This window comes from Haemaphysalis longicornis, unplaced genomic scaffold, assembly GCF_048455015.1.
Source record: "Haemaphysalis longicornis isolate Haplotype H1 unplaced genomic scaffold, Haemaphysalis longicornis Haplotype H1 scaffold_7, whole genome shotgun sequence".
Classification (NCBI taxonomy): Eukaryota; Metazoa; Arthropoda; class Arachnida; order Ixodida; family Ixodidae; genus Haemaphysalis; species Haemaphysalis longicornis.
This window is the reverse complement of record NW_027526422.1, coordinates 115691784-115752731: the sequence shown is the minus strand read 5'-3', so window position 1 is coordinate 115752731 and position 60948 is coordinate 115691784. Positions and strand designations below refer to the sequence as shown.

General features: G+C 46.5%; 1 protein-coding gene across 3 annotated transcripts; it reads left to right on the top strand.

Moving 5' to 3' along the window:
- The first annotated feature begins 207 nt into the window (after positions 1 to 207).
- On the top strand, positions 208 to 50089 carry LOC144146849 (monocarboxylate transporter 12-like). Of its 3 annotated transcripts, XM_077678790.1 has the most exons (9): positions 212 to 489; positions 6091 to 6213; positions 24931 to 25096; positions 26532 to 26678; positions 30708 to 30851; positions 32960 to 33296; positions 34818 to 35072; positions 43322 to 43578; positions 49858 to 50088. In XM_077678790.1, the coding sequence occupies exons 2-9, from the start codon at positions 6181 to 6183 to the stop codon at positions 49995 to 49997; spliced, it is 1479 nt and encodes a 492-aa protein (XP_077534916.1). In that variant the 5' UTR covers positions 212 to 489; positions 6091 to 6180; the 3' UTR covers positions 49998 to 50088. The 3 variants fall into 3 exon arrangements, with proteins under 3 accessions (XP_077534918.1, XP_077534916.1, XP_077534917.1); XM_077678792.1 differs by lacking the exon at positions 26532 to 26678 and having other exon boundaries at positions 208 to 489; positions 49858 to 50089; XM_077678791.1 differs by lacking the exon at positions 6091 to 6213.
- Positions 50090 to 60948: the final 10859 nt, after the last annotated feature.

The following is a 60948-nucleotide window of genomic DNA, read 5'->3' as shown; positions in this document are numbered from 1 at the left end:
ACCACTGTAAACGCGCCCCAAAAGGAGAGAAAAAGAAGAATGAAGGTGTTTAGAGTCATGTTTACATACTAAAACTTGCTTTGGACATTAAACGCCGCGTGCGGGCAGCCTTTATCACTGGCGTTTACCTAGCCAAGTTATAAAATCTGCATACAGGAAGCGTTTATAGCTTCACACGGTCGACTAGGTCAGGCATTGTATGGTCGCTAACCTTTTGGCTTTCTTACATGCAGGTCCCAGATAACGACCGAGCGTCTCGGGACTGTCTGACGTCACGGTGAAAGTTGTTTCGGCGTCAAACAGCGACACGCAAAACAACAATGGGCCTCCTTACGAGTGCGTCTCACAAGATGAGCCTGTTGGACATATGTGCCGCTTTGCCTTAGGCATCGCTGTAAAAGAGAACGCAAGGTCAGCAGCTCCTTTTTGCCGGTGACAACTGCGACAAGTAATGCACTGGAGCTAATCTTTTTGCTTGGTTAAGCACAGGTAGGTTGCTTTCTGTATTTCCTCTAGTACGTTTATACTCACGAAGTGCAAAGTGCTGCTGTCTATCTCTTGCTTTTGGGCCGCGCTTGCGTGACACATTACAGCTTGCTGTGCCATCGCGAAGGCTTATAAAAATGGCGAAAGCTCCTGTCAGTGTTGGATTTGAGGAATGAGCTACCCAAGGACACTTAGAAGTGTAAAGGCCAATTTCATGAACATTAAGTATGATCAGACCAAAACCATTATCAGAGCAAGCTGCTTCGAAGTGAAGACTTACAAAAGAAAACTGAATTGTTAACTAAAAGATGCAAACTCATGGAAACAAAAAAAACTAAGGTGTGAAAGATGAAAGCGAAATATGCAAGTAGTCGGATCAGGATATAATAAAATGAGCGCGATATTGACATTTAAAAAAGTTTCAAAACTGAGAGCCCCTCTCGTGTAAGAAGGCGAAAATATCATAGACATGCTTAGGACGTTGATCGATGGATTAATTGAGTGATTCCTTGAAATACTTTTTTGTATCAAAAAGCACCACAGCGGCCATTATACGATTGCACATCCGTGACCATTTTATTAGCAAACTATGACACGAACCATGGGTTAAACACACCAGTGAAACGACTAGAACTTAGGAGGGGTAGTAAAATAAGGAAGGTTTCTTTAGGTGCATTCGATTCATATACTGGAATATGTTATAAGACATAATTCGGATTTGGTAACACGTGCGAGTGAAAAAGAAATCTCTGTAATTGTGGTTATTGCAAACGTTCTGGAAACGATGTACCGTTGACCTTTGTGGGCCTTGATGGAAGGAAATGTTTTACAATGGCGCGACAATATACCATATCCGTGCCTTGACGTTCGCAAGGATGAGTTTAAGAATATACATGATGTGATGGTATTATCTGCGCTAGTTTATTGTGACGGGATAGCGACCACTATCGATATGCTTGTATCTCCAATAAACTACCATATTCGTGAAGAGCCTACTTAGCTCCCCCCCCCCCACGGGACGGAGGCCTCTCCCATTGACTTCCAACCACTCCTGTCCTACACTATCCCATACTATACTGTATACGGATCTATCGTACGCCGAGTGGTCATTACGCGTGTGGGAAATTGGGGCACTGGCTATTTTAGGTAACTGATTTCAGACCAGAAAAACAAATTACAATCGCTGTGTAATGGCGGTGAAGAAACAATCGTAGTACAGGCAGGTCGTTTTGTTTTAAGTTTTTAATAAGGCATGAAACAATACTTGAAAGTTTCAAAACGGCTTTGAGAATAGAATTCGGGCAAAGTTGGGGGGCCATGTGGGAAAGTTTGCAATCATCAAAAGGGCCTAGATCCGTAATAACGCCGACCTGTGGGATTTTAAATTCCTACCCTATCGGTAAACTTTCGGGATTGTTGTTCCATGTTCATGATATATTCAACTACTATTGTTTGCGTAAAACGATTTGTAGCTGCTGGAGCAGCAATTTGAGTGTTTAAAAACATGACAATGTAGCGAAGCAGAATTGTGTCTTAATAAATTTGGGAAGAATAACCCAATGTCGTCCGGGAACAAACGAAAACGTGCACACGTCCTAGTCTAAGAAGGGTGCTTGCCAAGTGTTATAAACTACTAAGCACCAATTTCTGGATGGTAGAGGTGGGAGTAAAGAGGTTATATTCTGTGACCCTGTTCTGTGACTGTGCGACCATGCTTGCCAGTGATATTGAATATCCGGAAGAATAATCACTATGTTTCAGACAGCTCTTTGTGCTGCTACCTCGCTGTATCGTTGCCCCCCTGTTTCGCTATTGTAAGGTGTCAACATGTTATCTTCTTTTTATTTCTTAGCGCGAAATGTCACTACATTGTGAGAACATCATACAGGATGGAAAGTTGGGCGAGTTGGTGTTGATTCATCTTGAAAACGGGCGCAGAAAGACGTTGACGTTTTCAAGATGAACATGATACGTGCTTTGCAATGTTCCTAGACTGCTGTAATATAGGAGCGAATGATCAGCCAGCGCTTGTGTTTGTTTCTTCCCCCGTCTTGTCTTTGCGTTGTTTTCAAGTAGGTGGAATTCTCACCACGGAGCAGTAAACGATAATTTTTTTTTGCTTTACGCTTCAGGGAACTGAAGACAGTAGGAGATATAATACTAGTATGCAGGTACGGAGCACTTTTTAGAGGCGAAAGCCTTGGATTTTCTTGTTTCAAGCATTCTCGTTGTTAGGTATATACAATGGCTGGTACAAAGAATTTGAAGTTGTTGTCATACCGAGCGTGAGGTAAATAAGGCGCTCTAAGGAAAAGAAAAGGACACTTCAGTGTGAGAGGAGAGGAGGACGTGGGCTGTGAAAAAGGGCGATGCAGTGCATGCCGGGAAAGAACATCCGCGGTTATAAAGGGGCATTGGTTGCTGCCACACGTGCGACACGAACCGCCTCGACAAGTGTGCGCACGCATCGGAGCCGAACAGAATGCTCCTGGCGATGGCCTGCGAGGGAAATGGGCTTTGGCGGGTGCTGTCCCGGGGCTGGTCAAGTGCTGGAGGCCGCGGATGCACGCAAAGTTTAAAAGATTCTCCAAGTAGGCTATAGCCTTCACGTTCTTCGCAAATTCTAAGCATCCCGTGTAGTTTGTTGGTTAGAATAGCCCAGGTGTTCGCGCGCACGTATGAGGCAGAACTCGAATTATGGTATGTTTCGGGAAACCCGAAACTTAATTTTAGCGTCCCATAGCTGCTACTACCAGCTCAGTCATCAGGACGACCAAGCTAAGATTAACATCCGCTTTACGTTTGAGATGAATGCCGAAACCTTGTCGACCACGCCAGCTACGGCAGGTTTTGTCTTATAAGCGTTCGAATAAACAGGAAACGCCATTTCTTCCGTGTTTGAGTGGCCGTAGAACGGAGTAATTTTCTATTTCGTCATTTAGAAATATAAGACTGGCGCAGCCACCACAGGACGCAAGCGTGGCAGGGTCGGTCCCCGAAATTTCGTTCATGAAATGCTTCGAGCAGTGAACTGGTATCAATGCACCAAACCTGGATGCTCGCACTTCGAAGAGCGAATCAGCAGTTCTAACAGCTTTATATTTTTTGACGTCCAGTATCGACCGACCTTCTGCTTACAAAAATTTTGGCGAGTGAACTAAGATTGGCTACTTGGTGAACATCGCGACTAAAGGCAGAGCAATGACTCCTACCACCGTATTATTTGCGGGTTGGTTTCCCCCAGTTATTTTGCATACGTCGACGTAGCCGTAGGGAGGCACCACTTTGCGATTTTACGCAGCCCTCCTTACAAGCTGTGGATGACTATATCGCTGTTCGCCTTGAGTGTTGTCGGCTATAAAGACAAGGGGCACGAGGAGAGAAATGCTAAGGCGGAAGCTGCAATAACTGCATATATCTACCTAGCAGACAACAACAGCTCTGAGGTCAGCACAGCCACAAAAACGGTGATAGCACGGGCAAAGCATGTGACCTTTGGCACCCGGTGCCTGGCTTCACCACAAAGTCCAGAACAAAGTTGTTTTGCTTGTCATTGTCCCAGAAATGACTTTGTGTTTTTCGCGAACAAGTGCTTCGATTTTGTTGAAACCATTAAAGAGCAGCGGTCAGATTTTCTGCGAGTGTTCATTTAGCAAAATTTTCAACGCGGAAGAATTTCACAAGTTTTGTCACCGTAGCATATGAACATTAAACTAAAATCGTGGCGCGAAATTGTATTAAAATAGGTTTTAAGCACTCCCAGAGACTTTCTTATATATCGTACCGTGGTAACGTAGTTTCGATAAAATGATCGTTATAACCCGCACTTGCAGCGGAGGTCGGCAATTTTGTACGAGCTGCCTTGAGCAGCTCTTACAATGGTATGCGTTAGGTACGGGAGCATGCTATTATAAACATGACACCAAGTACTGCTCTCACCACTCAACACGACTTTTCCCAGAGTTGAAAATACTAGTTTGTAAAAGGGTTCCCGCATATATCTGATGTATGTGGGTGTAAAAATCAGACCCATATTTGTTGCAGGAAGCACCTAACGTATGCCGGCGGAAAAAAATTGTTCGGCTGATGAAAAAGTGCTAATATAATTTAAACCAATTATGCGAATAAAATTATTTAACGATATTGATAGTGGGCTCGCGTTCGTTAGCGGTGACTCAAAGCTATTGCATGTTCCATTTCGATTTTCGCGGATTTCGCCTGTCTGATACTCTGTACGCTAGGTGGCGTGACCATACCCTTACCGCCCTTACTGAGTCAGGATTTTATGGATGCGATTGACTCTTCAATAAAGTTCCTGAATCCATAGGAACAAATTAAATTGGTTCCAGGGGCAAACTAAAAACTTTGACTTAACAGAAATCAATAACGCACTAGCCGTGGTGGAGGCGAACCGTTTTATGAACACAAATGTATCTACTCAAATAAGTCTAGAAGTTCTATATGCTTAGCTAGTGTTATGCAGTTCCCAAAAGAAGAGCTACTATTTTTATGGGCTTTAAACATGTGGACTCACTGGCTTTTGCTTCTGGCGGTGTACTGTGGTCGACGTTTGTTTTTCTTAATTCGTATTTTTCTATGACGGCATCCGTCGGGCACCGGGGCTAAAGGCACAAGAGAGCCTTACGAAGCCTTTCTACGTCAACAACATGCAATAGTCAGTACGGCTATGCGATTCCGATACATCTAAAGAGAACATCACCTGAATAATCAACAAACAAGTGGATAAACTACGAAGTCCGTTAGCGCAGATTATTCAAGCATCAACAAATCATACAAATCCACAAATTTTGATCTCCTATGCGTAAGTGCATTGCCTTTCAGAAATCAATCAAGTTGAATTCAATTAATTTGAATAAGGAAACGGAAGTAATGTGGAGATGTGACATTTTTAGTATTTGTATAAAAGATATTTAACCCGCAGATCTATGATCAGCAGGCTATGATGCCGGTATAGTGGAAGCGGGGTGTGCAGAGTAAGGAAAGCGTGGGGAAAAAGTAGTCATAAATTGCTGTTTCGCACCTTCATATGTGTCCTTTGGAGGAAGTGTGGAAACATTGTGGACTTAGGCTTATGCTTGCGGGACACCCCGCGATATATCCGCTATAGCTTGGAAAAGTCGCTTTCCTTGCCCAGTTCCGCGCACAGACTATGCCACTGTTCGTCGGCGAGATAGCGTTGAAAATTTCCAAATTAGCTTTTATTTTTTCCTAATCTTGAGGAGATTATAATGGCGTTCAGGTATTTGAGTTGTGAGAGTAGAAAATCTTGCAAAATAACCTCTCGGGGTTTTTCTTTTAGGGCCGAAGTGCCTCAGGGGCTGGGGCTGTTGCCGCCTCCTGTCGTTGTCCTTGTAATCGTCGTCTCGTGTTGTCACGGCACTAAAACACCAGGAAACTGGTTTACGCCTCGGGATGGAACTTAACGCGTACTTTTTTAAAAACACTGGGACACTTGTTTACGCCTCTTTCGGGAGCGCTTTGTTTCTTCTTATTTGGAGGTTTTACTGCACGCTGCCTTAGTTCTGTTGGCTGAACACAGGGCAAAAGAAAGACTGATGGGGCTCCTACCACCTCCATCTTTAGCCCCGCTGACGAACGCAAGCCACACTTCAAAGGAACCTCTTCCGGCATCCAGTCCTGGGCACAAAGCAGCGGAAGCTAATACATGCAGTAATGCACTACAATCGCCTGCTTCCCATTTCCCAGGTTGGTAAGATTCCATCTACTGGCGTTCTGGTGAACGGTATTGTTCCAATAATACCAATTCTGGTGCTGCTGCTTTATGGTATTTATACAAAGGGTTATTCAGCCACGTTCGGTTGTCTCGCACTACGACGGAATGTTTGATGATAAACGCAGATATTCTGGTAGTTGGCTTACCATTAAACTGCCAACATGTAAATATTCTCATTAGTTCGCAAATGCTGGTGTGGGGTGATTCGGTAGGAAAAAAAAGGTTGTTTAGAGCTAGCAGGAACTTCAAAATAGTGTGAAGATGCACAGAGGGAAGTTGCTCTGTTACAAGAATTCCGCGTTATCCTAAACCATTCTTCTGATGGGCGGCCTCGTAAGGGGTGTAGCATTGCACTACTTGTCAGGTGACACGTCGAGTTTACTGTACGACGCGTTGGATCATTGCACGGATCTTCAATGCGGGCTTAAAACTGTCAATACACGCTGAGCGCTTTGAGCTCGGATGCGAAGATCGTAACTGACCGTGCGCAGCATAAGCTTCGTCGCGAAAGCAGAAGTAATGTTGGCGAAAGAAAGATCAAGTCTGTCGGTTTATCTATGTGAGGGATACTCCTCCTTTAAGCGAGACAGCACAGCCGTGAATGCTTACAAGGGATGGGTGAACTGCGTACTTTAACCCAAAACAATTTTTTGATGATTGCGGCTACAAGTTACCCCAGTAACCACATTGCCAGGCTACGCGTAATGGCGTCTAGCGTTCCCGGATGATGACCGAATTAAGCCGTGGTGAAGAAGGTGCAAGAGTGTGGTGATCGTGATCTCCTCGGCCATTTGGGTGTCAGCACCGGCCTCTTCGGTTTTCTCGTAAAGAGCACCCGCACGGAAAAGGAACATTTTTTTGCGTCGAGTGGGTGCGCCAAATTGATCTGAGATAGCTGCTTTTCATATACATCATGAACGTGGCACTAGAACAGAATGCTTGAGTAAACAACATCAGCCCGATAGTTGCGTCCTTGGAAGCCAGCCCCACGGATTTACGGCCCCGTGTATTGCTTCCCCACCGCGCCTCGTAGTAAGACGATGCCTTCGTGTCTCTAATGTGCTGAAGTACGATGGCAGAAGCAGGTTGTCTTTCCCTTGTGGGCGCTCTTCAAATAACTAACAGGCAGCGTACATAGCTTCGTCAGACGGACTTTGAGCCTACGGAAACTCTCGCCAGTGGTGAGACACTTATTTGCCTGTTGAAATGCAGGTTTTTATGTATGGTGTTTTGAAGAAAGCACGTTGCGAAAATAGTACCAGCCAAAGAAATTGCGTGGGACTCAAGGGGAGCGTACGTGCGCATGTTGCACGTATGTGACCATTGCGCGGTGTTTTTTTGGTTTTCCTATATCGCATTAACTTGCCCAAGCTCCTACTGCACCAATGCTGTAATGGTGCAAAAGGGATGATAGAACAGGACTTAGAGCTGAGAAAGTTCACAACCCGTGCCATTACTGTGGCTATTTGCAAGAGTGAATAGGTGCGATGGTGATGAAGCATGAGTAAAATGAAAAGGTTAGCCGAACGTCTGGAAGTAAACCAGCCGCATTATAGCAAGTAAACTAACGTGATTTGAGGGAAGTAATTTTCGGAATTGTTTTCTTCGCCGGCCGAATTTAAGGTTGCAAAAAAATGCGAAAAAGTTGTTCGGGCCAACAGTGCATATACGGTGACGACGAAAAAAGATGGGAGGGATGCCATTCTGCACAGGTGGGTGACCAGCGAAGTCCTTTAGTACGTGATGTTGTCACGAGACGGGACAATCCCCTTGGCGCGATGGCCCACCACCAAGGATGACGACGAAGAGCTGTGTGCGTGACGCAGCCAGGCTGGGCTCGGTTATGGCTTGATGTAACTAGTTCTTCACCATTATGTATATACATCGCTTCATCGCTCGATGGTTTGTGTTGGCGGAGTGTGCGGGTTCGTCATCCCCATCCTCCCCCCAGCATCGCATCGCATCGGCGTGGACGCAGCCGCCAAGGACACCACAGCCGCGCCGACCGCCTCTCCCCGCCTCATCCCGCCTCCTTCCCCTTCCCCAGGCCAGAGTCGAGACCAGAACAAGACGATGTCCCCCGCCCCGTGTCCCGGAGCCCGAAAGACCCGAATGAAGACCAGACGAAACGAACCGTGCCCAGACAAGCCGAAGATGTGTTCCCCCGCCCTTCCGTCCGACGTGGCTCGCGGACCTTTTCGTGCTTCGCCGGTGTTGAAGCCATTGCTGTTGCTGGGCCAGGCATCATGAACGCCATCATCGTCATCTATGGCGGCAAGTGATTCGTCACTGCATTTTTCAACCCAACCCTCATCCGCCTTCAATCACCAATTTGCCTAGCTGTCAACCGGGACGGTCGTCATCGACCGGGGAGCTGATGTCACGGGACGGGTCAATCCCCGTCGCCCGATGGCCCACCACCAAGGATGACGACGAAGAGCTGTGTGCGTGACGCAGCCACGCTGGGCTCGGTTATGGCTTGATGTAAATAGTTCTTCACCATTACGTAAATACATTGCTTCACCGCTACATGGTTCGTGTCACCTGCCACCACGTTACCATATTGAGGTGAGAGAATTTAGGGGAAAGATGCTCTCGAGCGTGGGTGGTGGTCATTCTTAAGAATGTTTCTCATCTTGAACACGATACATACTTGCAACCCTAGTCTTATATTGTGCTGGGGTTGAAGGGAGTTAACCCAAGATTGCGGAGCAAAATATCGTTTTTCGGGCTAGAGCGCGCAGTGGACACGCGCGCAATTTCACGGCAAAACAAAACACCGACGCTGTTAGGCGGAGGGGCTTACGCGCAGTGAAGTCTGATGCAACCATCGCGTTTTTTTGCGTCATTTTCTGATGACACGCGCCCTCACTGGTTCCCTCTATCCCCATTTTGGAGCCGTCCCCTCACAACACACGAGTGATCAGACGATTATAGTGGGGAAGAACATCCTGCTGCGCGATTTGGTAGGCAATAAACGACATACTTCAGGCACTAAAAGATGGACACAATAAAATCTTTATCGTCCCTTTCTAAAGAAGGTTGAGAGAAGCGCGAAGGCTTTCTCACATCAAAACTGCGTCAAAGCCTTCGCTAAAAGTGCGTCCCACCGTCACTGGAAGTGCGTCCAATCGATCGCGGTATCTTCAAAGGCCCCAATCGCAGACGAGAAACGAACCCATGCGGCGATTTTTCACGCACTTAGTAAGCGCATCTACCAACGATGTAAATGTACAACGATACGTTATTAATGAGGTAAAAAAGTATTATTGTACTCCTCCTTCGTGATCGATGCAGATATATTGTTTTGTAGAACCCTTCCTTTTTCGCGATTTTCAAGTGACATTTTGATGCAATGGAAGCCCGGCTTCGCGCACACGCAGTGTGCCCAGAGATCTCATCAGAGCTTTTCGATCAACCACCTGGTCTGTAAGAAAATGCAGTGTTTTTTTTTGGCCGCACACCATGGGTACCACTAAGAAATCTTCGCGGTCGCAGCAGATGCACACTTGTGGCTTTCTTCTTAAAGGGACACTGAAGTGAATTTGTCAAGCGCCCGTTTTTGCTTGCACTGTGAAAACTGGCTCAAATTAACAAACTTTTCATCGTTTATCCGGTTGATAAGTCGGTAATTATTTTATCAAGCGGGAAAGAAGAAAAACTACCATGCGCGGTCTGCGGCGGCCGCACCAACTAAAGGCTGTGACGTCGGGAGGAGGTGGCACCGTCACTGGACGATGTCCAAGGTTAGCATTCAAACAAGTTTCAGTTTCGGTTCTGTAAAACAACATGCTAGACATCCGAATTCATCGTTGGATAGGCAATCTCGATATCTCAGTAATCGTCACATTGCGCTTCTGCGATGTCGGCTGTAAAATGCTAAGATAAGCCTCCCAGGACGTCTTGGAATCGTAGCAATCACTAGCCGAGGCCCACGCAGTGGATGAACGCCCTCCGCGTACCCGCAGACACCCAAATGTCATGCGCTTTTCCCCCATATTTGGAGCTTGCCTCACTCATGCCTGTACCGTAAAAAGCGTGTTCGCACCATGCCAAGGGTCTGTTGATTCTGCCTGTGCCCACTTCCCTCAAGCAGTCCGTGCTTATGGCAACAGCACGCCAACGAGAACTCGCTAGCGTGTCAGTGTCAGTCCGCGCGCGTTCTGCGAACTAGTTCGCGGAGCAGTGAACGTTACTGCCCAAAAAGGATGAACTCGGTATAGAAAACATCCACCGAAAACGAAAAATTGAACTTACAAAAAAAAATTACACCATCTTCCCGTGGGGAACCCTGATGAAGATGCGAAGCATCGTGGCGGTTCCGTGTGGTTCCATTGTGTTGCCGTTATGTTGAGTGATCTGGTTTTTACTAGCGCCAGAGGGAATTCCGCGTCCGGGTCCACACCAGTGGCAAAGGCACGCAAGTGCTGTTGTGTTACGGTGAGTAGGCGGTGGTTCTCGAGGCGCCGAAACTCGTCCATCATGTTCTTGTCGATGTTGTCTCTGTGGTAGAATCGGTAGTCTCCGTCAGCTTTGGTGAGGTAAAGGTTGTTGACATTCGTGCACCGGCTGAGAGCAATGTACACGCCCTCCTCTTCGCAGCTTTGTCTTCTCGTTCTTCTTCTTCTTCGGCGGCTCCCCTACGGGAAGATGACGATGGTGGTTGAACGCGAACCTATCTCGTGATGGATTCTTTGGTTGGCCAATCTCTAGGGGCATCCTGCCACAATCAGCATCAGAGGCGCTGCGGACGTTGCTGGTTGAGCTGCAAGGCGCGTGGCGCTTCCCGCCACAGCTTTCCCACGGGAAATTGAGCATCCCCCTCTAAAGTTTTCAGTTCGTCGTTTCCGTTGACGTTCAGCTTCGCGTGCCTTCGTTGTATCAGTAGCTTCTTGACGTAGTTTGAATGAGTCAAGGACATAAGGCGCGTTCGTAGCACTTGCTCCTGTCCCGGATTTGTAGCGTAGTGGGAAGAGCACCGGGTACCTCCCGTTGCGGCCGGAGAGTCGTGGGATCGAAACCGGGCGCCGCTAACTATTTCTTTTTTTATAGTGTAGTATAGCGGAGCTGTGGGTGTAAGGAGGAGAGTTGCGCATGCGCAGTGAGCGTGTGGACGGCGCCGCCATCAACGACGCAGAACAAGTAGAGCATAAGAAATGCTCCGCATTTAAAAAAAAAGAATGCACCCTAGGGGATTCGAACATGTGACTTGCAAAATAACATGCCTAGCGGTCCAGACCACTCGGCCTCGGGCAAGCAAGCGCTCCCTATACTATAAATTTAAGCTATGTGATGTGTAACCAGTTTGCACTTTTATTTAGTTTTAGCGTTTCAACCAGCTTAGGTGACTATTTGTTGTATAGCGCTCGTGCAGTAGGTATCCCCCAAATGTCTATAATATCTCACGTCTAGCAATTGCACTTCTTAGACGGAAAAGCGTTCGCAGATTTGTGGTCATGCTGCTGACCGCTGTGCTTGTTCACCCAGCGCAAAACGATGCTTCCTGCTCCCTAGTTTTACCCTGTACGGAAAAAGTTTCAGTTGAGTTTATTTCCTGAGTACCTATGCTGACTTCGCTGACTCCTCTCCCGCCTTCAAGTGGCCTTAGATTTTGCTACTAGCGTACCAGTCAGCGAAGCGTCGCATGTGCGCTTGTGCAGCGCTTGTGTGGAGCGACCTGGACTTGGAGCTTGACAGTGTACAAACTAACAAACTAAAGAAACGCACATTCTTCCGTTCACAAACGTGTCGTGGCTTAGTTTCAACTGAGCGAACGAATTGCGATGACCCGTCGGCGGCCGGCGCACTAAACGCTGGCCGACTGACTGTCGGAAGTTCGGCGAGCCCTGCAGTAGCGCAGTAAAGCCAAGTCAGTTCCTCCTGACGTCACACGAAAAACGCCACGGAAAATGGGCGAGGATGCAGAAAGGAGGACAACATTTTCGAATTGATTTTTCTATTAACTAAATGCGCGTAAACGCACACAGAGTAGTCGAAACATGGCCTATGGACTCCGGACTACAATTAGCGCTAGTAATCCCGCAATGTTTACTAATCACTTCAGTGTCCCTTTAAAATGCAAACACAGGAAACGTAGCGCTGGTCCTGTTTCCCTTCTCGTGTCCATCTTCTTTAGCGCTTAAACCGTGTACAGCTTTCAGTGAGGAAACCATCGTCGCCGCGCATTCGTTTGGTGTATTGCCGGGGCATGGTCGGCGGCACTACCGTCGGCGCGGAGAATAGCACGTGCGCTTGGTTGACCTTGAGAGAATGAGGCACTTGCTTTAATGTTTGTACCTGGAAAGGGTTGTACCTGAAGTAACAAGCTTCGCCTAAAAATTGAACTTTTAGATAGTCTTCTTTGCCTGCTTTTAGCGAAGCCCAAAACATTAAAATATTGCTACAGTATTTGCTGCAGGTATTGTTGCAGGCTACAGTATGTAGAAAAAAGGTGGCTCTCCTTGCCCGTTGAGCGGCATACCTTTATATTAGCTTAGACTGCAGAGGAACCGAAATGCCGAGCGGCCTAAGCTGGCGTAGCAAACAGAAAAAAAGCGAGCCGTTCGGCTCCCGAAGCCGAACAAGTGGGTCCTCAACCGTAGACAAAGGCAGGCTTCGGACGAATAGTGTAATAATTGGAGTTAAATCAAAGGTTAACCAAGTGAAACCAAAGCTCGACCAGGCTAAGCGAAAATTTTGCTTTGCATATATCTAGTGTTAGCTGAGCTAAGCCGCAGCCATTTTATCAAAAGTTCCCAATACTGGAGGTCGTATATTCCAGGTGCTATACCGGAGTCGTAAGCAGCCGTTACCGCTGCTCGCTGATAGCGCCATGTTGCTCGTCAGTTCAATGAAACACGGCATCCTTACGGCGGAACTAAGTTAGTGGGGCCTCTAAATGAGTTGCTTGCTACTTTAGGCTTGCTAGATTAGTCCCAATTGCGTGGTGTCCATAAGTTTATGAAAGCTGGTTGAATTTATTTACGACAACACAAAGCGAGGCACCTCAAATTTATAAGTATATCAGACGTGACAAAAGCCGATTTTTGACTTCAATTTATCTACGCCTATCGACCAATACTCAATTTTGAAGACTGTCGATGAAAGCGATGCGCGTGGATTGTTTATTCCGCAAATCACAAATCTAAGTTACTGCCCAAATGTTGTCTTTGGGTAATTCATGTAGCCAGGGCTAAGCAACACAAAAGCCCAGTGTGCCATTGTTTTTTTGCCCCAAATATACGGAATCCGTTGAAGGACACACTGATAATGTGAAACCGTCTGCTGTACTTGGCAGATTTGTTTTCTTGCTTCACACTCTTAAGGAGCCATACCAGGGTTTCTGACAGACGTTTCAGATCGTTTCTCAGGGACGTCAGACGTGCACCTTACGTAGAAAACAAAAACATTTTTGCATTCCTAAAGTTGCTTAAGGAGTCTTCGGTGCTTTTTTGACGAGAAGGGTTGTCTGCTGAATGCCAGTTTTGTGCCGCTGTTCCAAGCGGAAAGAAGTTTTTTGGGCCAATGCTTTCTTCCAAACCTTCAAAAACGCGGAATGCTTCGGAAACATTATGAAACTTCCTCATGATACAACGAATGAGAGCGTCTGGCAGCGTATACATGGCTATTTAAGCTGTCCTTAGTTATACATGTACAGTGAAATGAATTCACCAAGCCTATATTCTGGGATGCGCAGTGAGGGCCGGTTAGCGGTTGTATTTGAGAAGCGTTGCAATTCTAAAGCTGATTTTCAATTATTGCAAGGAGGAAAAACTTTAACGCCGCTGAGGACATTCCTAAAAGGCCAATGCAGTCAGCTCAGATCGGCTGGCGAGTGAGTCTTTGGTTACCTCGATCTTCTATTCTAAGCGTTAGCCAGTTTAAAGGTGGCTATTTTTCTCGGCTGCACTTAGGCAGCTTCCTGGCGGGGGCAACAAGACGAAGCGGACTTGCATGCACGCCAATCATGGTGACTACAATGTCTGAGTGCGTATATTTTTACAGTGTAAGATTACGCACCCCTTACTGCCCTCAGTCACCAGCGAAAAGCTGCACGACCCGCGTTATTCTATAAATTCTACCACGCATCCCCACAGAGCATTTACGTCACCAAACGCCCACATTTTTCTGATCGTCGTTGCAACACCGTGCATACAAGTACAATACCCTCGCCCCAAAACTACCACATTTGCAGAATTGTTGTTTATTTGGGCAGCCAAAGAATGGAACGCGCTACCAGATACTATCGTTAGCATTAACGATACAGAAACTGAAAAAAATCACTGACTACAATCATTGATTGATTGATTGATTGATTGATTGATTGATTGATTGATTGATTGATTGATTGATTGATTGATTGATTATGGGGTTTAGCGCACAGAAACTACATAGGTTATGAGGCCCGTCATAGTGGATGGCTCCGGATTCATTTTGACCACTTGTGGATCTTTATCATGCGCCGTAATCTCGAACACATGGGCGTTCTTGCTTTTCACCTCCACCAGGAAAGCGGCCTCGGCTCCCTGGAACCCGCTTAGCCACTGAGCCACCGCGGTGTGTCGACAACCATGATTTAACATCAAGAAATTTAAGTGGCCTTTTGGACGTGCCCAATTGTTTTTGCGACAGACCATACTATTTCTACTGTTGCCTTCCTCGTACGGCATGTACATGTTCTGTTATTTTTAGTTGACCATGCTTTGTACCATAAACGTGGTTCAAAATGAAATTTGAACTTGAAATCCCATGTCGGGGAACAGCGCGACAACAGAACACTACGGCCGTTTTGATTGATTGTAGGGTTTAACGCGCCGACGCAGCACAGGCGATGAGGCGCGCCGTAGTGGAGGGCTCCGGATTAATTTTGACCACCTGGGGATCTTTAACCTGCGCCGAAATCTCGTACACACGGGCGTTTTTGCTTTTCGCCTCCATCAGAAAAGCGGCCGCCGCGGCCGGGAATCGAACCCGCGACCTCGTGCTCAGCAGCGCAACGCCTTAGCCACTGAGCCACCGCGGCGGGTCTACGGCCGTTTTCCGTCGTTGGGCATGGCCCGAGAACGAACCGCAAAGGGATAATGCTTTGAGCGTATGACAAAATATTTCGTCAGGAAGTACACATTTGAACACTCAAAGCTTGATCGGATTTATTTCTGAAGATATAAAGAACAAGGATGCATACACCGTTTGGTGGATCAAGTGCATAACAAGAATGGTGCCGCCATGTAGGTTCGAAAAAAGGTGTGTAGGGTTTTAGAACAATAAAAATGATTGAATCTGACGTCTTTTTTGTACGAATGTGTGTTCTGCACTTGCCTTCAGCGTAATCTGGTCTTGGCCGGAAGAATTCCAGCCGAAATGAATGATAGGTATTCGTCGTGTTTGCTGTACGCAACCTGTTTTCGTTTTCTGGTGCGTGCATGCGTGGTTCCGTGGAAATCATTACCCGAGACCGGAAAAAAGGACACTAAGCCATTTTGAGGTTTTGACACTAGAATCCTGCTTTAGAAGCACAAGTCATCGCTAGGCATCCGCCATTGTGGTCCGATGCGAAAGAGTAATTCGGTGGTTTTCCATACTAGTTGTGCAACATGTGGTAAAGTGCAGAAGTTTCAGAAAAAAATACTAGCGCCATTGCAAACAGACGCGGCAGCAATCTTGTATTCACTTGATTGAACTCGAGGTATTGCACATGACTGTGTTATATTGACGAACAAAGAGCTTTGTCTTTGGGCTGTGGGCCACCCATGCCAACCTATTTTCATTCGAATTTTTCTTCCTTGTTTGTTGAAAGAAACCTAGTTTCGTGTTGCGTTCATTTCACGAGTTTCTCCAGGGAAACCTGAACGGCTCTTTTGTCAGTAATGCCTTTAAACGCTGCAACCATAACAGTTATTCCTAGCAGACTGTCATAATAGTTGTAGATGGTTGTTGCGTTCTACGAACACCACAGATGAGACCGGCGCCAGTGTCTACACGCATTTTTGGGGTAACGCTGACTACCACATTTGAAGGGTTCGCCAAGGAGGGCCGACAGGACCCTTCCCCTGTTTATTTCCACATTGCACTGTAAACGCAAACTAGCCGGAAATGGAGTTTTAATCAAGTAATGTGCCCTGAAAAGTACTTAAAGCAAAAAATGTACTCCCTAGGCATGGTCTAAAAAAGTGGACGAACCTCCATGGTAGTACCGTTTCCCATCCGTGTAGCAAAAGGGAGGATTTAGAACGGCTTAACAACATTTGTGAGATGGCGTTTGGTTCCTTGTATACAACCACGTCCACAATAAACTCGCCATATGGGGTAATCATCTCAAGCGGGGGGTCGCCATGTTAGTCTTGTGTTGTTTGCGTGTGTCAGCACTTCAACTGTGGACTAATGCTAATTAGAACGAGAAAGCAGGACGCGACGGTTGCATGCAGCTACAAAACCGATACCGTACGTATACCCGTATAGATGCTTCAGCCAGCGCGATCACAAGCAGACAGCACGGCCGTGTTGTTTCAATCTGTTTATTTTGGCGGTAGGTGTTGTCAAACTCTTCTGCTAACAAAGAGACAGTTCTCGCCGTTGCAAACAATTGCAATGTTTATCTGCTTCGCTTGCTTGCGCATGTATAGACAATTTAAATTCTCGTGCCAGCGCGCCAACGCACCCGACTGCAGCGACTCAACTTGCCCTGGCGGCACGACTTGCTGCCCGGATGTAAACAACCTCCGTGCTATCAATGCAGCGCGGCCGGTGACTTGGTGCGGCCGGAGCTTCAAGCGCCTCGCCTTGGGCCATCATTTTTTCTTATTTGAGAAGGGCTAGTAGCGCCATTTGGTGGAAAGATTTTTGTGTCCCTGTCACACGACGAACGGCAGGTAACAACATTTGGATACGGCGACAGCTGTGGACAGCTCGCTGGTAAGTGGTCTGTCATCAATCGATGCGTTTGTCAAACGTTTGGATAGGGTTAACTGCGAAGTACCCGTGCCGCACACACCACGTAAACGCACGGGCAAAGAAAAAAGCGCACACTCGTTTTATTGTACTTGTTTGTGGCTTTTGGGGTATGCATTCGCATTCTTTTGTAGGCCGGTTTGTAACAGGGCATTCGAGATGAAATCGTTTGTCGCGCGCGGCGTCGTTTCAAAGCAACGTGACGGTTACTCAGGTAGCCGAATCGCCTCCGACAGCGGTGCATCGTCGGGCCCGGTCGGTGAATATTGTGGGACTCTGTCTCTCATATGCATCGAACTGCTCGTGTTATTTTTAGTTAACTGCTCTACTTTGTAATATCTATTTGTTAACGCTCCTGATGGATCGCCTGTCCAAATATAAGTCTTTGTGTTGTTTTCGTTCAAGGCTGTGACTCATTCTTAGCGCTCTGGTCGGCGAAAGCCGCAGATCAGACGGCCACCCCCTTCGAAAACTGTGCCCTGTAGATTCGGTGGGGTTGTTTGTTCGCTTGAGTCGACTCTTCACATCTAACAGCGTACCCTATTAAGGAAACGGTGACATGCGTAAAAGATGCTATGAGCCTATCGAACGATTAAATGCATATAGTGCGGACCACGACGGCGACGTGGTTCGAAACCGAAATGTTTTTATTCCCTTTCGGATGATAATGAGGGGTCTCTATACAATCGGGGCCCGTCAGTCGCCAGCTAAGGCCACGTAATTAAAAACACAAATGCATGCCCTTATGGAAGAGAACCGAGTTTGCCGTAGTATGACACAAGTCTGCCGGGCATAAAAAAGGATATCATTTTTTAGAAGAACAATGCACACACTCTTCTTTTGTTGGTAATAACTTTGTCATAATCAATAGTAAGACCATACACAAAAATTACTCGATTCATCTCACACTCGATTTTGACACGGAGCTTGCAGCTCCAAAAAGTGCACTGTGGTTTTGCGTGACGGAAACTTCTACAATCGCGGTAAATTAACTAAGGCAGGTGTGTGTTGCATGCAGCGTTGGTAAGTTTGCGAGAATAGCGTTTCCATTTCAGCTGTTTTTTTGTTGCCATGCAATCACAAGTAATTTGGTAACATGAACGAGGTTTACGTTAGCTAACAAGGCTGTAGTAACGGTTGCGGCTACAAATGACCTTATGCACCAATCATGCTTGTCAGCTCGGTGACACAGAATATTAAGGTGTCAGAATACGGATGACTGAGTCGCCTAGCTTATTACTACTGTAAAAAAAGAAAGTGTTTTCTGACCCAGTGAAGGACTTTCCTGTATGACTAGCTGTGTTATGAAAGATGACCATACTTGATGAGACAAGCCGTAACAAATGAGCTTTGGCTGTAACACCAGAAGGGAAATAGGTGGAGGTATCTGCAAGTATAACTGGAACAGTGGGTGCCTGCCGGCATGAATTCATTATTTGCTGACACGATTTTCTTCTGCAGATCCTATACATGATCGAGTTGAATGACTTCATAGATCTCAAGGCAGGATAGGCTGTGCTGTACAAGGCAAGGCTGCATTCGGAAACCAAGTTGGCCCCTCCAGCAGAAGTGAGTATTGCCACGGCTTGCAACAGCCGTCCAGCTCGCAAAAGCTGAACTTTTTCTATGAAAGTGAGCCACCATGGTAGGGGAGAGGCAGTGTAAGGGTTTGCATCTTTAACTGTGTGCCCACTCTCTTGAATAGATGCAAGCTGGCATCTTAAAGCAAGAAACAGCAGTTAACAAAATCATGCAATACCAAAGTGTTTTTCAGTCAAAAACAAAAACTAATCTATCAACCTACAGAGACTTGCATTTTATCTTCACTGTCATTTAAAGTTGTGCTCGAGTATATTGTGCGGAAGTAATATCTTTTTTATTGCTGCAAAAGCCACGACGGTTACTGTACTGGCACTTGGTTTTATGAAGCCTTTGCATTCCTAATTTAGGTACTGGAATTCGCAGGGAACCTGGCCTTACAATTTTATTACTGTACCGAATTATTAAGTTCATTTAACCATAGTGTCTGTTTTGAATTTTACGTGTGGGGCATTTTTTTTCTTTTTTGCTTTTTCAGGCAGATGTTCCTCTGACTCCCTGCCTGCATTCCGTGAACGGGGAAGTAGGCCTCCACATCGATGGCCAGCGTGTCTTGACTGCATCATCTTTACTGGGAGGACTGTGTAGTCTGTTTGCATCGTCCTGGGTTTTCAACATTCAATATCCCAAGAAGGCACACAGAGCTCTAACGTTTGTGGAACATGCCTTTTTGGACCTTGCCTGCAACAAAACACGTGTGAAGGATTTAGAACTAATTAACTTTTATCGCATCAATATCGCTCACTAATATTTGTTTACAATCCTGTAATCATTGGATAGTAGCCAAAAGATTTCCGTAATATATTTCTGACTTTTTCTTTTTCTTTTTTTACTGAAAAGGGGATATTTGATGGGCCGTTCTGTATGCTGATAATACAGCTATCTTTCAGTGAAGCAATAATATTAACAAACTAATTTAACTTGAAACAATTATCTAAATAATATTGGCAACTGGTGCGAAATGAATCAACTAAACATTATCCGAAAAACACGAATTTCATGGCTTTTTGTTCTCACTCTAAAGAAGCTGTCGCGATACCACCCATTCTGTTCTATATCATTGCAATTAACCCTTCAGACTCGGTCACTTTTCTTGGCGCATTTGTGTCTTTATCAAAACGCACTAGTATTTTCCGCAGCATATTTTTCATTCTTTATATTACTCATTTATCCATAGCCATCTCACTGCAGTCTGTCTCCTACATCATTTGTCTCTTGTGCCTTTACCACCTACAAAATGCTTGTTACCTTTCAATATGAAATCGTTGCACAGCTCTCGCTCATTTCACCACAAATTGAAAAATTGTTTTGTTGTAAACCACTGCAACCATTTTTTCTTCACTTTGTGTACTTAGTACTGATGCGTACTGATAAGTTCTGATAAATACTGACGCGTTCTCGATCCTCTAGTATTATATAATGATTTCACTTACCATGCGGTTGTGTTTGTGCCGATCTGTTTTTCATGTATTTCCAGTTCTTGTATTATTATTGTTTCTACAATTTGGTCAACTAGCAGACAGCTCTCGCTCATTTCACCACCTACTGAATTTTTTTGTTGTTTTAAACCACTGCAACCATTTTTTCCACTGTGTACTGAGCGCTTATGCGTACTGATAAGTTCTGATAAGTACTGACGCGTTCTCGATCCTCTAGTATTCTATAATGATTTCACTTACCATGCGGTTGTGTTTGTGCCTATCTTTGTTTTTCGCGTATTCCCAGTTCTTGTAGTAATATTGTTTCTACGGTTTGTTCAACTAGCATCGTATTGCTGTCTTCAATTCGTAACTGGCGTGTTATTTAGCCATGTACCATTTCTGATTTCTAATATGAGGTCGCCATAAGTATTTATTTCGGAACCTCCTTGTGTACACCACGTACCATGTAAACTTGTCTGCGAAAGTTCGTTTGAAATAAACCTGAAATCGAGAAAAACCGTGTGAAATCAGTACTCCCGCAGGGAACTAGAAATTGTCCCTTGTGGCCTTGAAAACCTCCTTTCGGAAGGCCTACAAAACTCCCCAAGCTTTCGTCAAACTCCATTCAAAAGAAGTAAATGCTTCCCTTGAACCTCCTCAAAACGCCCCTAAACTAACATAAGTACTCCCAAAGGGAGCCATAATAGGCTCGTATTCAACCGCCTAAAAATTTCATAAACATCACCTAAAAACGCCCTTCAGGAAGTAAAGAATACTCCATTTTGACCTCCTTAAATTCTCCCGAACATTTCTTAACACTCCCTAAATACCTCCTTTCTATAACCTAAAAACGCCCTGTTTTGAGGAGGTAAACAAAACCTCCCTGTTCCATGTAGTAAAAAAATTCCTACAAAAAGGACCACTAGAGGACAGGCGAAAAAGAACCTCTAGGGAGTATATGGGAGGAAAGAAAGTTTAGAGTGTGGGTAGTGACTCCGGCAGCATATGCCGGGTTTTCTTGAGGCTACTCCAGATTTAGAATGTACAATGGTCGTCCCCAAGGTGAAACCTAGGCTCTGTCCTTGTACCACCTGCGGGACAATTTGAAGCCGAACGGAGCGCACGTGAGAGGTTGAATGAAACGCATCCCACTAGATGTATCAGTTAGCCTCCAGCACAGGATGGATGGCGGACGAAATCTTTTAAAGTGAAGTTTTACATAAAAAGGCGAAAACAGTACTCTGTGCACAGAAAGCCCTTCTTTTGCAACTCGATAAGCTTGTTGAAAGAACACGTTGGAGAGGAGTTTGAAGCAAGGGTAGAGAGCGTGTCTGCGTTTATCTCGCTCGTAGCAAAGAGGGCGCGTGGCGGGTTACTGCGTGAAGCACAGATCAAGGGATATTGGGTGGGTGGGTCAGCTGTTCAATGGAGCTGCGTCACTGTGGCAATGGCAAACACCGGCCACAAGTTACTTCTAAATGGAAAAGCTACGCGTAATACGTACTTCTGAAGAGCTGGCACCTTAGGATTAGCGATGCCGCGCGCAGAAACGGCAACAAGAGAAAACACCCAACCACGCAAGCTATAATGAAAAAGTCTTTTGGCGTTTCCCGCGTGGAACTTTTATAACCTACCTGTGAGAAAAAAAGTGAGAAAAACCGTAAAATTTAACCTTGAACAATGGTGTCGGGCGTACCCTGACAGCGGGCCGGTACTGCCGTGTTTCCGTGTACGGCCGTGTCGGGTGGGGCCCGACAACGCACCGCAAAGGGTAAAGAACCATTCAAAAGTAACACTCGTGTAAACTCCGACAACACGTTAGGGCTTCGATGGAACCATCTCGACGGAATGCATAACCGCATTTTTAATAGCCACCCACCATTTCAATTACGACTGTAGACTTGTTTACTGCTTTTCACCAGGCTTCCAAAGGTGCCGTCGCACCACTGAGTGAGGGAGGGAGAGACAGAGAGGAAGAAAGAAAGAAAAAAAGGGAGAGAGAGAGAGAGATAAAACTTGATTATGTAGACAGTCCTAGCCAAGGCTGTCGTGCCATTTTCTTTATTAGGAGATGACCGATCCGTAGCTGCTCCACAGTCCGTCATTAATCCGAAGTCAGTGGGCCGCCAGGACATGTTGCGTCGGCTTAACGCCCACCCTATGACTCGGGTTCAGCCTGTATTCCAAAGAAGGAATGCCGGAGCTTAGGTGGGGCAGCAGGTCGGGTGTATGGCCCTCACACTTAAAGGGACGTACTGCATGACGGGTGGGAAGCGTCGTTGGACGTAGGGCACGGAGTAAGAACACAAAGGAGGGGAAACTACGCTTCCTAGGGCGGCCCGATAACGTCACAAGAGCTTTGCCTAGCATGAGCTAACTGCCCCTGTCGCGGGAGAAGAAACTGCGCCGCCACAGCGACCGCCGTAGCACTGCGCAGCCCCGGAATCAATTCTGCCCGCAATCAGTTCGTCCATACGGTTCCGCTAACCCATCCTTCAGCGTCGCAGCTATGGAGCTTTGTTGTCTGAGTTCGTGTTCATTGTGACATTATCTGGTCGCTCGCCCGCGCTTGCCTGAACGAGCCGTTTCGCCTCCAACATATTTCATTGCTCTGTGGTGTACGGCGAGTGGGCGGGAAAGGATCCCATGTATATAGTGGATTAGGGGGGGAGGTGAGAAGAGAAGATGTTTGGGCACTTGGGACCATATCTGCGGCCTCATAGAGGAGGGGGATGTGGGTCTGGGAAACACTGCGCACCGGTATGTAGCGCGCAGAGATGCTGTCTGCGTCCCTAACGATCTTAAACCTTTTGAGCGCCAGGGTCGTACAGATTTGGCCACAACGTGTACAGACACGGGGAGAGTTCTCGGGTAATCTCTTGTGCTCGAGCATTGCCGTCCAAGTTGGCGTAGCCGGGGACTCATATCACCGCCATCTTGTGGGGATCGATGGACGTGAAGGGCACTGCATAGGGTTTCAGAGGTATGAGTGTGCGTGGAGCGTCGCGCTGTATTGCGTGGCGCGTCCTACGAGTCACTAAACAATGAGATGAAAGTGCCAGGGGTTTCGACTTAGACATCGTATTTCTAGGCGGCGCCTATAGAAAATCCTGCCAGGGTAGTACAAATTGAGGAATTTTTGAACGCCATTTTGTTTTTTATTCCAGTTTTAGCTACTCTTCAGCGCCAAACCACGACTGTGTACTGTGACGTGCTTTGTGGGCGATGCTTTGATTTTCTGCATCAAACACTGCTCAGGTCAACGCCACGGTGATTTTGTCTCCCTCAGCCTCTTGCAGTGGCAGCGTGATTTTGGAAAGCCGATGAAGCGAGAAAGCAACCGCCTCCGGAAGTAAAACTGAAATGAGTTTGCACGTGCAGATCTTAAGTACGAAACAATGCTCCGTGCTAAAGGACAATGATGGCAGCAGAAAAATCAATGAGGCCTGTCTTCTTTTTTTTCTCTGGTCAAGGCTGGTATTCATCCAAGTCCAATGCGAGTGAGCAATTTCGGTAGCGCTTTAGTATTCGAAATTGGTTATCTCAGCAATGTGAGAGCGTATTTTATATGACTCTTCGCCCATATAATTAATACGAGTTTTGAAGGGTATACCAACGTGCAAGCATATTAATTAAACGAGGTTGGAGAAACACTCCGCAGATTGCAATGCCATTTCGATGACCTAACGGATATCTTAGTGGTAACCTTTGATCGATGCTAGTGCAGATCAATAAAATGCAGTACAGCTCTTTGACAATGAATTGCACGGCAACCGGTACATATGTATGCATGCCGCAAAGTCTGTTTAAAAAAAATGGAGAGGCCCAAGCGGGAAGAGTCATATAAATTCTTAAGCGGCTTTGCTATACACCTAACCTCGTTAAAATAGGCTTCCTTACTTGACAAAAGCGTTTCTAGGGGTACATTTGTTCGATCTTTGAATAAGCAGCACGATAGCAAGACCATTTGTCCTCCATTAAACTCCTTTAAGGCGCCAGGTATCACAATAAAAATCCTTAAAGGTCAAGCTTCCTTAAACACTGCTTTACTAGTACACCCAAATCCTTAGATTGAACGGAATTAGTCAGAGGGGTCTGCATCTTTAGTATTCAAAGTCGAATCCACATAAAAACCCTCTACGCGTTTACGAAGTTTTATAAATATAAAATCAGCCCTATAAATGTACACGAGTCATGCACAACGTAAAGAACTAAGCAATGTAATGCTATCATAACGTTTGTACGCTTAAGTCTTACCTAAACCCAAAGAGATTTTGTTGAACGGAAAAAATTTTCACTAACAAATAGAAAACAAACACTGGCCAGGCATACTATACTCTGAATAGTACATGGCGCTTGTGCTGCTTTTCAATTTATTCAAATGTCCATTAAAACGTGGCGCTTCTATGTAACCATGCATCCAGCACCCCCACCCCTCGTTCCCCCTCTCCCGCCCTCACCCGCGCTCGTCCCCCCCCCCACCAAAAAACCATTGTATAGCAACGTAAACTTAAAAATTACTTTGAACTGACTCTTGATATAGCGCAGAAGGGTCGAAATATCTGCATGGCCTTTTCCTGGAACTTTCGAAACTCATCCACACGCTGAAAATCTGGAAGCCGACTTTGTGCGAGAAGATCTAAAGAAGTTTTTTCAAAGCTGGACAAAAGACAAGTTCAGGTCAGTTTGACGCGAGTGCTCCACGACCCATTTCTACCGCAGGGGCACCCCGAGTCATCTGCAGCCACCATGGCGTTCGGGGCGCAAGAAAAAAGCCAGCCAAGTGCCTCTGACACCTCGGAAAAGGAAAAACACCTCACGCCCTCAAAGGAGCACGTATCGATTCCGCGCTATGGTCCCGACAGCATCCACAGCTGGATGACAGCAGGTGAGTTGGGCTGGCATTGTTTCATGGAGCTTTATTTTGTGGGCAATGCAGAATAATAAGAATATATAGGCTCCAAGCAGCTCTTATTACGTTGTAATGGGTGTTAACCGTATGTAATATCCATGCCCGTACTAAAAAAAAAATCCGGATGAAGGCGTGACATATCACGTGAAATTAAATGTGCGCGATGAGGAAAATAAAAAATAAACACTTCTGGCTCAATTCTGACAAACATCATGGATAGTTTACTGATTGACAAAACTTCCCTTTCTCAATCGGAGTGTCGAGCCGGCAGCGGGTTACTGCAATAAATCGAGCGTTTTCAACTTTACATTGAGGTGAAATATTTATTAGCCTTAATTCCACCCGCCGGCAAAGCCACCGCATGAACTTCTTGTTTTAATCTGCACTCCATACCATAACCCATAATTTATATTGTGTACAAAAATTACATCGAGCAATTAATTACCCGCTGTGAGAATAAGGCTGCACTTCATTTCTACTTAAGGTTCCTCGCACTATATAAAATATACGCAGATGTGGCGGCGCTTAGATTACGAAAAGTAGCAGTTTTCTCAGGAAACGTATGTCATTCGCTAGGACACGTTTTTCAACGTTTACTCGGCGCGCCGCACTTCGTTAAGTAATGCAACGGGGTCGTTCTCTGTAGGCGAAAGTAATGCCACAAATAACCGTCCGCTGAAAGAGTACCACACAAGAGCAAGTAAGGTTGAAAGAAAATTTTTCAACATACCATATGGTTAGGTATTCTCATTACGACAAAGCAGCCGTGTTTGCAACTCCCAAAATGTTGGGTATATTTAGGGTCACTCAAGTCTGCTTGCGTGCTTTTAATGCCAAAGCAACATGACAATGGTACTCACGAAATAACCAGTGAGCTTCTGATTGCAACGTACCACGGCAACATACCACTTTCTTATTTCTACTTAGCACTAGAGTTGCATGTGCACAAGGGCGGAAAATAAGTTTTAACAACAAGTACATCCAACCGACAGTTACGCCAATGCACGGTGTGCGTTTCTATGTGGTTACTATGTAGAACACGCACAATGAGATGGGTGAATAAGTGACTTGTAAGATAATAAACTCTTTATTTATTCGTCAGAAATATTTCCGTATACCAATATCTAGAATACGATGGTGCAATCAATCACCGCAATAAGAATAAGGAATTTGTATCAATCAATGCATTTCTCCGCAATATACACCACACCATAAACCGACGCACTGAGCAAATCACTCCCGTGGAAAAATTTTGCTCAGATATGCGTTTCGCAAAATCAAGCGCAACCAAAAAACTTTTCAGTAGCCAAATGAATCACTAAGCCTATCAATTAATTTTACCGAGCCAAAAATTGAATAAATAATTCCCGTCCGTAGGCGCCAATTCACACAAACTGACATTTTCTTGCAGGTGCGTGCTTTTTGACATCATTCTTCGGAGTTGCTGCCATTCGAGCATCTGGCTTCTTGTACGTGGCCATTGTGCGGCACTTCAATGCGACACGCGCGGAGGCTTCTTGGCCTATTATAGTCATGAGCGGAGTCATCTTACTTGCAGGTGAGGCTTCACTTGACACGAAAACGGGAATTAAGGGGATTGAAATCCTTTTTGGCTGTTATGGCTGCCAATCAGCTCCATAATCACAGTATGACACATCTGATCGTCGATCGCACCGTAAAAAAGCCGCCCGCATCTTCCCACGGGGGGAACTCGAGTAAATGCGTCGCATCTACTCGAGTCAAGCAAAGCGTCACGTCAAACGAAAGCCAAGCAAAGACGCCCTTGACTGAATTCCAAACGCGCGCTCCGCCGCTTATATACGTTGAGGGGACTGCGTAAGCCGGTCCCAGTCGACGACGTTGGCGTACTTGTACAGCGGCGTGGACTCTAGGTGTTTGAGCCAAGCGCGGGTGTTGCTTCGCCGGAGAACTGCACACCGGTTATGTGCGCAGCGCGCCCGAAGGAGAGAGTACTGCACATGAGAGAGTACATGAGAGAGTACTGCACATGCGCCGGCCCCAGCGCGTCTGCCGCGGCTATGACGCAACACAATCCAACACAATCCACTTTATTCCAATCCAATCCAATCCAATCCAATCCAATCCAAATCCAATCCGAGCCAAGCCAAGCCAATCCAATCAAATCCAATTCCCCTCGCGAGAGAGTGTTCGAATCCAATCCAATGCCCCTCGCGAGAGAGTGCTCGCTATCGCCTCGACTCGACGCGCATGCGCAGTGAGCGTGCGGACTACGGACGCCAACGCGGGTGACATCGTGAGTTACTGAAATGCTCTGCATTTAAAATTATTAACAGCCTCGTTTATTCGTGTCACTTTCGCTTTAAATGAAAAGGACACCGAGTCGGTGGCCATGACAGGAGAGCACTCTTGATCTCACTGTTCTCGTCACACCACAGCGAGTCTGGACGCTTGAGCTAGCGAGTACAGTCTGGCCGTGGTCACACGCGCCGGGCCAGCAAGACGACAATTTCAAAACTGTGACGGGGTGCACTAGGTGAAGTAGCATGCGCCAACAGCAGCCATTGCCTTGGTTATATCACGTCGTCTCTGGCGTCGTTAGTTTGGGGCGAGACGCTGAACGCGTCATGCTGATGCCGATGTCGAATGGGTATCTGCTCGGAGTTTTCTGGTGCGCACAAAGATTAAAATTGGCTTAAAATATGTTACGCTGGACTGTTATGGTTGAAATGACCCGGCAGATGACCCCACAAACATAGGAAAATTTTACATAGTTATTTCGCTTTGAAATTTCACTCCTTAAAGAGTTGACGGCAACAGCCGACAGAAGTTTGACCTCTGCCACTTTTCGTGCTTAACGGACCAATTCGTTTGGCCCGCCGTAGTATTTTCGCTATTGCCGTAGTTATAGGCTCAACCCATAAAAAATCCGCACCAAAAAACAACCTTTTATTTATTTAAAGCTTTCTTCGTGTAGTCTTCAGGAAGGAAATATTGCTCGGGTAGTGCTGCGCTGAAATTACTTCTTTCGACCATTTTTCTGTAGGCCACCATTTTCAGTGTCTTTTTTTTTCAGCATTTCAAAAAAAAAAAAAAAAAATGGCGGGAAACGTGGTTGTAAACATTACTATTACTGATGCTACTTTGATTTGAGGCTTCATTGCCGGACCGCGCAAACGTAATTGCTAAAAAGACTTTTCAGAAACTACTAAATGCGGTCCGAAGGAGTGGAGCTTCGCGCACACGTTTGAATTTTTTTATTGATATGTGTTGAGCAATGCCAGGGAGTTCGAAGAAACGTATTCGCTGTGTTTTCCAGCGGTTTTGCTTCGAGAAGCAATTTATTGTGTGCCTAATTATGAACATTTCGAAAGACGATAAAAGTTGTACTCATTTTGCACTTTCATAGACACGTTACATTGGTTCTGCATGTTGCAGGGCGTGAAACACCTTCACAAAAACCAAAATATAAACAAATTTACTACGTGTGTTTTTATACTACAGCGCGTTTCCATAAACGCCGGAAAATTTCGTTTCCTGGAAAAGTAGCACTGGACACTTTTCATTACAATCTTGTATATATACACAATTACAGGACGATAGAAGCAATGGAGAAACCATTGATTACAGCGACAAAAAATTGGCGGATCATCTCTTGGGGGCGTAATAAATTCAGGAAATGTTTTCTAGCAATACAAAAGCCACGAAACCAACCGTGTAAGGTCTTCATTGAAATACTCCCTAGGTAATTGCGTTTTCACAGCAACATAAGTACAGCGGAAAATGTGGAGAACGGATATGGGACTGCACTCGCAGTCCGGCCAGATTGGTGTGCATCACGGAGAATTTTTCAACCATACTGGGCATGGACGGCAATTTCATGACAAACACGTTGTTGTTACAGAGACGACGCCTCTCTATTAGCTAGGGTCTGGGAAGCAATCAGGTTAGCCATGCCAATTTCTACTCTCTTCCCCAACATCCATGTCTTGAATAACGATTTTACGCGCAGTTAGTTCCTCATATTAGCACGACACCAGAGTACTCCGTATGATAAAACAATTGCCAAAAATTTAGTTACCAATTTCAGAACGTGTTACTTTATTATTACAATCAAAATTGTGGTCTTTTATCTTTCTCTCAGACTCGGCACATGCCCACGTTCGCATATCCAAGCAAATGGTGGGAACGTAATTTGCTAATCGCTGTAGTGCTACTTGGTTAATCAGCATGGTTAACTCACTCATGTAAACCCAGTGTACGTATTTACAAGCCATGTCTGAATCAATGGCCTCAAATCCTTCATTAGGCCAGCCTTTAGTCATTAAGTGTCTTCAGACTGTGCTCATATTCGGGATGAGGCCCGAATTCCGCAGGCCTGTAGTAGGAATCGGGGACTCACACGTTAACGTTTCCTTCACCTAGACTACGGAGCTCTGTTTACAGAAGCTTACAAGAGAAATTAGGCGCCACGATAGCGATTCGTTTACCTGTCTCTAATATTTGTGGTGTCGGCTGCGTCGTGCTCCATACCTTGATCATGACGCCGGATTATCGACCGACCGACTTAACCAACGGTTTCATATTAAAACAAGGCTACGGCGCTATTGTTGTTGTTGTTCCTCGTGACTTGGCACATACCCACGTGGGGGTTGCCAGGAATCGGGCGTGAAAAGAGCTAATGCGGCCTCTTAAAACACCGGAAAATTATAAACCTAGCGATTTATACGCAGTAAGAGAGAAAACAGAGTTGGTTGAAAGTTGTAAGTAGAGTTGGGGATAGAAAAATGAGCTTTTTGCACCTGAAAAAGTACATGAAAGATTAAAAGCTCACGCTATACTCGCATGCTCGCGTTTGGGCACACTGATGATATTGTGCCTGTATGCACATTACCATCATTATTGTCATTGTAGTCACAATCATTATCACTCTCCCCGGCCGTTCATTCAAATTGTGTCAATATCAATTTGAGGACATTGCCCCATGGCGCCCTGGTCCACCATCTGAACGACGACGACGACGATGACGGCGACGAGAGAGAGGTGGGCAGCCTACGCGCGCTCGGTCATGGCCGCTTGTAAATATTATAAATAGATGGTTCGTCATCCCCCATGGTTCCTCTCACCTGTATCCTGCCACCCCTTAACAATATAAGCAAAAATGCTTCTTGCTGCTCCGGTTCTCCACTACCAATTTTTTTTACGGCACTCACCATGTTATCTGTCCTCTGTCTTGCGCCCCAAGGTCAGCGTCGGACGGCTCACTACAGGTGGCTTATTGCGCGGCCTATGCTCAGGGTCATACTTGTCATAAGACTACCGTATCCTTGGTTAGTTTACACCACAGTGGCTCCTTCACAAGTTTGTTGCTTAATTCTTAAAAGAATACTGGTGTGCGGCATGTGTGTCACCACACTTTTTTTGCTGAGACGCAACGTAAGTTCAGTTGTGTAAAGCTAGGAGGACAACATTCCTGAACATAGCTTCCGGTTACGGCATCAAATAACTAGCGTGTTCAAGTAATCTTGGTGGTTATTATTGTACATGTAATAAAATTTAAAACACTTCATTGTGCTGAAAAGTGTATTCTATATTTTGTCGAACTCAGGTTTTGTGGCTGGACCCATCGCCCACAAGTTCACAGCAAGGCCCGTTGTCTTGGCAGGCAGTGCGATAGGGGCAGCCGGACTTATGCTTTGTTACTTTGCAACCAGCATCGGGTATTTGGTCGGTACCCTGGCCGTCTTTCATGGTAAGTATTTTTTTAGCCACTGCCGAAGCGTTGTAACGGGCAATTTGATGATTTTGTCTTTATAAATCCCCGGCCTCCACATACTTAGCAGGCAGAACGTGCTTCTACGTTACCAGTGAATTAGATTTAGGCTTTTTGAAACCACCAAATGCGTTTATTGGGAGGGAATGGGGTCGGAGACGGAAAAGTCGTTTTGATGCAGTCTGAAGCGTGGTCATGTACATTGTCATACCAAGACACCTTTTTGGCCCCTTAAAAACACGATGCACAATCGGGCCACTCCGTATACTACATTCCGTTTTCAGATATGTAATAAAACTGCTTCTTATAACAAAAATGTTTCCCACCAAATCTTTAACCGTGAATAGCAGTTTGACGAGATGGCTCTTCTGCAATGTCTACGACATCTGCCTATTTATTTGTGAAACGCTCAGCCCAATGAGTTATACCTGGTACCTAACATTTCCAAGTAATGGCATGGAATGATTTTCTGAACGTGAGATTTTAAACAAACCTAAGTTCCACTTTAAATTCGAAATGTAGAAGGACAGTTCTTTGAACACATGAAATTCGAGTACCTAGTTCTTAAGGTGCTGTCTTCGCGCCAAACGCTCCGCACAGTCAAAGACAAAACTCAGTCAGCAAAATAAAACTTTACGAATGGATTACTACTAGTAATTACGGTTGCCGGAAGAGATGGGCATAGTTTCGCATAACCATGCGGGAAATTGCCTCGCCTGCGAGACCCGATATCCTATCAAGGGCATAGATATTCGCCACTTTTCGTTGAGCATTTTTCGCACAAAATTCTTGACGGACGTGAAACGCCTTTGTGTAAAATCCAGTGGACTTTAGGAAAAGTAATGTCCTCCATTGCTGCGTAGGGCACTACAAGCTCCCTGATGTCTCAAGACGAAATTTCAACACTCCAGGTTGCATTTGGAGCAGTTCCTAATAAAGTGAACACTGTCACCGACACTATGCACGAGCAACTTAATGTGGGCAGGGCAACTATTTCTATGAATAGCCAAGCTAGTGTACGCGCCGAGCCTGTGCTTACTATGTAAAACGTGAGATTACACTAAGGCCGCGTTCAAACTGTTGCCGCAAGTGTCGTAATAACTTAAAAAAAGGACGTCATTTCACCTCTCAGCCAACCGAACTGCGCGATACGCCGTTTTGTTTGGCGTCCATAGATCACGATTTGACTTTTGCGTGGGTAGTCTGAAAATTGCCTGATGCGTTGTAAAACCGGTCAGTATTGGTGAAGTCATGACGTCGGGAATATGTAACATGCCCAATAGCTAACGCTAGCCCTGACCGTTAGCGTATATTTAAGCTTATCTAGACACTAGGAAGTTGTCAGCTCTACTCGCGACTTATCCACAAGACGAAAATATCCTGGCGTCTTTACGGCGTCACCGTTTTCCATCGACCGACCCCTCGATGTAGAGGACCTGTATGTGTGCTGGTAAAGCGACCGAGTGCTGTGTGCTGGTAAAGCGGCAAGCTTCGATGAATTGTGGGAGCGAGCACACGTTGCTCTTGAGCGAATAATGATGTGGGATAAGCATTGTCATTTCTTGGTGTAACGTCCAGCTGTGGTTTCAGCTGTGTCGCACTGAAGATTGATGTAGCTGCGGCCTTGTGGGGAACCCGGAATGGCTTCACTCTCTCCCCGCTATTGTCTAGCTGTCTTTATCAGCATGAAGAATTTGTCAAGCAAGTATATAATTTGAGTTGGTACGACGCCACATTCTAGCCCACGCATGGGCACAGCGTTATGTACCTAACCTACATATTGGTCTGTACTAGGAACACGATGACACGCAAATGACTTCAGATCAAAGTACTACAACATGGCTAAGTCTCTGTGCACGTAGAGGAACAATAAGCGATTTTAATAAAATGATTAGGAACACACCGTTAGGTTGTAGGAGTTTTGCCTGGTGGGTGGATGTGCCAGCACAAGTGGCGCTAAAGCAACCTACGCCAACTAGCTTAAGCATTTAAATGATATTCCGTGAAACTAAAACTTGGCCGTTCTTGGTTTTTCGCGCTTTCATATGTGGTTCTTGCCCGTGGTAATATTTCTCTCATAATTTCAGGAATGGGGAGTGGTATGGTGTTCGTGGTGACCCCGACAGTCATCAACGAGCACTTCATCCGGTACCGGGGTCTCGCCATGGGCATCAACTTCGCGGGATGTTGTACGGCGTCGTTCGTCTTTCCCAAGGTGCTTGAAGTGCTCATGGATTCTTATGGCTTCAAGGGAGCCCTGCTGTTGTTCGGTGCCATATGCCTCAACTCGCTGGCCTTCAGTCTGTTCCTCAGGCAGCCTGCCTGGCTCAGGAACCGCTTGGAAGCTGAAGCTTCTGCGGCTGTTGAAAAAGTACCAAGAGAGGCTGCTAGACCACCAAAGACATCCCTCACCAATGGTGACGTGTAGGTATAGCACCCCTTATTCCCTCTTGAGTTGATAAGTAAGCATTGCGATTTTTAAAAGAGTTTCAATGGGAAAGTGGAGGCAATAATGAGACTGCAAGAACTTCGTACGGAGGCAAAACGGTTTGTGGAAGCAAGAAAAAGCAAATACGTTACATAAATTGGAGTCCAGCAAGCTTGAAAAGTTTTTGAATGTAATCTTGTGGAGACCTGTCGTACGATTGCAGTAATCTAAATACTTAAAATGGGGTGAGGACTGGAATGTGCTTCCCTAGTTCTATGCCGTCCACGTTTAGTTGGTAAGCCTAAATTTTGTTTTTTCAACCAAAGCGCGAAGTTTGAGAGGAATTGAGGTCTTCACTCCACGAAACTTAGGAAAAGTCTCGTAATTTGTGCTTATTGTCGCGGAGAGTACGAAGAAAGAGCACGTGAGCGTATTGTTGTGGGCCCAAGCTTGGACGTAGAAGATGTAATGCGGGGTCCATGCGCAGCCCGGGCGGACTGTGATGGCTGCCTTGTAAATAATGTAAGTGTCATATACCATGATCTGTGTCCCCTTCATTCTGCCGCCACGTTGCAATAGCTATGAGCACTAAACTTAACGACCCCTGGAAAAAACTGCCGGGGGCCGCCGTTAAACATGTACCTGGATTCTTGCGTTTGATAGGTAAGTGGTTGGGAGCTCACAAAAATGTACCGCATGCTTCAAGGTTTTACATAGTGATAACTTTGGGTGGTTCGTTGAACAAACACTGCGTACAATTTCCACCGAGTACACAACGCTTCGTATTTTCTTTATTAAATATAATTTACCTAGTGAAACTCTGGGGAAGGCATTCGTGCCCTAATGGCGAGTACGGTTGTTCGACTTTTAACCTCAGGAGCCGTTTTTTTTTATATTGGGAACGGGAAAAAATTTTACTTTCGACGCTCGAGTTAACATTGAAGAACCTGAAGTGATTTAATATTATGCGTGCGACTTCACCTCGCTCTGCTAAGAAGCGGAAATATAACTCTGGCTCTAAAGTCACAACTTGAAATTGTTCCTTCAATTTTTAAGCCTAATTCACAACACTTTAACTTTTCTTGACTTTGTGTGGCTTACGTTGCAGCGGTGAGGTTGCGTTCCTCTTTTTTTACGGCATATGCCTGCAGTTGCTTCATTCCTCAAATAAAAAAATAAACAAATCCAATATATATTTACGCTCCCTTATAGCCTGAAACAGGCCCACATTCTATTTTGCGCCTGAAAGTTGGAAAATAATGTAGAAGTGGGTGCGTTCTCCATCATTCGCTGTAAAAACGTATTAATGCTGACACCTATTCCCTCTTATTACGTATCCACCTGGTTAAAGGAAAACGCAGCTTGTTGAAAACTCCAGCAGTAAAGCTCCTGCTATGTATATTCTATTGTAACTGATAAAGAGGCTCTTTGCCTAATAGATAAATGTTGAAAGTGGAAAACCAAAATGTCTTATCCAAGAAGAAAGAAAGAAATTCACACTCAATTTTTTTCCGCAGGTCAGCGACAGCACGTTGTGCTCCACCGACGCCTGGGTCCTTACGGCACGGGCTGACAGTCTTCTCGTGCCCCATGTTCTACGTCATTATGTATTCGTACATAAGTTTTACCTTCGCGTACGAGTGCTACATCTCCCTTTTCGTGGACTTCGCCACTGACCGGGGGGTCTCGTTATCACACGCCGTCACCATGATCTCAGTGAGCTCCATCGCAGACCTGGTGGGCCGCCTGGCACTTCCGGCTGCCGCTGACAGGTTGGTCTTGTACCAGTGTGTGCTGTGCTCTCTAAAACTCCAGCTTAATATAGCTATAGTGCTCTCCGCCCGTTTATGCATGCCCACTCAAATGAATGAACGCCTTTAAGCGCAAAAAAAATTAGTGAAGGTCGTGAAGGACAAAGATGGCTGCTATACTTCTTACTGAATTTTTCTTTCAGAAACGGACAGATACGGGGTAATGAAACAAGATATCAAAATAATAAGCAATGCCGCTTAGCCGTGTGCTATCGGCACCAAATGAAACGCTAACACAGAAATATGAACCTGAACGCACAAAGAGCGCGTTTTCTTTCCATGCAAGCTAAAATGACGCGTGGCTTAGTTACAAAAACAAAGTTGGGAAGAGTGGCTTTCCAAACATACCAATAGCGTGCCATTATATGAACTCTACGAACAGTATTTTTTTATTTGGCACGTTCTGGTTTATATTTTCGTGTTCGCGCTTTATTTGACGCCGATAGTGCAGTATATAATATATTATATTGTAATATATATATTATATATTATATTATATTATATTATATTATTTAGTCTTTCATTTGTGTAGTTGGTATAACCTATCCTCCTCTTGTTTTAAAAAAAATCAGTTGGGAGCATAGCGCCGGTGTTCCTCCTTTACGTCTTTCTTCTGAAATTTTGCGCGCCTAACGGAGTTGATCATGGACTACCAATTGCCTCCATTGCACACGTTGTTAAAATACGAAGCTTCAGTAGATTGCGGAAAAATAATAGCGTCTTCATTTGCGAAGACGGCGTCTTTTTTTAGAAACCAATGGAAGTAGGCACACCCTCCCGCATGATTTACATGCGGTGAAGAGTAACCTCCAAACATATTTCTGGCGCTCTTTCAAAAAGTGCTGATAAAAAACAGGTCATTGCTGCTTCTGTGGCGAAAAGGAGCCTTTGACTTATAATAAATGGGGAAAGACAATTACTTGGTGTGCTATATTGGATACAAGTCTTATTTCAGCATGGATAGACCATATCGCAAACCGATGTGACCTTGGCATTAAATATTCTGTTGTACTGAAATTACGTAATTTTGCGGGACAGTAAAGTGTATCACACGCCATTCGGTGCTCCCTCATCCCTTCCTGCTTGTTGTTCGCGCAGTAAGACTACTGAAGTGAGCAAAGTTAGTTGCAAATAAATTTCTTGTATGTCTTGGGTATGATAAATTTGCTAAAGGAACGGCTACATAAATTCCGGCATTTAAAACTCGTGGTTTTTACTAGTATTCTTTTTGTGAGTATAAAAATGGCCATTCTTAGTGAGGGTTTAAATAGGAACTGACAAGTTTGTGTTAAAATGTACATGCGGATGGTTGGAACTGGAATCCTGGCTAAGGTACGGCATAGAGGACTTTACTTTACTTATTTCGTTGCTCGATTGATGAGTACGGTGTGAGATTTAAAAAAAAATAAATGAACCAAAATAGTACAGCATTAAAAAGAATTCTGGCAATATGCACGAACCCAAATTAGCACTCGTCTTCAATGGCACTGAAAATAGTAAGAAACACAGGCTGGAATTTTAGGCCCAGGGCCCACATGGTTTTCAAAAAAGCACGGAGCACCAACGCACACTGATTTCATTAAATTATGTTGTGTGCGTAAAAGTTATTTGATTTCTAGATGACAGCTTTTGCAAATTACAGAAACTGGGAGTTCATTGGAAAATTATGTGTTGTCTCCGCAATTGAGGCGCTTCCGTTGACCACCTCAATTGCAAGTTTAATTGTATCAAAACAAAACTTTACTTACATGATCAGCCTACTATCTAAAGGCGTCACATTCAGTGATTTTTTTTTTCGTTTTTATGTCTAAAAACATGATATTTGCTGAACCCTGACGCCTATGTTTATGGCTGCTTTTATTGTTACGGCAGCTTTAATGTTCCAGCTGCGGGCAATTGTGCAGTTTATTAAAAGTAACTGGCACACATGATTGAGAAAGCTGATATAGTGATTGTGTGTACATAAAACCTTCATAAATCACACCATTTGTCCAATCTAAATATTACAAAAGGAGCCCACCACAAGGCAGCCCTGTCAGCCTTCGGCAAACAATGCAAGCAGGGATTGAAATAAATGTACTACCCACAACAAGCGTTTTTAGTTATTTTTTTATCAACCCTTAAATACATCAGGAATTCCGTCTGCGTGTTTGAAAAACGGACTGCCGCTCTTTGGCCTGTAACGGTGTGTGTAAAGGCAAACTGCTTTCAAATTTTCGGCAACGTGAAAAGATGTCACCTAACTGTACACATAAAAAGAGTGCAAAATGCAAAATACAGCTTTTAAAATATTAACGCGCGTGACACAAACGGTTTGCAAAATTGGCGTTTTCGGAAGCGAAGCTGAATGAAAAGGCAGCCATTACCGGTGGTCGGACGTGACGTACGTTATGGAACGGAAGCGACCACGCCAGAACCGGTGGCCGCTCAGAGCCGGCTTAAGAGAGAGATAACACTTTATTTAAACAAGGGTTAGTGCAGCTTGGTGGCCGAAGACCATAGAGCTTCGGCGACTGCGGCTGCCCGACCCGTGAGTGACTTCTGGAGATCCAGGCTTGAGCAACCCAGCGCTGCTTCCCACTGTTCGACGGAGGTGATGAGAGGAAGTGGTCAGTGGTCAGAAGTGGTCAGAGAGGGAATTGGCCACATTAAATATGATGATGCAATGTGGCCCGTTCTCCGCAGTGCAGGCAGAGTGTTGTGGGGTACAGTGAGGGGTGAATGTGATGAAGTACGGCTAAACAGGGGAGGGGTTCAGTTTGAAGCTGACGCCAAAGGCGTTCCTCTTCCACTGATAGGGATGGGTGGGTGGGAGAGTGCGGCGGGAGAGGCGGTAATGTTCCGTGATTTCTCTGTACGTGAGTAAAGTATGACGGGTTTATCTGGCTCCATGAGAGGCAATGCTGGCATCACAGGCCCGGGAGACGAGAGCTCGGGCTGCGGTGTGTGCCACTTCATTTCCTCCAATACCCGTGTGGGCAGGGAACCAGATCAATTCTATAGGATCAGTAGGTGGTTTTTGATTAGGAATTTGGTGGGCCTGAGGCGAGATCTGGCCTCTGGCGTAGTTTAGAATGACCGTTTTCGAATCTGAGAATATGAATCGGGGGGTTGGCCTATGCGTGAGTGCAAGTGCTATCGCCGCCTCTTCCGCCACTTGAGGGTCAAGGGTTCGAATGGTGAGGGTTGTGAGTGGAGGAGAATCGGGTGAGTTGATGACTGCCAGGGCAAAAGCGTCCACATGACGATACTCCGCTGCATCAACATACAGTGGGCTTGGATCAATGGGGTATTTTGCTGTTAATGCACGGGCTCGTTGCGCACTTCTTTGGGAATGATATTGCGGCTTAAAATGCGCGTGGTAGCATCGCGTTTCGCACTGTTATTTCCACGGAACAACTTCGACTAACTTTTGCCCAAAATAATGAAGTTAGGCGCAATTCTGATTTCGCGTTGCGAGATGAAGTAGTTCGTCCCACAGTTATTTTTCATCAGAATAACTGCTTGAGTAGCAATCCTTGAAATTTCGAGTAATAAAAACGGGCCATGATTTACAAAGCTAGTTGATCGTACCATATTGAAAACGAGCTTTGTTCAGTAGGCGCCTAGGCTATTATGTGACTTTTCTTTTGAGCGGAAAAAAAACTTGCGTGGGCGGAGATCAATCACTAAGTAATTTATACTATACATTACGTGCAAACAGCTTCGTGAATATCGGTTCAGTGTTGTTCACCTCGCTGCACATTGAGAATAGAATTATAAAATTGGTCTGAAACCGTAAGTCAGCTTACACAACTAAATTATGCGCGAAAACACAAAAAAGGTACATCCGATCTTTCGCTGTTTGCTACTTTCACCAGAGGTATTTGCTGTTGAAGATGTTTTACTTTCAAGTAAACTAAATATCACTCTCCACAAAAGTAAATACATTATCTGGGAATTGAAAAATGTATTTAATCGTTTAGGGGATGAGCAGTTCTGTTAGCTTTCGCGCTTCGCAAAGATGACGGCCGATATTCGTGCGGATGTATTTCTGACCACGAGCAAGGCTGCTTTTAGTTCACTTAGCGAGTGAGGCGTACAACTTTAGTTAGGTTGTCGAACAATTCGAAAGGTATAAGGGATAGAGGTAGGGTTGGGGCAGCCCAAATATGGCAAATATTGGACGCATAAGTGATGGCGGTGAAGGATGTATAAGGGATCCTTTATTACTGTGATAGAAGCAAAAGAAATGGTAAATGTAAGACAAGTGCACGTTTCGCGCTATTTTTGGAACTAAAAATATTATCTTCAAGTAAGAAACTTTTGCGAACTCCAGAGCGTTCGCAAGGGCGTTATAATTTGTAAGCTTCTAATCTCTCTTGGTTGTGGCTGTAGTAACGGCCACAACCTCCCATAGTGTATGACAGCTGCATCTTACCGGTACTCACCTACGGGGCAGAAACTTGGAGGCTCACTAAGAGGGTTCAACTTAAACTGAGAACGACTCAGCGAGCAATGGAGCGGAAAATGATAGGTGTAACATTAAGGGACAAGAAGAGAGCGGAGTGGGTCAGGGAGCAAAGTGGTGTTAAAGACATATTAGTAGAAATTAAGAAGAAGAAATGGACGTGGGCAGGGCATGTAATGCGAAGGCAAGATAACCGCTGGTCATTAAGGGTAACAGAGTGGATCCCTAGAGAAGGCAAGCGTTGCAGGGGGCGGCAGAAAGTTAGATGGGCAGATGAGATCAAGAAGTTTGCGGGGATAAATTGGTCACAGTTGGCACAGGACCGAGATAATTGGAGAATTATGGGAAAGCCTTTGCCCTGCAGTGGGCGTAGATAGGCTGGTGATGATGATGATGATGAATCTCTCTTATTGCATTAAAAATGGCGGATATTGCCACCTATGCGGTTAGTTTTAACCGTGAGGGCGACGGCGGTACAGCTTGGTGGTGTAGCACAGAAACCCCGGGCGAACGCATCCCTGCGCCCGGCGGAGCGCCGTGCAAGCCGCCGGAGAAGCGCGAGCTCCACAGGAGGTGTTCCTGTTCTCCGCCACTGGCCGCTCGGAACTTGTTTCGGCGAGCCTCCGCCAGTAGCAAACGCTGTTTGCTCGGAGCTACTTCGAACGATGGTACCTAGTGTGTCCCCTGTTTACGAAGCGTAGGATTTCGCCATGGCGATTTTAAGAGCGTGCACTACTTAATTGATGAAATTTGGACTAAGCAAAGTTTGAGTGCACTTGGCCTTTAAGCGATGTGAAGTGCCTATAAAGTTCAGTGGCGGTTTTCCTCTGCTGTCTCTTGTTCATGCCACCTATGTAAGCTGGGGTCACGAAACACACAGCCGATTAATAAATTTGAAGTACACCGTGGCGCTAACGCGAGAGTTGTAGAGAAAAATGAAATGCTTTTGGCAGAAGATTAGCTAAATGCAAACTTGGATCACTGCCTCTGCATGGGTGTACAAAGATTTATGAAATCTTTTCGCTAGATATAATTGTAATAATAAGAGTTACATGATAATACTAGAACCAGCTGGTGTACATATCGCAGTCCATAGACCGCATGAAAAATCCCTGAAGTCTAATCTCTGGTTGAATTCATTACATACGTTTTTTGGTACAACTCTTCCCAGTTGCGACGTTTCTCCGCTTACCTGTTTTTATACTGTTTTTATACTGTTTTTTGTGCGAGTGATTTGATAGTTACGATTTTTTTGGAGGCTACGCAGTGACTAAATCAAGGGAATACCAATTACTCTAGGCAGGGTAATGATTTTACGAATCCGAAGCTCATATTTCTTGGCAAAAGGTAACTATATTCTAGGCACTAACGGGAAGTAGGCAAGCATAAATCTGTACCAGCGTCGACTTTATACCATTGTGATATCAAGAGAATACGTTTTCTGGAATACCTGTAAATATTTGTATTGTTTTTATTCCTATTCTCTGAATTCTTTTTAGTACCACCTTTTGAATCCCTATTTTTCTATTTGTAAACGTTTTGACGCGTTTCCAGGATGATTTTTCTTAATAAGACTCCCCAACTGAAATTTAATTTGCCCATGTGGTTATAGCGTTAGGCTGGTTGTAACAGTATGTATAGGAGGCAAGGTTTTTTTTTCTCCTCATGAGCTCTGCGGCCTACACAAAGTTATAAAGTATGCAAGTAATGCGTGGACCCATTGTCTGAATACCCCATGCGTGAAACCATACCTACCAATTTCTTTTGGAAACCTTATTTTTACAGAATCAACCATTGTTATCCCGCCTCCGCCACACCAAAGTTGACTCCTCATGATCAAATATGCGGATTAGATGCCCTAAATACACTCAAAGAAAAGAACGACAAATAAACCTTACAAAAAAATTTCACCATCTTCCCGTGGGGGAAACCTGAGTAGTATGCGAAGCAGCCATGGGGTCGACGCAAGTTCCCATTAGTTTTCAGTTCGATCGCGGCGTTGCGTGAGGAGAATGAGGGAATCGGAGCGCGCGCGCGCGTCATTAATACCGCGGAGCTACAGTGGCGCCCCCACCGGAGTATGCAGCGGCTACCATCGCGTCTGTAACCCTAAGCTGCTTCGCATTTTAGCGCGCGGAGCCGCAGGTGCGCAATCCCGGAGAGGAGAGGAGCTACACCGCAGCCTCTACTTTGGCTCTGCCAAGGAAATATACAACCAGTCATCTCATGCCAAAGATTTGTGTCCGGGCACGTCAGGTCGTCACCCGGTCGGGGTGACGGGAAGACATCCCCTTTTGGAACAGCCGTCATTTACACCAAAGCTATTCGTATGACAGACGCGAAAATTAGGACGATGTATTTCCAATCAACGTCTTCTCCGCAGTATCAACCTAGGTTTTATTATCAGCCTAGATACCTCTGGAGCATCTAGGCGTTTTCAATGCCAGATAATCACATCAAGGCGCCGAGAAGCTTGTCATCATGCTGTCAGCAATTCTGCAATCCGCAATTTTAGAGAGAAGGAAGTGTATCTCTATATCCACCGCACATTATCATCGAACTAGATCATAACACCGTTATTTGGGTTACGGGGCACGCACGTGTAAGAAAAATAAGAATGTTCATGAGCTGAGCCCAAGCTGCTCTTTGTGATTCAGGCTTATTGATACGAAGTACTTCTTGTGTAACTTAAGTCAGCAACTTCAAGCTGTGCATCCCGCTTGCAGGCGCAACTCCCGAGGCGTAGAAAAGTGAACAGGCACCTCCACTTCCCCTTGATATCCTGACACTGCATCATTAGACGAGCGCAGGCTGGCACATTACCAACAAGGCACATTCAGCTCTCCATAGACGGTATTCCAGCACCCGAAAATGTTCCCATATTAGCCAATACCTTTACATTGAACATATCGTCTTGACATGCTAAAACTCACCAACCAAGATCAGATAACCGATCCAACAAATATTCGCCACAGGGAGCGTCTGTGGCTTGGAGACATGACCGAAACCCTTTTAAGAGCCCGAAGAAAAGTTTTGTTGGACTTTCTCAACTTCGCCTAAGCACGCCGGTGGTCCTCCGGTCCCAGGTTTAAAATTATGCTACCCTTCAGTCGTAACAGAAACTGTGATGAAAGACGAAGCTTTCCAAAATCAAGTCCAACATCAAACGAACGAAACCAGAAGCGCCCCGACCCACAACCCACCACCTAGTCATCCACATAGGAGATTTATCGGGACGGTTTAGTGCACTGCTGTGGTGCTGCCTAGTGCTTTACAGTTACAGGCATTACATGACTTTCGCAAGCTTTGAACCATCGTCGTCGTTAGACGAGGGGGGCGGGGGGAGGGGGGAGTGCAGTTGCTGTCTAATTTTGCGCGTCCAGGCACCCCTCTTCCAATCCAAGCAGCTTACAATGTGCCGGAACGGCGCAATCGGTGGACGTCGGCTTCCTAACGCGAGGAGCCCATCTTTTATTCGACCACGGGAACCATTTAATTCTTCCTCCCCTTCATCCACGACAATCATCATCGTCAGAGAAAGTTGGCTTTTGTCTGGTGCGTTTAGGTTGAACTACAGACGGCAACACTGAGAAGTTTAAAGCTTCGCTTTTATAAGTACTTTCTTTTTCTGCCCCCTTGATGTAACCCTTGTGGAACATTATTAAGAGAGCGATAGTTCACTCAGGCAGAAGGGAACCCAGCCTAGCATGAAACCATTGTCAAGGCATCGTATGTATTATTTCTTAATTGGTACACACAGGGGCAGCTTCACAAGCCGGACCTTGCTGACGGTGACATTCTTCCACCTGGGCACGCTCTTCCTGACCCTGCCGCTGGCGTGGGGCTACTGGTGGCTGTTCGCGTTCGCCTCCGCAATCGCCTTTTGCATCGGAACTTCCGTGAGCGTTTTCTCTGTGTTGGTAGCCGAGTACCTGGGCATCGCGCGACAGTCCATGGCCTACGGAATGGTGTCCGCCTTTACAGGAATCACATCGCTCTTCAAGCCTTTCGTTGTAGGTGAGTGTGAAGACATTGTTCCATCTTCCGGTTGTATTTAAGTTGATGAGGTTGTGTGTGTGAGAGAGAGAGAGAGTAAACATTTATTAATAAGCGTAAGTTCTGATGGCAAGGCATTCTCACACGGTGCAGGGCATTCATTATGCGGGATAACTAGGTTGCGATTTGCGGTCTAGGCCCTCTTTACTACGTCTTGCTGCTGTCCGAAGTCCCGATCAACCAGACGCGCCATCAAATGCTCAAACGATGGCAACAAGATATTTGACATGAGCTGACATGTTGTATTTTCGGGACAGAGTCAAAGTAGATTACACTTTCTCTATACGCCATTAATTCCACCAGCTGCTATAGCCCACTTGGTTAGAGTAACCATTTTGATACAATTACAAGACGTTTCACCATCAAATTTCCACACTTACTCGGAAGAGAATTAAGCCTGAGTCGACACTATACTATAAATCGGTTAATTTCGTAAGTGCAGGCGCGAGATTATGCAACATAATGTTCTGTTAACCCTTTCGCACGAGCTTACGTGTGTAGAATAACAAAAATTACTTCAAAGTCTTACCATAATTTATTTAAATAAAAATCCAAAATAAACGCGATGTCCCGATGACCTGAACGGTTTCGCAAAACTAGAAGTTTCCGCCTGATCGCAAACAGTTCCTAAAGGTGGGCGTTTCAAGTAATTCCGCTTTAATTATGGTAGCAAATATACGCACAGACTGCAAATGTCGATGGGAGGCGCCAGAATGTCAAGCAGGATGAAACTGAGGGGCTGGAGATTTGAGGTTTCGCAAACCGCAGAAATGGGCCTGGACTAATTTAACAATAATAATCGTATTTGATTGCTTCAAATTGTTTATTCAATTTAGCATGCCCCTTTACCGCGTGCGTGCAGGCGCGCTATAGTGACTGGCGCTTTTGACGGTTGTGTATACCTGCCAAGGCTGCTGAGTGGCTGTATTGCGTGTTTTTGAGCACAGGGACGTAGGCATAGCGCGGCAGCCTCTATCCAGATCGAGACGGAAACCAAAAAATGGTTGCGGCTTAACTCAGCTAATCTTGTTTATAAAAAGCAAAAGCTCGGCTTTGTCTGCTCTCATTAATCTTGGTTTCGCTTGGTTCACCTTTGATGTAGCTCTGTCGCCCACCTCGCCTCAAAGCCGTTCGGTCCCGTGCAACGATCATAAAATGAGGCGCGGCCTCCCGTTCATTCTCGGCGAACTCGGCGTTCCTCTGTCACGGCGAACACGGTGCAAGATGAGTCACATAGCTCGAAACGACCCATCGGCGCATGCGTGGGAGGCTGCCCGGTTTGGTCGGACGCCGATCAGCTGAACGGCCGCTCCCGTCACGGTCGCCGCCGCTACGTGAGCAGCACGACTGAAAACAATGCCTTGATCGCAGCGCCGGCAGCGGGCACGGCGAATCACGCGATGCGCTTCGGCAGGTGTGTAGCCGGGGGGGGGGTGTCTCCGGTAAAACGTTTAACTTGCGCACCCTACGCGAAACCACTTGAGGAAAGTGGTAAAGCTTTGCTTTAAGACTTCCGTGTGTCCAGATTTTGGAGCACGTGAGAGATCTTCAAGTGGTCAAAATCAAATCAGACTATGAGGCGCGCCGTTTGGAGGGCTCCAGATACACCGGCTCTATAAATGAGCCAGTAGTGCGCCAGAGTAATGAATAGTGGTCCGGTGAATCCATACTGCCCCACTGGTGACCAATCTAATAATCCGCCATTTACCAATGACTCCTTTGGGGTCATTGGTGGGACACTGCTGGGTCACCAATCAAGCACCAATGGCTGACACACGAGCGAGAGAGACAGGGAAGGCACTTTGTTACAATAGAAAGCCGAGATGTTCGCCGTAATTTCCATACTGACAGGAGAACCACCTGTAGCATGTCAGAGGTGGCCGGTTTTAGTAAGGACTTGTCTTGGAAAGAGATTAAACTGTTTAATGACAGGAAAACTGATTACATTGCGTTATAGGATCGGGGAAAGAGCACTGGGAACGTCCGTCGCGATGAGCGGCGGTGGGGCGACTCTCTGCGCACGAAGTTCAGTTTACCCTCGCAAGCGAGGGTCCGAAATCCGAACCACTCGTACACAGCACGTATGAACGCGGGCGCCGCTCGGGGCCGCGTGATGGTATGTATAAACACTGGCGGCGACTCGGGGAGGCGTTGGCGGCGTAAGCTGTGGCGGTGTCGTATACGCTGCAGGGCCGTCTTCTCCGCTTTCCGTTCGTACTTCTATTTTCTTTCGTTCGTGGGCCCCCAGCGAATTCTTCGTAGCCCCTGACACGACCTCCCTTTAGAAGGATCTGTCCCCAGGTCCTTCACCGAGTTTGCGCCCGATGGAGCTATCCGCGAGCTCTGTGGGTGTCCGCGTTGTTTGACGTCCGTTCGTATCCAGAGACGCAACTGTGCACGAACGTTTGCGCACTTGCTCGATGCTGGCGGGTTTTTTTTTTTTTTTTTTCGTTGCTCCGGATAAACTTCGTTTTACTGGGCGTTCGTTTCGAAGAGGTCGGCGAATTTCAAACTGACTTGATTTTTGCGTACCGTGGGATTCGTTTCGTTGGACGTGAACTTGGGAGCACTTACGGCGTTGCGTTGGTCACGTCGCTTCCGTCGGCGATTGAGTCTGTGTAGCTTCTTGCGGGTTTGATGCGCGTGGGAACGTTGGCGTGCGTTTCGTCTTGTGGCGAGATGCGTTCCGTGAAAGTCGCGGAGTTCGGTGCGTTGAGGGCGTTGTTTTGCTCGAGGTGTGCGTTTCGTACGGTTCGGGAGCCGTTTGTCCTTTCGTTGAGCCTGCGGTGGCGTGGCGTTGCCGTGAAGTGGCGCGGCTGATCGGACAAATTCGTTGCGACTCCTTGCTCGCCTTCGCCGTGGTTGCCCTCGGAAGCGAAGCTGTTGTGGGAAAATGGGCGTAGTTCGCCTCGTCTATTCGGTCCCACAATCTTTGGCGTCGTAGGCGTGGCTTCCTCGGTAGGGCATTCGATGCCTTTGTCTGGGTCGGTCTCGTTCGTTGTCGTTCTCGCCGTGTCCGTGTCGTCGCTAAAGCTCTGGTCACTTGCCGGTTGTTTCGAAAGTGGTGCGGTAGGCATTCCTCTCGTGCAAGTAGGCTCAATGGGGTCTCGTTTGCCTGGTGCCCGTACGCTCACGGCTGCATCCTCCTGTACCATGGGGGTGTTTGTCGGATGAGTCTCGATCGGAGCAGCGGGGGCACGGGAACTTGTACGTTTCGGCTCGAACGTGCCGCGTGCGCTGGGTGCGTAGTTGCTCGTAGACGGGTTCACCTGCGCGAGTGCGGTGTCGTTCGTTGGGTGAACTCGGGCTGGAGCAGCGGGTGCCGGAGAGCTCGTACGTTCCGGCTGGGTTGAACCACGTGCGCTTGGCGTTTCGTTTCTCGTGGCAAGGTTTGTTCCTGCGGTTGTTACGTTCGCTGGCCAAGTCCGGAAGGCAGCAGCGGGACCGGAGGGTGTCATGAATAGCGTTTCCTCCGTGCGTGCTGGCTTGGTCGTGTTCCGTGCGTCGGGCGTTTCGTTGGTCGTGGTCAGCGCCTCTGGTCTGGGTACGATGTCGTTCGTCGGCGGTACCTGGACTGGAACAGCGGGTGCGATGGTTGTCGTGCGTACCAGCTCGGGTGCGTTCCGTGCGCTGTTCGTTTCGGCTGTGGTGGTGAGCTCCACCAATCCGGGTTCGATGTCGTTTGTCACCTCGGATGCGTTTCGTGTAGTTTGCGTCTCGTTCGTCGGGGCCATGTCCACCAATCCGGGTGCGTTGTCGTTGGTTGCGTGGACTGGGGCCGGGACAGCATGTGCGGAAAATTTCGTATGCACTGGCTCGGTTGCGTTCGGTGCTCTGGGCGTTTGTTTCGTGAGCTCCACCAATTCGGGTACGGTACCGTTCGTGGGCAAGGTCTGTACGGAAGAAGCGGGTACCAGGTACGTGCTGCGTTCTGGCTCGTGCGCGCTGAGTACGTTGCGCGTCTCGTTGCTTGTTGCCGGGAAGACCTGTGCGTGGGTGATGTAGCTCGTCGGTTGGCTCGTTGTCAGAGCAGCGGTTGTTCGCGATCTCGCCAGGAATTCACTGACCTTCGCTTGCGTTTCCGTAATCGTGGCGATCACCTGGGAGAGGTCCAGTGAGCGGGCGGTGCACCGTTTTGCATGCGTCGTTTCGTTCGTGTGCGTGCTGTTGTGCGTGCTGCGCGTCTCCGGACCAAGGTGTGCGTCGTATCGTTGAAGGCTTGCCGCTGGCTTTGACACCGTGGGAAACGTGTGGCCGAATCTCGCCAGTTGTCTCCGAAGACGTTCTCGTTCTTCGCGCAGCCTCCCGTTCTCGAATAGCGCCGCTTGCAGGTTCGTCTGCCATTTGTCGTCGTAGGCAGCCTGAAGTATCGTTGGCACATTCGATCGTTTGGAGAGCTGGCGACGTTTTTCGTTGTCCTCTAGGAGACGCGAGACGATGTCGTCCTTACGGCCAGAGCAAGGTAGCCCTCGTGATCGTAGTTCGTTCACCAACTGCTGCTTCTTCGTTGAACACAGGACGTCGCGTTCCGTTGAAATCAGGAGCCGGTCGATCACCGTTGACGTGGAGTCCGTCGTTGCCCCTCGTCTGCGTGCACTCTCGTAGTCGTGGTGCAGTTCGTCCGCGTCGTTCGTCTCCTCGTGCGTTCGTTCCGTGGCCTCAAATCCCGATCCTGTCGACTGCGCCATGTCAGAGGTGGCCGGTTTTAGTAAGGACTTGTCTTGGAAAGAGATTAAACTGTTTAATGACAGGAAAACTGATTACATTGCGTTATAGGATCGGGGAAAGAGCACTGGGAACGTCCGTCGCGATGAGCGGCGGTGGGGCGACTCTCTGCGCACGAAGTTCAGTTTACCCTCGCAAGCGAGGGTCCGAAATCCGAACCACTCGTACACAGCACGTATGAACGCGGGCGCCGCTCGGGGCCGCGTGATGGTATGTATAAACACTGGCGGCGACTCGGGGAGGCGTTGGCGGCGTAAGCTGTGGCGGTGTCGTATACGCTGCAGGGCCGTCTTCTCCGCTTTCCGTTCGTACTTCTATTTTCTTTCGTTCGTGGGCCCCCAGCGAATTCTTCGTAGCCCCTGACAAGCAATACCACCAACTGTGGACGTCCATTTTTTTTGGTTGCTTCGGCGAAGAAACCAAAGGAACTAAAATTTCATTGTTCCATTAAAAAAAACTACTGTGTTGAAAAGCAAAATTGACGGCGACCAAAACGCTTCCATCACGCTATAAAAGCAATAACTTTTTATGCTTTTTTTTTCAGCTCACTCATGGGTCTTCTTTGAGAGTTGGCATCTTCTGATGATCTGTGTATTATCGCTTGTATGGTTAGGCACGATTGTCAAACATGCGCCGCTCATAAGCAATAGCCGCAAGAACGGAGTGGGCCGAGCCAATTACGATGGCAATGCCAATCTTAGCTCTTTCATTCGTTCGTGCCCTAGTAAATGATTGCCGCATACGTACTTATAATACAGGTTTAAAAAAAACCGCATGCCTATGTTCGATTTACTATGGTCGCAGATTTGGCGGCCTCCCTAATTATTTCTACGGTAGGAACATACCTAACGCTTGCAAAATCTTGCCAGTGAGCATGTTATCACAAAAATTGATACATGCTCCGGTCAAAGACGATTTGAGAGAGCGTAGATACGTAAAAAGCCCCGCTATTTGCAGGGTTACTTATGGAAGATCGGGGCAGGATCGAAACCCCTATTGCAAAATAAGGGTGGACAAGGGAGTTTTTGACACGATGTGGTATGAATATCGACTTCTGATCCACTGTCCCTCTTGCAGAGTCTAAAAGAAAGACAGTAAGCACATGCGTGCGCCTGCGTTCCTGTATGTCAGTCTATTTATGTGCCCAAACGCGATCATCGCATGTCATCCAACTGTATCACTTGTCAAGTACTTATTGGAGGGGATGGGATGTGACGCAATTGTGGGGATACGAATCTCACGTCGAAAATTGAGTGAAATGGCAAAAAAACGTCACGAGGTCGACATAATTGTTGTGCAGATTTTTTGTTTCTCTTGCCCCTGTAAATGTGGCCCTCTGACTCACGTGGTACGCGAATTACGCCGAAAGGAAAAGTATTTCATGACAGAGCGGTGGTATTGACAATACACTAGTGGTGTTCACGTTCAATTATTGATAAGGCCGGTGAAGATTGCCGATGCTGCTTTGAATAAAGTGTTCAATACAAATTGGGTTTCTTACGTTTTTTTTTCTAGGTTACTTTCGAGACTCGGTCGGGTCCTACGACAGGCTCTTTATGGTCTGTGGGTCAACTGTTATCCTGGCCGCAATCATCTGGACCGTGGTGCATATCAAAAAGAACACACGGCGCTCGAAGGAATGCCCTCTTCAATGATGCTAGTCGAAGCAACATGCGAACTTGTCCTGTTGTACAAAAATATATTGATGGTACAGAAGAAGAGATTAAAAAATCTTTTCCGTGACTTGGTGTAACTACTCTTCGATGTACATGGACTGCAAAGTCTTAACATTAATAGTCAACTGCGTGCAAGAAGTCTCGGACTAGAGCTGGGCGAAATAGGCGTGACTACAATGCAGACTGCGTTCGTAAGAGCGATTTGCTTATTGCTAAGCTTCCTGGGTAAGAGTACGGTTACGGGATCCCTAACCGCAAATAGATTTTAAAAGCATTGCCGGCGCACCCAAAACGTTTGCTAAATTATTCCATTAAGAAGCCTACTTTACAATCTTTGCAGGAGATTACAACCTCCGCATGCTCGCTTTGTAGTCCCCTGCCAATCGGCGGATTCCGTCGTAATACTTTCACATCTCTTTATTCGCCAGGCGACCCTAGTTTCGTAATACAGCTTCAGTATTTCATTGTACACTATATTAACAAAGTCAGTTAATGATTTTAGCTCGCGCTTACTTGTCTGAATCTTCAATACTGTTACGGATTCTTGTTACCCTTGGTTTTTGCAGTCACTTGAGTACAAGTTATATTTCTAAAAATAATTGAGAAGGTCATCAGTTACAGGGACACAATGTTTCTTTATAGATGTGTTGGCTGTTCTCGGACAGCGTATCCCGAAGTTGTGACTTCTAAACTGAGCCGAGCGTTTTCACGTACGCGAGTACACCACCGCTCTTATATTTTCAACGTAAAGTAATAAACTGCGCGATTTTGGACGGCCACAAAAAGGGAGGGAACACCGGACAGGCGCAGGCTTGCAACGGCCACAAAAAGGGAGGGAACACAGGACAGGCGCAGGCTTGTAACTCTGCAAGTTGCAAGTCTGCGCCTGTCCTGTGTTCCCATCCTTTTTGTGGCCGTCCAAAATCGCGCAGTTTTTTACTTTACGTTGAAGATGCACCAACTCGCCCACCAACAAGTTCTTCTAAACCCTCTAATATTGTGGCTAATTCTTTCAATGTGCGGGTATTACAACCCTCGAGTGGGATATGCGCTGGGATTCAATGCTGGAGGTCCAATATTGTGACATGGCCGCTTACGCGAGTATCGGGTTGTTACGTCGAAGCGGCTGCGCGTAGTTGCTTCGCTTATTCAAGCTCTCTTTCTGGAAACTGGACATTCATCCGCAAAAATGCACCAGACAATGATGATGTGGGCCTGTTGCAATTCTTGTTAAAAAGCAGATGGAGCGGGATCTGAAAGCAGAAACGTGTTTTTTGTTACCAGGAACGATAATTTTCGGGAGTTTGCAATGGATTGGAACAGGGAAGTTTCAAGAATATGAGCACAAAGTACCACAATCTTATTTTTTTGTTCATTTACATTTTATCCTCCTGGCTGTATAGTCCCATTACAGCTCAACAAATCTTCGTGTAATATTTTGTCGAAATATATCTGAAAATTGTTTCTATATACTGTCAATTGAAGAGTAAAACCGCTACGCACCACCCGCATTTCGAGCTTACGTGCTGTTATGCTGTGAACATGCCCAACACCAAGAAAAAAAAGTGCGGGCATGAAGCGGGCTTTCATGAATCATGTCTCTGCTTGAAATGCGATAGCTCTGTAGTAGACTGAGCTGTTGGCGCTCTTTGCCCCAGCTAACGCTGCGTCATAAAGATCCAACCACCACCACCACCACCATCATTATCATCATCATTATCATCATCATTATCATCACCACTACCGTCATCATCATCCGTAGTAAACAATGCTACCAACAAGAACTTGCTATTTATGACCGTTAACCTACTTGCAGTTCTACCAGAACTGAAGCATACAGGTATCGCCAAAAGGAATGTACATTGCAAATTCCTTCGATTTCGATTGAACGTTGATTTTATTACAACAAAATACCCTCAAAACACCAATACCGATGCGATTAAATGTATTTCAGCAGTTGGACTCAAATATAGCATCACGTAAAAGTGTTCTCATCAACAGTTTTTCAAATTATCGCTTTGAAGGCCTGTCACAGGACATGCAAGCAGAATAAAGAAAAGCATGTGTGGGGTGCTCGTGGACGCACCTTCTTTACCTGGAGACTTGATTACATCGCAGAGATAGACACTTGATTACTTGATTATTAGTGTGTTACCACGTAGTATTGCGTGGTAATAGACACAATTACCACGTAATTGTACGGCTTCGAGATGGTCCGTCGTAGATCGGTCTGTTTGAATGCTGTTTTGAAGATGTGGAATAGATCACAGTATTAGACGAAGTATATGTGTACCCTAGTCATCACTGTTTCGAGATTTCTGTTGAAGCAACTACTATGGAAAATCAGCCAGTTTTTTTTTGTACCGCCTAATATTAGACATAGGCTTGGTTGAGGGTGCCATACTACAGCAGTAGTGTGTTTTTGTAGGAGCGAGAGCTAGATTAGTGGTTAAAGTGTTGTAATGATTTGTTTGCATGGTAACCGTAAGTGTTAGCACTTGTGCTGACGGAAAGCAGGTGGCGTGGGCCACATGTGGGTGGTTCTAGTCGATGTTAATGCTGTCTATATTATTGAAATTCCTTCTTCCCGCGCGCATGCGTATACGTGTGTGGCCGTGTACGTGTGCGGGTTTATTGGCGTATTCTCCAAATTCTGTGCAAACAAAATCAGTACTATCATTTGCGCTTCCGAGAACTCGAGTTATTTTTTTGATAGACGGTCTGTGTAAGGAAGACAATACAGTCGGATTCCTTACTGTTTAAAATATGTTCCACTGCTAGATCTACGTAAATAAGAGAAGTTACACTAAAAAAAGTGCAGTTTCTGAAAGGCGGTCCACCATTCCACTCACCTAAGTGTTTTCTCATTGTCCTAGCGGTGGCATTCTCCTCCCCAGAAACCGGAAGTTGAAGCTCGGGCGAGAGTGGAGAGGAAAATAAAGTTAAGAGGAGGGTGGAGGAGTGTAGTAGTTTGGGAAGTTTGGGAAGTGCAGAGAGTAGGGCAAATAAATTCACTTCAACAGAAACTATTGACACAATCTGAATGATACTGCAGAGCACTACCTACCGCAGAAATGGCCAGATCGCCCGTAAATTTGTTTAATGGTTGCCCTTTGTCTGCTTTGTTAATACATGAGCATTTAGGCCTTGGAGCTCGGAATCTTTGAGCAACACAGAGCGAAAAATAGACCAGGGACGAGGCGAAAACTACAAACAAGAATCTTCTTACTTGACAAAAGTTTTCGGGCGTAGCAGCTTTAGAGAACAACCTGTATCTGGAATTGAGAGGTTAAAAGGCTGGAGGCATGATTGGCCTATATACAACGATTCGCTCAGTACCGCCTTCTCTACCGCTCTAGCAGTGGTAATGTCGTTTAGGGAAACTCCAGCCTTGTTGATAGAGGCTTTAAGCCGCGGTGGAAATGGACAACACACTGGCGTGGAGGAAGAGGCAGTGGATTGTGAAGACTAGAAAAGGGGGAGGGGGGCGTGCAGGGACATTAAAATCTGTTCGTCTACATAGATCTGTAAAACAAGAATCACACTGCCAGGACAGACCCATTTGCGCTCACTGAATGGGTTCTCACTGATATTAATACGTACCCCTCCCCCTCTAATTCCCACCGCACCCTTGTGAGGCCCTGCGCGTTTACAAAATTATATAATTGGCGGGGTCAACACATTTATTCCCTACAACAGCGTAAGGCCGGAAGGATATTAGTCGAACGGTATTTAAAAAAATAAAAATACGAAGGATGTAAAAACAAGGAAAATATATAGTGATGAACTAACAAAGCCAAAAATATGCTACCTTCATGTTTCCACGTCAACATAAAGACGAGAACAAAAAATGCTCACCAATCAACCCTGTGAAGGTAACCGGTTGGAAAGCGGAGCTGTAAACGACACCCACAACGACTAGGCACCCATGCGACGTCACTTGAATTCACCCACGTGGCTCTACAAAAAGTGAAACCAGAGACAAGGAAAATGCATTTACCCATACTTGTTATTGCTTCAAAGAGAATTTTTTGCTAAGGTTAAATCAATGCATGATTCATGAAAGTTGGTTCGTTGGGGTTTACTGGTGAAGTAGTTGATTAGAAAGTCTTTTTTTTTGTAAAATTAAAGGAAACGCAAACCCGCTGTTAAACGATCTCACTTCCCCTCCATCTCTGTCACCGCCGACGGAGGCGAGGAGATCGGCGGGAGAGACGGAGAAGTGAGACGCCGTGCGCGGGTGTGAGCTTCCGCTATTTTTTTCAGCTCCTAGCGCACGCGCAAGGTGCGCACACGGCCGTTACACGGAGCGCACAGCGGCACTAGAGGTCGTGTGACGCTATCACGTAACATTCAACGAGAACGCAGGGCGTAAACCCGCAGATGTACTCGGTAAGTGCGCCGTGTCATGCGACGCATTCGCGCCGACACAACGAAATGCCGGTTATAGAAAACGACGAAAAGAAAACGCAAGGCACGTGGCGCGAAGGTCACCGACACCGGCTACGGCACCGAGTGCTCGCGACCATGGCACGAGCATGCGCCGGCGACCAGCGAATGAAAACAGGCCAGCGACAGCGGCTGGCCGAGAAACGACCCAGAGAAGAGGAGGAAAAAGAACAGCGAAGGAGTCGGAAGCGTGGAGAGCGACCGGGATGCGCGGCTTTCGGGCGACTGGACCCGTGCCGTGCCCCAAGAAGTCCTTCACAGGCGCAACATCCAAGACATCTCCTCAGCAAAGAAGTCGTCTCGCTGTGCATCGGTGAAAGAACGTGACGCCCCAAGACAGCTGCGTCGCTGCTCGGCAACGGGAGCTGGGAGCGCGCTTTCCCAACGCGGCGACGACATTTCACCTGGACATTCCGACGACACTTTGACCTCTGCCGGTAACCACTACGTACCGTTACTCATTCCGTAGTTCTCCAACGGTGACTCTTCCGCCATTTCAACTAATTTCCGTTTTCTATACCGCGTCCTCGCAGCTCCTCATTGCACTTTCGTTTGCATCTGTTAATTGTGTGCATGTTGTTGTGGTTCCGGGTTTTTTAAATATAGTCTCGTCTAAAGAGTTTCTTCTCTAATTTATTATTGTCCCTCGAACCTGACAATAATTGGCGCCCGCGACAGGACGAGACTATCTTGTTTTGTGTACCCTTAAAAACCCGGCATGGACACAGAGGAATTATTTGAACTGGGGACGCGCTTAGGACTAAGCGGCGACGATCTTGAACAGTGGGTGCTTCAGGAGCAGAGATACTGGCGGGAAGAGAAAGAGCTAGAGCTAGAATCGCTCAAAAAGATTGCCGAAATGGAGAAAGCGCGTGCGGCAATATAGAAGGAGCGCGAAGAGCACGTGCGAGCGCGTGAGAAAATTGAAAAAGAAACTTTGCAGCTGCGGCTCCGGCTCGCTGAACTTCAGGGCTTACTTCAATCAGAGGGCGATGGAGAAACCGCGAAAGGAACGCAGATTGAGACATCTCCTTGCATTGTCCGCGAGTTCTTTGAACCTATTGATGACCGTAAAGTGGCTGTGCAGGACATCCTGCGTGAGGACCGGAGCTCAGTACAGAAAAGTGTCCCAATCCGAGACCGAGACAGTTGGATTCTACAACCCCGTACTTTCACCCAGAGTCCGAAGAAAGGGTTGAATAGTAAGCACTCGCCGCTTAAGCTAAGTTGCTATAACAATCCGCCAGACGGGGGACAATCAGAAATAAGGAGAACGATACGCAGATCAGCAAGAAGGGCAAAGTTAAAGCCCAACAGCTTACAAAATAGGCCCACCGGTTGGCAGAGAAGCTTCCATAAATCTTTCTTCGAGAACTACCATGAGTTCCCTCCCGCGGTGATAGCTTGCGGTAGTAGAAATAATCGAAGCCGGGCCACGCGCATATACAGAAACGGCAGGGGTCGGCACCGCAGTCATTGCCGGAAAAGGTACAAACCTCCTGCCGGCCTGCCTTTTCGGATGTCTCGTCTGTGTATACCGCTTTTTTGTCGTGTTTAAACATGATGCCTTGACTGAGTATGTACTGTGAGAACGTTTTTGTGGACTCGTACTTAGCCTTGGGGACGTTTCAAGTGCATTTAGGAGGATTTGATTTTTGTGCCTTTCACCCAAGGACCGTGTGCATGAGGTAGAGGACCGTGAAAAGACATTTTTCAACTGAAAAATGCTTAAGTGGGGGGACCTGTCATGCGACGCATTCGCGCCGACACAAAGAAGTGCCGGTTATAGAAAACGACGAAAAGAAAACGCAAGGCACGTGGCGCGAAGGTCACCGACACCGGCTACGGCACCGAGTGCTCGCGACCATGGCACGAGCATGCGCCGGCGACCAGCGAATGAAAACAGGCCAGCGACAGCGGCTGGCCGAGAAACGACCCAGAGAAGAGGAGGAAAAAGAACAGCGAAGGAGTCGGAAGCGTGGAGACCGACCGGGATGCGCGGTGGTCGGGCGACTGGACCCGTGCCGTGCCCCAAGAAGTCCTTCACAGGCGCAACATCCAAGACATCTCCTCAGCAAAGAAGTCGTCTCGCTGTGCATCGGTGAAAGAACGTGACGCCCCAAGACAGCTGCGTCGCTGCTTGGCAACGGGAGCTGGGAGCGCGCTTTCCCAACGCGGCGACGACATTTCACCTGGACATTCCGACGACACTTTGACCTCTGCCGGTAACCACTACGTACCGTTACTCATTCCGTAGTTCCCCAACTGTGACTCTTCCGCCATTTCAACTAATTTCCGTTTTCTATACCGCGTCCTCGCAGCCCCTCATTGCACTTTCGTTTGCATCTGTTAATTGTGTGCATGTTGTTGTGGTTCCGGGTTTTTTAAATATAGTCTCGTCTAAAGAGTTTCTTCTCTAATTTATTATTGTCCCTCGAACCTGACAGCCGTCTGTTTCCCCCGTCTCCGCGTGGGCGATTAGCTCAATCGGTAAGGCAACGGGCTTTAACTACGTTTCTTCATTCGTTCCAGGTTCGATTCTCGGCGGTGATAGTAACTTCTTTTATTTGTGCAGGGGAGTTTTCTGTAGGCCCCAACGGTCGCTACAGAACCCTTAGGGGGGGGGGGGGGTGCAGGCAAAAAGCTTCGATGCGGAAAAAGAATGGGGCCACCGAAAAAAACTTGCCGCATCTTGCACTAGTCGTGAAAGGCTGGAGAAAGAGCAGGGAAGGGGGGGCGGGAGTCGACCTAGCTTCTCCCTACACTGACACTAGATACCAGGAGTGAGGGAGCAGAAAGGGCAAGTCTATGTACGTTAGTTGTACGGCGAGCGGTAACCGAATACTCTCACCCTCGTCATTTAACCCCGGCAAGACGTAGTCTCCACCGAGCGAGTCAAGCCCGCTTACGTCGCCTCCTCAGACCCACTCAGGGCTTCCCCGCCTCAGCGACCCCGCCCGAAATTCTGAAGCTCATGATGGAAAGTAACAGCGCAATAAACGACGAGGGATACAGGGACAAGATGAGCACTTACTCGCGAGTCAGTGGCCGTCTTGTGAATTTCTTCCGTGTCCCTCGTCGTTTATTCCGCTGTTACTTTCCATCGTGAATGCATACCAACTCGCCCAACTTTCCATCTAAAACTCAACTAATTAAAACTCGGCTATACGGTGGGGGGAGCCCTATAGCGACCGGAAGATGACGACGACGACAAAGGCAGGAGCTTCTGATGTGGCGCAAGCACACCGCTGTATAACACGCGCGAACCGTAGAACGCTTCACGGAGGCGGCGGTGCCGTTCTCGAGCGGACTCCAGCTGACGTTTGAGGCGACCCAAAAGAACCACAGCTCCTCGGTTTTAGAAGATTTCACAGTCGGTGGAACTTGGTTAAGGCTTTTGCGAACAGGTACTGAAGGCTCTGTTGGTGATTACAGGGCGTTGATTTAACCTATGAGGAGTTGTTACCTTCTATTGCCAGCTTGTCTTCTCTTATTCTAGTAGTTGGGACAGAACGCTGCGGTCGCTGTTTGAGAAGCCCATAGTGGGCATTGATTGTTTGACGTCTTATGTCGTGGTATGTCTGCAGACATAATTTGATATCGGCCGTTAATGTGAGTTGAACATATGGAAGCATCGGTCGCGACATTCTTAGAGAAACCTTGATTTTTCTCTCGCTAACACCACTACTGGCATAAGTTCTGTCTAGGTGATTTCAATATACAGTAGACTCTCGATAAACAGAAATCGCTTAAACAGAATTGCCGCTTAAACGGAACAGTTGCCTGGAATTTGGTTGGTTTTGTATTCAGCTAAAGTAAAAAAACTCTCGGTAATCGGAACTAAAAATTTCCGCATCACCGTGTAAACGGAACCAGAAATGGAACTTCTTGTGAAATCCACTGGCATGAGAATCAAATTTTTACCGTTCCGGCTGTTTCGTTCTTGTTTTTTTTTCTTCGTCCATGCTTTTTTAGCCTTGTTGGCCTCGTAAGCATCGTCTCGTAAGTGGTGAGCCGTGTTAGCGCAACGAATGCAACATCGCAGTTCTTGTTCCAGTCGTTCGGTCTCGATTCTAGACGCCGAGGCTACAGGGCTCACCTCCTGTCGCCTCGTTCGTGCGGGATTTTCGTTTTTGCAGGTGGGGTCCACTTGTCTACGGATAACAAAACGTTCTGCTGCGTTTATTGTCTTAGTCCTTTCGACCATTGCGGCGTCAATTGACTACATTACATAAATAATTTTATATTGAATAGTAAGGAAATGAAACTGCTAGTTTTCTGGGGAATAGTTCTTCAAGACTGCCCATTGCGATAGACAACACCGTTGCTGCATTTTAGCGCGAGCTAAGTGCTACAAAGAAGACGAAGCTCCGGTGAAGAGGAAATCGCGGCATTTAGGCTTCAAAAACGGCGGTCCTAGGTTTATTGCCAAGCTTGTGAATATCCAAATACATGCACTACAAAGCCATTTCTCATTTTTTGGCTCATGTGGCCGTACCATTCAGGAAAATCCAACAAAAATGTTTTTCTCGAAAATAAAATTTGTGATGGCCAGATAGGGTAATTAATTCCCTCGATAATAAATCAGTTATTAATTATTCTATGTGCTCTTTTTCTTGTTTGTGGGCCTATGGAGCCCTATGGAAAACACACACGAACATCGTTTTCCTTGAGATAAAAAAATTAGGACTGAAATGAGCAGCAAACACATTGGGGTTTAGCCTTAACGATGGCGCCAAAAGTATTTCAAGATTTTTGGGGGGATTTTTAGCAATTTGTGAACGCGTAACGTACAGTACGTACAGTACTAGCATTTGTGAACGTACAGTATTAGCATTTTTCTCTTGCTCGCAAATCCAAGGTTCCAAAAGTTCCCAACGCAACGTTTCTGCCCATCCCTCTTGCACCGAGAGAAACTTGTTTAGCGCCATAACCGTCTCAGTATTAGCATTTCCTTTGTTCTGCAGCGGCATAGGCTCCCTCTCACTCCTTTTGCTGCCCACCTGTATCATGCTTTCGTCGCACTCGTTCCAGTCATTCACCCTTTCCGCCCGCAGTGGCAGCAGTACGACCTGCAAACCATCCTCATTTTGGGTAAAAAGCCCCAAGAATTGTAGAGAAAGACACAGGCGTATATTACATTACAAGACACAGAATTTTTGGCTCGATGGGATATATGACAACTCTAAAACGCCCGTTTACTTTCAATCCTCCCATTTTCACAGGCCCCTGTCATGCCTCTTCATCTTCATAATCATAACATGGCCCTTTTTGAAGCGCCCTATTCCAGTGATGTCCTTTAGGAAGCCAGTTGTGGGGAAGGGCACACGAGAGTCTTCATTTTGGTAAAGACATCCGCACAGACAGCCATGAAGAATCATACGAGACTTCACCGAGTCTACAGACCGTATAGTCGGCAGCTAAAACCTGTCGCCCGAAGCTGGAGTTGAAAAATGATCGCCACTACCGGACACAGTCTCCGGAGCACCCGCGGAGAGTAAGCTATACTGGATGGGATGCAGTGCAACTGGAAGGGATATTAGGCAGTGAGTGTTTTACTTAAAACCGCGAGTGTTTTACCAGTCGCGGGAATACGGCGCCAACCTGTCTACCGTCTGCCCGTGTGTTGCAGCGGGGCCCATGGGCTCCAGTAAATCAAAACCAAGGCAGCAAAAACAAAATTGTGGGTGAGCGATTTGCGTGCCCGGCACCCACCATAAGCGTAAGAAGTGAGCTTCGGATATGTTACTGAGCTTTGTACCTCCACGCTGTGGTAGTGGGCAGCCGGGATATACGTTCCCACTAGATATTATAAAAGACAATGCAGAACACACAGCTGCCGAAAGGCGTTAGTTTATAACAGTTCCGGCTCCAATAGCAGCGCTTTCTGCGAGTGCTTTGACAGCCCTCAGCAGTGCGACACCGTGCTTCGCTTCGATTCGAATGTACGGTCCTCTCGTCCAGTTGTGCCAAACTTGTTCATGGTTTGGTTGCTGTGCTTCTGTGCACGTGACCTTGCGCCTAGGTACAAACGTGCCTGATTACTGAAGCCTTATCGTTGGCTTGAAAGTTGGAGCATCGCCACTATTCAGGTATACGAAGGCCTCAGTTCAAACTTTTGATCAGGTACTCGTGCATATTGGTTGCGCGTTCACGGAAACAAACTGCCTGACCATGCTTCTTTATTTTGTCAGGGCTCCCGCCACGGTATGGTTCTATCACCTTAAATGAGGGGGTCATAAATAATGTCCTGTACTGAAAGATTGGGCTGAGGATCTGTTGCCAGGTCAATAAACAAGCGAAATGGAGGTCAACGTGGAAGCAGTGGCGACGTTCCTACGGTGAATGCAAAAACTGTTAACTGTGTTCCGTGTCACTGCCCTCCCGTATCTCTCGTTGGCGCAGTAGCATTAGCCCTCGATGCTGTAAATTCCCTTGAAATCATTCAGGTAAGCATTTCGAATGTGTGTACATGTGAGGA

Coding starts and splice junctions, on each gene's coding strand:
- LOC144146849 (XM_077678790.1), top strand. CDS start 6,181: ATGCACTACAATCGCCTGCTTCCCATTTCCCAG. Junction 26,679..30,707: donor CGGAGTCATCTTACTTGCAG/GTGAGGCTTCAC, acceptor TGTCGAACTCAG/GTTTTGTGGCTGGACCCATC. Junction 35,073..43,321: donor CTTCCGGCTGCCGCTGACAG/GTTGGTCTTGTA, acceptor TGGTACACACAG/GGGCAGCTTCACAAGCCGGA.